Source organism: Chrysemys picta, chromosome 12 (genome assembly GCF_011386835.1).
Source record: "Chrysemys picta bellii isolate R12L10 chromosome 12, ASM1138683v2, whole genome shotgun sequence".
NCBI lineage: Eukaryota > Metazoa > Chordata > Testudines > Emydidae > Chrysemys > Chrysemys picta.
In genome coordinates this window covers 27,773,281-27,843,709 of record NC_088802.1, presented here as the reverse complement: position 1 = coordinate 27,843,709, position 70,429 = coordinate 27,773,281, and the positions used below count along the sequence as shown (strand labels likewise).

The 70,429-nt window shown below is 49.6% G+C and overlaps 3 protein-coding genes and 2 long non-coding RNA genes across 5 annotated transcripts; all 5 read left to right on the top strand.

The window, feature by feature from the left end:
• Window positions 1–3,892: 3,892 nt before the first annotated feature.
• On the top strand, window positions 3,893–6,197 carry LOC135974452 (uncharacterized). Its single transcript, XM_065562617.1, has 2 exons — window positions 3,893–4,813; window positions 5,614–6,197. Exons 1-2 carry the CDS (start codon window positions 4,276–4,278, stop codon window positions 6,003–6,005), a joined length of 930 nt encoding a protein of 309 aa, XP_065418689.1. The 5' UTR covers window positions 3,893–4,275; the 3' UTR covers window positions 6,006–6,197.
• A 16,556-nt stretch (window positions 6,198–22,753) lies between these two features.
• Window positions 22,754–23,850, top strand: LOC135974482 (uncharacterized). Its single transcript, XR_010591747.1, has 3 exons — window positions 22,754–22,878; window positions 23,351–23,391; window positions 23,715–23,850. It is a non-coding gene; the product is annotated as an uncharacterized LOC135974482 (long non-coding RNA).
• Window positions 23,851–25,501: 1,651 nt separating this feature from the next.
• LOC135974565 (maestro heat-like repeat-containing protein family member 2B) lies at window positions 25,502–30,551 on the top strand. Its single transcript, XM_065562979.1, has 5 exons — window positions 25,502–25,550; window positions 28,111–28,218; window positions 28,595–28,714; window positions 28,967–29,153; window positions 30,538–30,551. Exons 1-5 carry the CDS (start codon window positions 25,539–25,541, stop codon window positions 30,549–30,551), a joined length of 441 nt encoding a protein of 146 aa, XP_065419051.1. The 5' UTR covers window positions 25,502–25,538.
• A 1,553-nt stretch (window positions 30,552–32,104) lies between these two features.
• On the top strand, window positions 32,105–48,463 carry LOC122173003 (maestro heat-like repeat-containing protein family member 2B). The gene is made up of 8 exons (XM_065562977.1): window positions 32,105–32,224; window positions 32,635–32,714; window positions 33,199–33,334; window positions 33,503–33,586; window positions 44,512–44,635; window positions 46,101–46,210; window positions 46,873–47,032; window positions 48,191–48,463. Exons 1-7 carry the CDS (start codon window positions 32,105–32,107, stop codon window positions 46,885–46,887), a joined length of 669 nt encoding a protein of 222 aa, XP_065419049.1. The 3' UTR covers window positions 46,888–47,032; window positions 48,191–48,463.
• Window positions 48,464–49,735: 1,272 nt separating this feature from the next.
• LOC135974480 (uncharacterized) lies at window positions 49,736–69,176 on the top strand. The gene is made up of 4 exons (XR_010591745.1): window positions 49,736–49,923; window positions 55,928–56,065; window positions 56,274–56,375; window positions 63,122–69,176. It is a non-coding gene; the product is annotated as an uncharacterized LOC135974480 (long non-coding RNA).
• The last annotated feature ends 1,253 nt before the right edge of the window (window positions 69,177–70,429 follow it).

Below are 70,429 nucleotides of genomic sequence, written 5' to 3'. Positions count from 1 at the left end.
GATGGGGAGCGAGGGATGGGTGAATGGTGAAGAGAAGAAAGAAGGGAAGAGGGAGAGGGAGAGAAGGATGGCTGGAGAACTGCAGAAGGGGGAGGAGGGATGGGGCCTGGGACTGAGGACAGGCAGGGACGGAGGAGGGTGGCAGGCAGCAGACCGGATTCAGCGCCCTCCCTTGCTAGTGGGCAGTGGGACACAGTCATTGCAGAAGAAGGTGTCGGAGCAGCAGGTGACATTGATCTGGTACCCAGGGACCATCAACTCCTTCACCAGCTCACAGCAGCTGGGATTCATGATGCAGCCCTGGATGAGGATCTGCACCTCGCCTCCTGCAGGGGGAGACAGAGAGTTAGGGCTCAGAGCCATACCACTCAAATCCGCCACCCCAAAGCCCAGAGCACGGACAGGGATCGGAAACCAGGCCACCCGACCCAATGCCACTTAGCCACTCCGTCACCGACTGAAAGCTCCCCTGGCTCATGGGATGTTGATACAGCCAGGACTCCTGGGTTCTTTTCCCAGGTCTAGAAGGGAAGTGGTGATCAAATGGTTAGAGCAGGTGGGGACTGGGCATCAGGACTCCTGGGTTCTATCCCCAGTGCAGGGGGAGGGTGGGGTTTGGTGGGTTGGAGCTTGGCTGGGGGTGGGGAAGTGGGTGAGGGGCATGGGAGCCCATGTTGCAGTTCTAAGCCTGGCCACAAGGGGTCAGGCCAGAGCCAAGCAGCACCTTGCCCAGAAAGGAGTAAGGATCAGTACTGGTGGGGGCATTTGGGACAGAGAGAATCCAATGCAGCCCCCCCTCCCAACTCACTATAGCTGATGTTGACTGTCATGCATGGATGCCTGGCCTTAGAGGTGCACTCAGAGACTCCAGGGAGGCAACTGATGTAGGGCTCATCCACGGCGCATTGTCTGCAATGCAGTTTGCTAGCTGCAAGGGGCGAGCAAGGGGAAAATGCAGTGAGAGATGGGCACAAACACCCCCCAGCCACCATCCCCACAGGCAGCCCACCCTACCCACTAGACCCCATTCCCCTCCCCAAGCCAGGGATAGAACCCAGGAGTCCTGACTCCCAGACCCCTAATCTAACCCACTAGACTCCACATCCCTTCCCTAGCCAGAGATAGAACCCAGAAGTACTGACTCCCAGACACCCACACCCCCACTCGAAAAAGTAGGCCTCACTCTCCTCCCCCAGTCAGGGATAGAACCCAGGAGTCCTGATTCCCAGTCCCCCGCATACTAATCATTATGCATTGTGGAGTGACACCACTTTTCCCTTCCTGAGTTTATCTGTGAGTTTGTCTGGGTTACACCACTTGTATCCGTGGCCAAGCAGAGATCTGGTGGGTTGCTGCCCCGAGACATGCTGGGGGAATGGCCTGTGTGTGACTGAGAGGACCCGGGGCTGTGATTCATGCTCTTTCAGTGGCACTGTTGGGGTCATTCACAGCGGGTTGACTCAAGCCCCTGGTAAAAGCTGCCTGCATTGAGGACCCTGTCGTGGGAGGCAGAGACCGGCGATCCCCATCCACATCTCTGAGTCCTCCAAGGAGAGCTCCACCTCCACCAGGGAAACCAATTGACACGGCCGTTTCCAGGGCAGCTGCACGTGTGCATCTGAGTCGGCTCATTAGAGGGATATGGATACCACACCAAGGGGCTGATTTCAGCATCTCCAACACTCATTTGTCCAGCGGAAGGGGGCTGAGAGGCAGGACTCCTCAGTTCTCTCCCCAGTCCTGGAAGGGAGTGGGATCTAGTGGTTAGGGCAGGTGGTGTTGGGAGCCAGGACTCCTGAGTTCTCTCCCCAGCTCTGGGAGGGAAATGGGGCCTAGTGGTTAGAGCACAGGGGGCTGGGCATCAGGACTATTGGATTCTATTCTAGGCACTCAGGGGAGACAGACTCAGGAGCCACTCAGGCCTGTGTCACCCCAGAGTGGAGTTCCCCCAAACTCCCCGATGGCACTTACCCCCCCAGTGCGAGGCAGAACAGGGCAGAGGCTGTGAGGAGCAGAGCCTGGGCTCCTCTGGGTCGGGGGAGCACAGAGCTCTCAGCTGGGACTGACGCAGACTCTGGGGCGTGGGGCTGTTTTTATCCTGCTGTGCCGGCGACCAGCTGTGCAGGGAGCACCACACTGGGTCAGGACAGACTGTGAGGGGAGAGCACCTCCTGCTGAGCCCCCACCCTGCTCCCTGTAGCACAGCGCCCTCTAGTGCCACACTGGGGTCAGCACTGATTGAACTGCCTCCCCCATATTCACAAACAACCTCCCGCACAGATCAAGCCGAACCCATTAACTGTGAGATCAAAATGCTTGTCCTTATTAGCATGGGTTCATCAGGATCCATCCCACCTCTGCACAAGGTAGTTATAGCTCACATTTGAGGTTATGTATCGGAAACACGTTTCACAGTCGATGCAATTAGTTTACAAATGGGGATAAGAGACTTACACAAAATCAGACATAAGCCTGGGACTAGAACCCAGGAGTCCTGGCTCCCAGCCTCCCCTTCTCTAACCTACTAGACCCCACTTCCCTCCCAGAGCAGGAGATAGATCCCAGGAGTCCTAGCCCCACTCCCGCTCTACCCACTAGACCCCACTCCCATTCAAGAGCCTGGGATAGAACCTAGGTGTCCTGACTAGAGCTGATTAGAATTTTTCATCTAAACCTCTTTCCATCAGAAAGTGCTGCTGCTTTGAAAGAGACACTTTCCACAGAATCCTCCTGGTTTTGTTAACGCTTCAGTCAGGAAGGTAGCTCAGGTACCGGATGAAGTTTCTGGTCAACACCAGAGAGAGAGAGTGAGACTTGCACACCTGATTGAGAGCAAAGATTTGAAACTGGGTCATCCACATCGCAGATATGTGCCTACTGAACTTCCCCAAGAACCAAGGCCCATCCCAAACCTCTGCCCGTTCCTTTCCAAGGGCAAGGTCTAGTTCTTCAGCCAAGCCTTCTCTAACAAACACACAGCAGCAGGTAGATATGAAGTCGCTACTGAAACAAGACACTCCACAGCACCCTTCCTCCTCTGGATAGAGGACAAGAGACCAAACCCCATGTGACGGATGCATAGACGCCTGGCTTAATGCACTGGGAGATGCTCAGATACTACAGTGATGAGGATGGTATCAAAACTTATACAGACTTGAACCACTTGGTTCTCTTGGCTTGGGGATGGCTCTTCCTGTCTGGTTCTAAGCATGAATTCCAGGGTGAATCTGAATCACCTTCCCCTGAAAGCTTTGTGGAAATGGACCTTTCACTCCAATTTCAACTGGTTTCATTTTGATGCAGAAGGAAAACAAGTGTCAAAACCTCCACTTGTTTGGGGAAACAGATTTTTTAAAGGATTCGGCCAGTGGATGGTGGCAGCGAAAAAGGCCGGGTTCAGCTGTCTAGGGGAAACCTGTCTGAGGACTTAAGTAACCCCGGTTCATAGCCTCATCCAAAAAGCAGGGAAACTATATGTACCATCCTGGGTGCCCTCGCAAGGCACCATCCTTCCCCCCTTTAAAACAAAAATAATTTTATTAATGGGGGAGACATGACAGAATGAATTTGGGAAAAACCAGTGGCTAATAAGTTACCATTTACTAAGAGTCCTCCCCAGGTGTCTTAACAATTATTCCAACTTCTGTGCTGCTCCTGGGGCTGTGATGTCAGGATTGATTGCTGGGTACAGAGACCCTCCTCTAAATCTGACTGGGAGGCTAGCAGCTGCTATTCTCCCTGCTGCTTCAGCCCAAGCCATCTCAGCTCTATGCTGTCTGTTGCCTCCAAGCTTTCTCATCTCAACTTTTTGCAGAGCTCCATGGGACACAGAACCCCTTTTGGAAGCATCTGCACTGCAATTAAACATCCTGTCAGCCAACCCAGGCTAAGGCCTGGTCTACACTACGGGTTTAGGTCGACTTTAGCAGCATTAAATCGAATTAAGCCTGGACACGTCCACACGACGAAGCCCTTTCTTTCGACTTAAAGGGTCCTTTAAACCGGTTTCTTTACACCACCTTCGACGAGGGGATTAGCGATAAAATCGGCCTTTGCGGGTCGGAATTGGGATAGTGTGGACGGAATTCGACGTTATTGGCCTCCGGAAGCTATCCCACAGTGCTTCATTGTGACCGCTCTGGACAGCACTCTCAACTCAGATGCACTGACCAGGTAGACAGGAAAAGACCCGCGAACGTTTGAATTTCATTTCCTGTTTGCTCAGCGTGGAGAGCACAGGTGACCACGCAGAGCTCATCAGCACAGGTAACCGTGATGGAGTCCCACGATCGCAAAAGAGCTCCAGCATGGACCGAACGGGAGGTACGGGATCTGCTCGCCATATGGGGAGATGAATCAGTGCTAGCTGAACTCCGTAGCAGTAAAAGAAATGGCAAAGTATTAGAAAAGGTCTCCAAGGCCATGAAGGATCGAGGCCATAACAGGAACACACAGCAGTGCCGTGTGAAAATTAAGGAGCTACGGCAAGCCTACCACAAAGCCAGAGAAGCAAACGGAAGGTCCGGGGCAGAGCCGCAAACTTGCCGCTTCTACGCGGAGCTGCATGCCATTCTAGGGGGTGCAGCCACCACTACCCCAACCGTGTGCTATGACTCCGTCAATGAAGAAACACACAGGGAAGACGGTTCGGGGAACGGGGAAGATGAGGATGGAGGTACTGTAGGTAGCTCACAGCAGCAAGGAAGCGGAGAAACCGGTTTCCCCAACAGCCAGGCTATGTTTGTGACCCTGGACCTGGAACCAGTAACCCCCGAACTCACCCAAGACCCTCAGGGCACACAGGAGACCTCTGGTGAGTGTACCTTTGTAAATATTTGTAAACATTACACAAGCGAGCGTGTTTAATGATTAATTTGCCCTGGCAATCGCGGCCAGTACATCTACTGGAAAAGTCTGTTAACGTGTATGGGAATGGAGCGGAAATCCTCCAGGGACATCTCCAGAAAGCTCTCCTTCATGTACTCCAGGCCAGTAGCACGTAGTCTGGAATCATTGCATAACAAAGCATGGCAGCGTATGGTCCCGGTGTTTGCTGGCATGCAGACAATATCCATTCCTTATCTCTCTTTGTTATCCTCAGGAGAGTGATATCATTCACGGTCACCTGGTTGAAATGGGGTGATTTTATTAAGGGGACATTCAGAGGTGCCCGTTCCTGCTCTTCTGAACAGAAATGTTCCCCGCTGTTAACCACGCGGTGGGGGGAGGGGTGAAGTGATCATCCCAGAGAATCGGGTGTGTGTGTGTGGGGGGTGGTTTACTTGGGTTTGTGCCGCATGTTAACCGGGAAACTGCAGCCCCTCCTTTTACATTGAAAACCCATTTTAAATGGCCAACCCAATTCATCCTTGATATGGGAAATGCGCTGCTGTTTGAAACATTTCCCGCATGTTCAGAAGGTTAAAAAAGCCAAAAGACTGTGGCCTACCATGGCTGCCTGCAAGCCGAAATATGTTGCCTGTGGCACTGCGTGAGTGATCTCTCATACCAAACCGGCAGGCAGAGGAAAAATGCGACCTTGTAATGAAAGAGTGTACCCATTGTTCTCTAAAATGTGTCTTTTTTAACCACCTCTCCCTTCTCCTCCACCAGCTGCAAATGTTTCTCCTTCGCAGAGGCTAGTGAACATTAGAAAGAGAAAACGGAGGACACGGGACGATATGTTCACGGAGCTGCAGATGTCCTCCCACGCTGATAGAGCACAGCAGAATACGTGGAGGCAGTCAATGTCGGACATGAAAAAGGCACAATATGAACGAGAGGAGAGGTGGCGGGCTGAATGGCGGGATGAAAAGAGCAAGTGGCGGGCTGAAGACGATAGGTGGCGTCAGCTTGCAGACAGACGGCAAGAGTCAATGCTCCGTCTGCTGGAGCATCAAACTGATATGCTCGAGCGTATGGTTGAGCTGCAGGAAAGGCAGCAGAGCAGAGACCGCCGCTACAGCCCCTGTTTAACCAACAGCCCTCCTCCCCAAGTTCCATAGCCTCCTCACCCAGACGCCCAAGAACACGGTGGGGGGCCTCCGGCAACCCAGTCACTCCACCCCAGATGATCGCCCAAGCATCAGAAGGCTGGCCTTCAATAAGAGTTAAAGTTTTAAAATGCAGTGTGTCCTTTTCCATCCCTCCTCTCCCACCCATCCCAGGCTACCTTGGCAATTATCCCCCTACTTCTGTGAGGAATTAATAAAGAATGCATGAATGTGAAAAAACAATGACTTTATTGCCTCTTCAAGCGGTGCTCGAATTGGGGAGGGGAGGGTGGGGTGGGGTGGGGTGGTTGGTTTACAGGGAAGTAGAGTGAACCGGGTGGGGGGGGGTTGGAGGGTTCATCAAGGAGAAACAAACAGAGGTTTCACACAGTAGCCTGGCCAGTCACAAAACTCGTTTTCAAAGCTTCTCTGATGCGCACCGCGCCCTGCTGTGCTCCTCTAACAGCCCTGGTGTCTGGCTGCGCGTAATCAGCGGCCAGGCGAGTTGCCTCAACCTCCCACCCCGCCATAAATGTCTCCCCCTTACTCTCACAGATATTGTGGAGCGCACAGCAAGCAGCAATAACAATGGGGATATTCTTTTCACTGAGGTCTGAGCGAGTCAGTAAGCTGTGCCAGCGCGCTTTTAAACGTCCAAATGCACATTCCACCACCATTCGGCACTTGCTCAGCCTGTAGTTGAACAGGTCCTGACTACTGTCCAGGCTGCCTGTGTACGGCTTCATGAGCCATGGCATTAAGGGGTAGGCTGGGTCCCCAAGGATCACGATAGGCATTTCAACATCCCCAATGGTTACTTTCTGGTCCGGGAAGAAAGTCCCTTCCTCCAGCTTTTGAAACAGACCAGAGTGCCTGAAGACGCGAGCATCATGTACCTTTCCCGGCCATCCCACGTTGATGTTGGTGAAATGTCCCTTGTGATCCACCAGGGCTTGCAGCAGCATTGAAAAGTACCCCTTGCGGTTTACGTACTCGGTGGCTTGGTGCTCCGGTGCCAAGATAGGGATATGGGTTCCGTCTATGGCCCCACCACAGTTTGGGAATCCCATTTCAGCAAAACCATCCACTATTGCCTGCACGTTGCCCAGAGTCACTACCCTTGATATCACCAGGTCTTTCATTGCCCTGGCAACTTGGATCACAGCAGCCCCCACCGTAGATTTGCCCACTCCAAATTGATTCCCGACTGACCGGTAGCTGTCTGGCGTTGCAAGCTTCCACAGGCTTCTCAACTGTGAGGGCTGCTCTCATCTTGGTATTCTGGCGTTTCAGGGCAGGGGAAAGCAAGTCACAAAGTTCCATGAAAGTGCCCTTACGCATGCGAAAGTTTCGCAGCCACTGGGAATCATCCCACACCTGCAGCACGATGCGGTCCCACCAGTCTGTGCTTGTTTCCCGGGCCCAGAATCGGCGTTCCACGGCATGAACCTGCCCCAGTGACACCATGATTTCCACATTGCTGGGGCCTGTGCCTTGTGAGAGGTCTATGTCCATGTCAATTTCCTCATCACTCTCTTCGCCGCGCTGCAATCGCCTCCTCAGCTGGTCCGGGTTTCGCCTTGGCATTTCCTGGCTCTGCATATACTCCAGGACAATGCGCGTGGTGTTCATAGTGCTCATAATTGCCGCGGTGATCTGAGCGGGCTCCATGATCCCAGTGCTAGCTATGGCGCCTGGTCAGAAAAAAGGCGCGAAACTAGTATCTGATGGACCAGGAGAAGGAGGGAGGGCCGAGTGACGACATGGCGTACAGGTACAGGGAATTAAAATCAAGAAAGGTGGCTGTGCATCAGGGAGAAACACAAACAACTGTCACACAGAATGGTCCCCCCAAAGATTAAACTGAAAAGCCTGGGCTTAGCAGGCCATTGATTTCACGGAGGAAGGGGAAGCAAATGAATACAGAACAAATCTATTTTTTACATCTTAAGCTGGCAGCTGACGGTGCAGCATGACTGATAGCCTCTGCAGTACGATGACGACGGATACCAATCGTAATATACCATCTTCTACCAAAAGGCAAGGGGCTGCTGCTGTGTAGCAATGCAGCCCCACGTCTGCCAGCCCCACGTCTGCCAGCACCCAGATCGCCCTCGGCCTCTTCTGGGTGCTTAGCAGACAATACTGGGCAATTGGCAGAAAATAGTATACTACGACTGATAGCCATCATCATTGAGACAGTAGCATGTCTGCCCAGGTGCCCATGATTGACAGCCACTGCAGTATGACGACGACGGTTACCAGTCGTAATATACCATCTTCTACCAAAGGGCAAGGGGCTGGTGCAATGCAGCCCTACGGCTGCCAGCCCCACGGCTATTAGTCATGCTACACCGTCTACTGCCAAAAGGCAGTTAGCAGCTGCTGCTGTGTAGCAATGCAGTCCCACGTCTGCCGGCACCCAGAGGACATATGGTGACGGTGAGCTCAGCTGAGCTGAGCGGGCTCCATGCTTGCCGTGGTATGTTTTCTGCACAGGTAACCCAGGTAAAAAGGCACGAATCTATTGTCTGCCGTTGCTGTGACGGAGGGGGAGGGGCCTGACGACATGTACCCAGAACTTCCCGCGACACTGTTTTGCATCATCCGGGCATTGGGATCTCAACCCAGAATTCCAATGGGTGGCGGAGACTGCGGGAACTGTGGGATAGCTGTGGGATAGCTACCCATAGTGCAATGCTCTGGAAGTCGACGCTAGCTCCATGATCCCAGTGCTAGCTATGGCACCTGGTCTGAAAAAAGGCTCGAAACTAGTATCTGACGGACTAGGGGAAAGAGGGAGGGCGGGCCGAGTGACGACATGGCATACAGGTACAGGGAATTAAAATCAAGAACGGTGGCTGTGCATCAGGGAGAAACACAAAGAACTGTCACACAGAATGGTTCCCCCAAAGATTAAACTGAAAACCCTGGGTTTAGCAGGCCGTTGATTTGACGGAGGGAGGGGGAAGCAAATGGTAACAGAGCAAATCTATTTTTTACATCTTAAGACGACGGTGCAGCGTGACTGATAGCCCTCGGCATCTTTCTGGGTGCTTGGCAGCAAATACTGGGCGCTTGGCAGTTAGTGTATTACGATGGCCTTCAGGCCTATTGCACAATCTGCTGCTCAGGGAAGATTCTGCTAATGTGCGATGATCCAACTTGTAATAGGACGGTTACCAATTGTAATATACCATCTACTGCCAAAAGGCAAGGGGCTGGTGCAATGCAGCCCCACGGCTGCCAGCACCCAGATCGCCGATGAAGGCTACCAGTCTACTGCACCGTCTACCGCCAAAAGGCAGTTAGCAGCTGCTGCTGTGTAGCAATGCAGTCCCACGTCTGCCGGCACCCAGAGGACATATGGTGACGGTGAGCTCAGCTGAGCTGAGCGGGCTCCATGCTTGCCGTGGTATGTTGTCTGCACAGGTAACCCAGGTAAAAAGGCACGAATCTATTGTCTGCCTTTGCTGTGACGGAGGGGGAGGGGCCTGACGACATGTACCCAGAACCTCCCGCGACACTGTTTTGCATCATCCGGACTGTTTAGATCAGAAGCTCTTTGAGGCAAGGAGTGTCTCTGACTACACATGGGCACGCAGCGCACAGCACAACATGGTCCTGATCTCATCTGGGAACTAGCTACTACTGAAATACAAATAATCATCAGCTCCTGTGTAACCCAGGCAAGAGTATTCCACCGCGTAGTGATCAGGCTTGGCTGTATGCTCTCAAAATACTAACCTAGTCTTGCTAAAGGCTCCCAGCGATAGACACCCTCCCTTGGGAAGCGGCTCCAAGGGTTAATCGCCCACTCTGTGGAAAATCCACACCTTGTCTCACTCGGAATCTGTCTCACTTCAAAGCCCGGCTGTCGGCTCCCATGTGGCTGCCATTGATTGGACTGAAAAGCCCTTGGGTGGCAGAAACCTTTGCCTGGGTCGGCATTTATGTTGAAGGGGACAGATCTGGAGTGGCCTGTAATAATTTAACTAGCTCAACATGTGGTATCCAGGGCTTAGTGTTTACTGTCTGCATATAAGCTCCCACCACTGGGAGTTTCGCCTGTAGGCCAGTTGCTGTTCTAAAATTAGTTTCTCTCTTGCTGCGCTTTGTTCCTACTGTTAACAACACACAATCCTTTGGTTTTGGGTCAAGGCACCCAACGGACTGAACCACAGGGGCCAACTTCTGTAGGGCCTGCTAGAGAAGCACAGCTGATACTTGGGGTGCTGTAGCCCGAGAATCAGGCTAAGAGTGGGAGACTCAGGGAATCCCATCTCAGGAAAGGGAAGGGCTCAAGGCCCGGTGGGGATGCGCTCAGCTCAGAAAAGGAGTGAGAGGTGCAGTTAGCCCTGGAACGGGGATGGAGATTTCCGACCTGTAAACACGGGCAACATCAACACACCCAGTTACCTTGTATTCCCACAGCACCTCTCCACTCCTCCCCCCCCCATGGCCCCCAACTGCACTGTGAGAGGGTGGGTGAGATAATCTAATTAAAGATATTGTCTCACTCCCCTTGTCTCTCTATTTCAACTACCTCAGTACCACATGAGCAAGAAGTAATGGGCCATATTCTGTCTTCAGTGGGGCTACACAGTTGTAAATGAAGTCATGAGACAGCTATAACTTCTTGGTAGTGATATTTACTCACCATCTCTGTTGGTTGAAGCTTTCTGGTACAGAGTATGTGGTCACTTTTGGGGTTGAAATACCCATGATTTGGAGGGAACTAACGGATCATGGACTTGTTTGATAGCATCGGGGCACTACACAACTGTTTAAACATAGTAAATTATGTAGATGGCATCAGAGACATTGTGGAAGCTTCAAGCAGCAAAGGAGAAAAGTGTTTAGCTGCAGGAAGGAATTAGATTTTCATCTTTTTAATCAATAACCTGGCAGAGGACATAAACTCATCACCGATAAAGTTGGCAGATGAGATAAAAATTGGGGAGTGGTAAATAATGGAGAGGACAGCTCACTTATTCAAAGTGATCTAGATCACTTGGTAAACTGGGCGCAAACAAAAGTGCATTTAAATACGGCTGAATGTAAATGTTTGCATCTAGGCACAAAGAATTTAGGCCATACATTCATGCTGGGGGATGCTGTCCTGGGAAGCAGTGACTCTGAAAAGATTTTGGGGGTCATGATGAATAATCAGCTGAACACAAACTCATGCTGTAGCCAAAAAAGCTAAAGCTGGGATGCATGAAAAGGGGAATCTCAAGTAGGAGTACTGTGGTTATTTTACCTCTAAATCTGGCACCTGTGTGACTACTGTGGGAATATTGTGTCCCATTCTAGTGCCCACAATTCAAAAAGGGTGTTGATAAATTGGAGAGGATATTGACAGAAGAGCCACAGTGATTAAAGGATTAGAAAACATGCCTTACAGTGGTAGAATCAAGGAACTAAATCTATTTAGTTTAACAAACAGACAGTAAAAGGGTATGTGATGGGGTTTACCTACCCCGCATTGGTTCAGCAGGGGTTAATCATACTTTGTGGGCCAGGAGGCCATGCCACCCCATCTCTGCTGGGCATGCTTCAGCTGGAACCAGGATATGAAAGAGCCGCTCAGCTCAGGCTGAGATGACTGCCGAAGGGAGCAGAGGTGCATTGCAGGCTCCCGCAGAGAGACTGCCAGAGCTCCAGGATTCAGAGGCCAGCCGGACTGTGGCTGCAACCGACCCCCAGCCACCCAATGCCAGAGATGGAGGAGAGACCACAGAATCCCGGAGACTACCAGCTGCGGAAGAACGGGTGGGAAGTAGCCTAGGTTGACTAAGCACTGATCCAGTTGAGGTACCGTGCTTTGACTCGGCATGTTTGGGAAGGATCCCCGCTGAGTTGGTGGCAGATATCCCTGCGGCAAGACAGGGCCCTGAGCTGGGACCTGTGGAATAGGTAGGAGCCAGTGGAGAAGGGCTGGCCTAGGCAACACTTCCCTGCCGCAAAAGGTGGTTCTTTTGACTCTGGCCACTAGGCCGCATTGCCCTGCTGCCAAGGGCGGTTCCATTGACTCTGGCCACTAGGCTGCACTGCCCTACCGCGAGAGGTGGTTCTATTGACTTTGGCCACTAGGCCGCACTGCCATACCCAGAAGGGCAGCTCTAGTGACTCACGCTGCTGGGCCGTGGACCCTCACTGAAGGGCTGCTGCACTGATCCCGACCATTAGGCTATGCTGCCCTAGGAGCCAGGACTGCTGCGGTGACTAGGGAGACTAGGCCAGTGGGGCCTCCCCAGATCTACTTCAATTCCTCCACAACCTGGTACCAACTGACGGGGTGGACCTGTCCTGTAACAGGGTGACTTAATTACAGTCTATAATATCATACACGAGGAACTCATATTTTATAATGGGCTCTTCAGTCTAGCAGAGAAAGGTGTAACTTGATCCAATGGCTAGAAACTGAAGCTAGACACATTCAGACTGGAAATACGGCGTACATTTTTAATGGTTAGATAATTAACCATTAGAGCCATTTACCAAGGGCTGAGGCGGATTGTCCCTCACTGACAGTTTTTAAATTGAGATTGGGATGTTTTTCTAAAAGCTCTGCTCTGGGAATTATTCTGGGCAAGGTCTATGGCCTGTGTTGTACCGGAGGTCAGACTAGACAATGGCAATAATCCGTTCCAGCCTTGGAATCTATGAATCCCCTGAAGCTGCTTCAGTCACTACATATTGCTCCTGTGTGTGCCCACCATCTGACTTTCACCCTCTGTTGCAGAGTCTGAGCCAGCTCTTGAAGGTCTCTTTTGAATATAAGATCCCTCTACCTAAAGAGAAGTTTCAAGCCATCTGCAGTGCTCTGCACAATCAGGTGAGGGTTGGTTTTGCTTGGATCCCTTGAGCTTAGGCACAGCAGATCTGAAGCATATTAACAATAAAAATCTATTGAATGATAATGCAGAGCCTGGGGACCTCCTCATGCCTTACTGATTTCTGCAGGCTCAGGAGTAAGCAGGTAGCGGTCTCATTTTCTTAGCTAATATCCACCTCAGTTTGTAAAGCAATTTCACCATAAGCTGATTATCAGGGGGAGTCAGAGTTGTATAGTAAAAACTGTGGCTGTGTCTTGATTAGATCAGCTCTGCTGCTCAAAACCCTTTAGCTTCTCTTATCTAATGTATTGGTCATTCTTCTTTGAGTGATTGTTCATGTCCATTCCAAGCAGGTGTGTGCGCGCCGCGTGCACGCCAGCCAGAAGATTTTCCCATAGCAGCGTCCGTAGGGTCGGCTCCAGCGCCCCCTGTAGTGGTGCCTTTATGGCGCTGTATATAGGGGCCAGCCGACCCCCCACCATCTCAGTTCCTTCTTACCACCAGTGACGGCTAGCTGGAACTTCTCTTGCTCTTTAGCAATTGTGGCAGTGTTCTCTAGTTCTTGTACATAGTTTATTATTTAGTAGTTAGTGTTACTGTTAGATAGTTAGGTGTCAGTTGGGGGGGTTTTCCCCAACTTTTCATCGCCCTGCTGGGGCATGCCCGGGTCACCAGGGTTTAAACTCTGTCGGGACTGCGGGAAGTTTATGCCAAAAAGTGATCCGCACTCTTCCTGCTTGCGGTGCCTCGGGGAGACCCATCAAAGGGACAGGTGTCCTATTTGCAGGGCTTTTCGCCCCAGGATTCTCAAGGATAGAGAGCAGAGACTTAAAGTCCTCCTAATGGAGGTGGCACTGCGGCCGCAATTGGATCCCGGACCTTCAGAGCCGGCACCCAGCACTTCATCCTCGGTGTGCAGTGCCCTGGCACCGGAGATAGGTCGTGAGGCCAAGGCCCCAAGACCCCGGCACTGCAGAGAGTCGGCGCATAAGAAATCGTCTTTGACAAGACGCTGCTCTCCTTCGCCGGTGCCGGCTAAAAAGAACAGGCTGCAGACCGAACAATCTCCCCACGGGGACTCTAAAGGTCGGGCGCAGTCCACGATTGTTACGGGGCAACCCGCGCCGCAGACCCATCTGGCCATCCCGTTGACTCCCGCCCTGGAGAGGGCAAGGTTGAGTCCGGAACGCCATAGATCCCCGGACATTATGGAGGAGGTCCGCCTCCCATCGACGCCTGAGGCATTCGAGGCCGCCTCTTGAACGTTCCGGTGCCGGCATCGCCGCACTGGTGCAGACAACCTCCGGCTGCCGCCGGGCCCCAGTATCATTCTAAGGGTAAACCGGCGATGCGCTCACCGCACTCTCCACGCAGCGCCACAGTAGCGGCACCGGCGCGAGCACCCCAACAGGCGACTGTGGGTACCGCTCCTCCGATGTCCTCCTGTTCAGAGACTTCTGACTCGGAGGCGGACACCTACCGTTCTAACAGATCGAGGAGCAGATCGTCCTTGCATAGGAGTGCCCAACCATACCGGCCACAGTGGCATCAGCAGCAGGAGTGGCAACCACCTCCACAGTGGCCGTTTTGGATGCCATGGGCCTACCATCAGTCCGTGGGTCAGGTGTATGGGCCCTGCTCACGAACCGCTTCCATCTCCTCAGCATCTGGGGCACCGCCGCTAATGCCACCACCACCGGCACCGCCGTCTGACAGGAGTGTGCCACAAGGCATTACGGCACCCCCAGTCAAACAGCGGCACCGACAGGGGCTTTGCTTCCTTCAGCGCAGGCACCGCCCAGCACTCCTCGGCGTTCGGTGCCGACCCCAGTACCGGCCGCGGTGCCGCATCTTGAGCCCGCACCGGCCGCGCAGCCGGAGTGCCGTGTGCCGCAGGCCCTTACACAGGGAGACGTGCTAGATGAAGGCCAGCTACATGGAACATCTTCCTCTTCATCTCCGGATGAGGCAGTAGTGGGAACTTCTGCTGCTCCGGCTTTAGAGGATAGTAGACTCCTCCAACAGCTCATTACTCGAGCGGCCCAGAGCCTCTCGATACAGACGGAACAGATCAAGGTGGACACCGATCCTGTAATTGATATCCTGGCCCCGTCGGGCCCATCTAGGGTGGCCCTACCCCTCATAAAAACCATTGCGAATACAACCAGCACTTTGTGGCAAACTCCAGCCTCATTGGCCCCTACAGCCAAAAAGACTGAGAGGCGGTATTTTGTCTCAACCAAGGGCTATGAACATCTTTACATGCACCCCCCGCCGGACTCCCTGGTGGTGGATGCGGCCAACCAGAGGGAGTGACAAGGTTTTCAGGGATCCACTCCTAAAAATAGAGAGGCTAAAAAGTTGGACCTCTTCGGACGTAAGGTCTATTCAACGGGGGGCCTCCAGTTGCGTATTGCCAATCAGCAGGCCATAGTGAGCCGGTATGGACACAACACATGCTCGGCTTTGTCTAGGTTTACGGACCTCCTCCTGCAGGATTCACGAACCGAGTTTTCATCCCTGGTTGAGGAGGGAAGATTGATTACTCGAGCTTCCCTTCAGGCAGCCTTGGAAGCAGCCGATTCGGCCTCGCGCACATTGGCTACTGGTCTCGTCATGAGGTGCGGAGCCTGGCTTCAAGTTTCCGGCCTTCCTCATGAAGTCCAACAGACTATACAGGACTTACCTTTCGAAGGGCCCACGCTTTTCTCAGAAAAGACAGACAAACGGCTCCATAGCCTAAAGGACTCGCGGACCACCCTCCGTTCTTTAGGCCTAAACACCCCTGTTACTCAGCGTAGGCAGTTTAGGCTGCAACAGGCCCCACGTCCGTATCAACCTCAAAATCGAGGTGATGCCGTGCGCAGGAGACCGCGGACTGGCAGGAGGAGGCAGCAACAGCAGCCCTTCGGACAGTCTTCTACCCAACCAAGGCCTCCACAGGGGCCTAGGCCACGATTTTGAGGGTTCGGTCGAGGACGGCCTACTGGACAGATCTCTGGATCCTCCCAACCTTACCTTTTCATCACGTCTGTCCCCCTTCTATCATGCGTGGGCCCGGATTACGTCAGACGCTTGGGTGCTTCGCACGGTAGAGGAGGGATATTCTATTCAGTTTTCCTCCCTCCCGCCCCACCAGCCCCCCTCCCTGTCCCTCTTCAGGGACCCCTCTCACGAGCAACTTCTCCTTCAAGAAGTTCAGTCCCTCCTTACAGCAGGGGCAGTGGAGGAGGTGCCTCCAGAACTACGGGGCAAGGGCTTCTATTCTCGATATTTCCTAATACCGAAAGTGAAAGGGGGCCTCAGTACTATTCTGAACTTGCGGCGTCTCAACAAGTTTGTCAAGAAGCTCAAGTTCCGCATGGTCTCCCTGTCCTCCATCATTCCTTCCCTGGATCCAGGAGACTGGTATGCCGCCCTCGACTTAAAGGATGCATACTTCCATATCGCGATAATCCCTCGCCACAGGCGTTACCTCAGGTTTCTCGTCGGCGACGTTCATCTACAGTTCACGGTCCTACCCTTCGGTCTATCAGCAGCCCCAAGAGTCTTCACGAAGTGCATGGCAGTCGTGGCAGCCTTCCTCTGCAGGCAAGGAATCCAGGTATTCCCTTACCTGGACGATTGGCTCATCAAGGGCAGGACAAAGCACTCGTGGCGGCTCAGGTGGTCTTCATCAGGCACACCTTCAGCTCCCTCAGCCTCTTACTCAACGGCCAAGTCCACTCTTTCTCCAACACAAAGAATCGAATTCATAGGGCACTTTTGGACTCGACACAAGCCAGAGCATATCTCCCAGAGGCCAGATTCCGAACTTTGTCCAACATCATTCTCGGCCTCCAAAGTTACCCTACCACCACAGTAAGAAGCTGCCTCAAATTTCTAGGGCACATGGCAGCATGTACCTATGTCGTCAGACACGCCAGACTCAGACTGCGCCCTCTCCAATCTTGGTTGGCAGGGGTTTATTGGCCAGTCAGGGACTCCCTACACTCAGTGGTGACGTTACCTCGTCCAGTGTTGGACTCCCTCCAATGGTGGCTCGACCCACGGGTGGTCTGCGCATGGGTCCCTTTCCTTGAACCAGAGCCCTCCCTGACCCTGGTAACGGACGCGTTGGATCAGGGATGGGATGCACATCTGGGCCACCTCTGGACCCAAGGTCTTTGGTCAAGGGAGGATCTTTCATCGCACATCAATGTCAGGGAATTGCGAGCGGTACGCCTCGCATGCATGGCATTCAAGTCCCAGCTCGCGGGCAAGTGCGTTTCTGACCTTACAGACAATACTTCAATGATGTTTTATATCAACAAACAGGGTGGTGCTCGCTCCTCTCCCCTTTGCCAGGAAGCCCAAGCATTATGGGACTTTTGCGTACAGAACGTAATTCACCCGATAGCATCCTACCTCCCCGGCACACACAACACGCTCGCGGACACTCTCAGCCGCTCGTTCCAGGGTCACGAGTGGTCTATCCACTGGGATGTAGTTCTCTCAATTTTCCGACTCTGGGGTCATCCCCAGGTGGACTTGTTTGCTTCCAACGAGAACAGGAAGTGTCGTCAATTCTGCTCCCTCATGGGACGCAGTCAGGGATCCCTATCAGACGCGTTTCTCCTCTCTTGGGCAGACGAGCTTCTTTACGCCTTCCCCCCGATTCCCTTGATTCACAAGGTGATCCTCAAGGCCCGCAGAGATCACGCTCGACTCATCCTCATAGCTCCTGCGTGGCCATGCCAGCATTGGTACGTGTCTCTCCTACACATGTCTACGAAGGTTCCACTCAGGTTGCCCCTACTACCGGACTTGATCACGCAGGATCGCGGTCGCCTCCTTCACTCGAACCTGGAGTCGCTCCACCTCACAGCTTGGATGCTCCATGGCTAAACCCAGTGGAGTTACAATGCTCCCATCAGGTCAGACAGGTCCTGTTGGGCAGCAGGAAGCCGTCGACAAGGTCTACGTATTTGGCCAAGTGGAAGTGCTTCTCTCTATGGGTTACACAGCACGGTCAGGGCCCCTTGCTCACCCCGATCCCTCTCATCTTGGACTATTTGCTACATCTGAGACACCTGGGACTAACTCTCTCATCGATTCGAGTCCACCTTGCTGCAATCTCCGCATTCCACCCTGGAGAGGAGGGGACCTCAGTGTTTGCAAACCCACTTGTTGGACGGTTCCTTGACAGATTGTTTCCACATCTCCGTCAACCTGTCCCTGCTTGGGACCTCAATTTGGTCCTGTCTGTCCTCACGGGGGCCCCGTTCGAGCCGCTGGCTTCATGCTCGCTGTTATACCTCTCATATAAGGTCGCGTTCTTGGTGGCTATCATATCAGCACGGAGGGTATCGGAACTCAGACATCCGAGCCTCCATACACCATCTTCCACAAGGACAAGATCCAACTCAGGCCGCATTCTGCGTTCCTACCTAAGGTGGTTTCCCCGTTTCACATGGGTCAAGACATTTTTCTCCCTGTGTTTATCAGCTGAGGAGCGCAGGCTGCATTCTCTGGATGTTCGCAGGGCTCTCGCGTTTTATATGGCAAAGGACAAGACCCTTCAGGAAGTTGACCCAACTTTTCGTAGTTGTGGCGGACAGTAGGAAGGGGCTCCCGGTCACGTCACAGAGGATCTCGGCTTGGATCAGAACCTGTATCCAGGAGTGCTACAGTCGGGCCAATATATCAGCCCCGCCTATCACGGCCCACTCCACAAGAGCGCAGACCTCTTCAGCTGCGTTCCTGGCCCACATCCCAACACAGGAAATTTGTAGAGCAGCCACCTGGTCCTCAGTCCACACCTTTATGGCTCACTACGCCATTACGCACCAGGCTAGGGAGGATGCTGCATTTGGCCGTGCAGTCCTCCAGTCTGCAGTGACCTCTGACCCCACCACCTAGACTTGGGCTTGTGAGTCACCTGCTTGGAATGGACATGAACAATCACTCAAAGAAGAAGAAACGGTTACTCACCTTCTCGTAACTGTTGTTCTTCGAGATGTGTTGTTCATGTCCATTCCAATACCCACCCTCCTACCCCTCTGTCGGAGTATCGGCAAGAAGGAACTGAGGCAGTGGGGGGTTGGCTGGCCCCTATATACAGCGCCATAAAGGCGCCACTCCAGGGGGCGCTGGAGCCGACCCTACGGACGCTGCTATGGGAAAATCTTCCGGCTGGCGTGCACGCGGCGTGCACACACCTGCTTGGAATGGACATGAACAACACATCTCGAAGAACAACAGTTATGAGAAGGTGAGTAACCGTTTCTTGTGTTTGATTCTTGCTGTGCATTCAGTACCATCTACCTGGGGTTCAGACCTCTATTTGGACAAGTAGGAAGTGGAAGCTTAGAAATTAATTGAACATTTTCTTTTCAATTGCTTCTGATTAGTTTTTCTTTGACCATTTCCCTTCTTCCCACAGATCTGTTCTCAAGCTAAGCCGCTCAGCACGGAAAATCACGCAGAGCTGTTCGATTGTGTAGTTCTGCTAGGTAAGGGGAAGAGACTCTGAGTTACACAGTGGTTTCCTTGTAACTTCCTTTGTCAGGTATGGTAAGAATAAGAGTTCTGTTGTCAGTGAGGACGTGATTTGTTCCCTTGCAGCCTGTTCTTCTCCTGATGATCTGATAGCATTTCTGCACTCGCAGCTGGAGATTGAGAATAAGGCTGTTCGTGTGGCCTCTGAATCTGCTCAGAGCTATTGTTGGTGCCGACTGTAAGTAACAGAGGAGCAACTGTGCCAGCTGCCCTCTTGGCCGACATGCTGAGGGTTGAGTTGGGGACATCCAGAGCAGGGCCGGCTTTAGGAAGTGCTGGGCCCGATTCGTGGGGCTTGTACTCACCAGGTGGCGCTCCGAGTCTTCGGCGGCGGGTCCTTCACTCGCTCCGGGTCTTTGGCAGCACTTCGGCGGCGGGTCCTTCACGTGCCGCCGAAGAGCCGGAGGGAGTGAAGGACCCGCCGCTGAAGTGCCGCCAAAGACCCGGAGCACTGCTGGGTGAGTAAAAATTAAAAAGGCCACTGGGCACGCACGGGGCCCTGTTAAGCGTGGGGTGCAGGGCTCTCTTAGGCACGGGGCCCAATTCAGGAGAATCGGGGGGATCGGCCTAAAGCCAGCTCTGATCTAGAGCTAAAAGCATGAGCTACTATAAACTGAGCTAAAGAACCAAGGCTTTGTAGGCAGGGCAAGGCTGTAACAGACTCATCGCCTCTGCAAATGGGGCACAGAGTCTCTATAACACACAGTCACCAGTGGTTTGGATCTCCACTAAGGGTCCAAATGCTGCCCTAAGTTACCCTCTTATGGCCACCCAGAAATCAACAGGTTCAACTAAGTGCTGAATGTAGCCCAAGATATTTTTCAACTTCAAATAAAGAAGTTAACTTGGGGCTAATGCATGTTAACAATAATCAGATAAAAATAAAATAAGACTCCTGACTTGATATTCGTCAGTATTATACACTACAGATTAAATTCTGAGTTCTGTTCTACTGGTGTAAACACAGATTAACTTCAATGACCTCAGTCTATCTAACGCTTTTATAATATTTCTATCATGGTAGTATGATGGCACTCTTTATAGAAATGGAATTACTTTAGATTTACACTGGTGTAACTGAGACCAGAGTCTGGTCCTATGTTTTTCCCACTGATTCTGTAGATGAGAGAAGCTTGGTACTATTCTTAAATAGGGCCCTTTGAAATCCAGGATTAATTCCAATGTGGAAAGTGAGTGAGTGGAACAAAGAAGTACTGTACACCTCTCCTTATCTTTCAGTGCCCGAGACAAGAGTTAAAAAGTTTCTGATTGTGAAGGCAGTGAAATCCACTTTCAGTGATCAGAATGCTAAGGTAAGATTGTGTGTGGAGCAGTGAAATATTTCAATTTTTTTCAATGATATAGGATGAATGGATATCTGGGTGGAGCTTTCATTCAGATCCAGAGGAGAAACTGCAGACTAGAGAAGGCATGTCATTCTCCTGCCAGTGTTAAATGTATCCACGTTTATAATCTAAGGAGATAAACTCAAAAGCATAAGGACTCTCATATCCTATCTCTTATTTTAGGCCGAAGGGATAACAATAACTCTTGTGTGTAATCTCTACCCTTGCAAACTGGTAAGGAGAGTTCTTAACACTTAGGACTTGGTCCTACCATACTTGCATGCTGATTGCTCCCCTTGCCTTCCGTGGGAGTTTTGACTCAAGGATTGAATGATTAGAGCCAGAATCTGATCAGTTATATTGGTGTAAAGTCAAGGTAACTCCACTGACTTTAGTGGCATTACTCTGGATTTATACTAGTGTACAGATCAGAATCTCACACTGGGTATTTACATCTAACAGGGTTATCTAGGTTACTCAAACCTCTGATGAGACATTGAAAATTCTGAAAACATCATTTTTCAGTGAAATGTTCTTGTACAAGGAACCACATCTTTTTGTTTTAAATAGACTCTCCAGAGAACATAATGCTGCCCAATTCTGTGGCTGTTGAAGCATACATAAACTATCAGCAAAACACCGAGGTTATGCAGGCTGCATCCCAGACTGTCAGGAGCCTGGAAAAGCTTGCTGCATATTTCCCTCACTACATACTCTACTCTACATGTACTAGTTTAAAAATATCTTCAGTCCATATTTCTATCCATGGACACAGCCAGGGGCTCCAGACACTTTGTGCTCCATGACTGAATCCATGATATGTATTAACATAAACAGTTCAACTTTACAGTAAGTTGTTGATAGAATCACACTCACTACACACAGAATGACCAAGCTGGTTGGGGCATCAGAACAAACAGAGAGGATCCCCCTGGTTCTGCATATTTATTTCCACTGGGCGGAGTCTGAATGTTTTTCCTCAGAGATAAAAAGATGAAACAGTTTTTTCAAATTTAAAAAAGTTTAACACTGTTGGGGAAACTCTTTTGTGTTCAGTGAATCATTCCCTTCGCTTTAGGGTTTTCCTAAGCCTGGGGTCTGACCCACCAGTTAGGAGTTTCTATTATTCTCTTTCCTGCAGATGTTTGTGCACTTCTAGTGCAATATAAAAGCAGGCATAGGTCAATGTTCAAGATGGCTTCGTAAGAGAAGGACACTGATTCTATAGCCAGTGTCATACTACTAGCTAATAAGTTCTATATAGCTATCTCACAGCAGGGTACAACACTTCTCACCCAGGCTATTCAGGAAGAAAGCACTATCCAAACCCTGTGCATTGACATCCTGCAATGTCTGGACACCTCAGTCAGTGGAATGACCCAAGTAAGTGACCTGTTGCTACTGCTTCTTGAAATAGGGACGTTCTTCCTTACGTTCCTTGTACCTCTCCACAAGGAAGCTTTTTGCACAGTCAGCATAATGGAAGAACAGCATATCAAATTCATGTCAGGGATAGTGTGACCCCTTCATCATGGAGTAAATGGTTCACATTAGAGAGAAGATATAAAGCAACTTAACTGGAAAGAATCATGTTGCAGAGATCTTCTCTTAATTCTTTCCACTGTCTGAGTGCAACTCCCCCTTAGATCCCCCATGAATACTTCTGATTTGGTGATCCTGGATTTGAACAGATATTGGGGCTGAGACTGTGCCTTATATTGGTCTGTAAAGTTCTGGGTGAGTTTATGGTGCTTTCTAAATAGCTCCATAATGCTCTAAGGCAGGGAAAGAGGATTCACCAAACAAGGCTGTGTATTTAAAAGACAGAGTGTGGGGGCACCAGACAGGTAGAGTGAGATGTTGGGGAGAGAGAGATGAGGTGATAGGTTAGGGAAGGGTCAGTGAGGAATAAAAGGAGAAGCTACATGACAGGGAGGGATTCAGACAGCAGGATACTGGAGGTGGGGGAATGGAAATAGCTATGTACTGAACAGTCTCGCTCTTCTCTGCAGGTGTTATGGCCAAGGCTTCTGGAGTATGTGGTACCAGCTCAGTACACGGGTACTTTGAAGCCTCTCTGCAGATGCCTTAGGGAACTGGCTGAGAAAAAGCAGCAGGAAGGAGAAGAAGCTGCTTGCCTCGACTACAGTGGACCAGGTTTATAACAGAAACTCTTTCATTTATTCTCTCCAGGCACACTATGAAATGAACAGGTTCAGTCTGCTCCAGTTCTCTCGTCTGCAATCAGGAGGCTAAAATGAATGAGGGATGGTCTTGTGATTACAACATAGCCATGGGAGGGAGCTAGGAAACGTGGGTTCTGTTCCCAGCTTGCCACCAAAATTCTGATGTGACCGTGGGGGAAATCACTTGATCTTTCTCTCTCAGCTTCCCCACTTGTGAAATGAAGGAGTAATTAATGCCAACCTCATAGAGGTGCTGTGAGGTGGAATTCATTCCTGTTTGTAAAGCATTTTGAGATGTTCAGACTGAAAGCACTATGGAAATGCAAATTATTATCAGCTGTATTCAACATTGGTGGGCACGTTGGAAATGGATAGGTGAATAACATCAGCAGGACTCTCTGCAAAGCCTGGCATAATTAATGCTATTCTGTTTCTTTCCCTAGTGAAACTCCCTACACCCCAGGGGCTGTTAGCGCGACTCCTGGTGAGTAGACCATGAGAATAGGTTTTCTGCGAAATGTGAAGTGGGACTGTTAACTATAAAAATCGGTTTTATAGCTAGATATTTATAGACAGGCTGAGGAATGTGTATGATTGGGTCTCTCTCTCTCCACCCTCTCCTGAGACACACTGTTCTGCATCCTCGTACTAGCTAGAATGCTTGCTTCTTCAGGAAGACACTGCAGTAGAAGCAACAACTCTATTGTATGGTCTTCACAATGAGAGAGTCTGAACTATTCCTTCCTTCAGGAACAAACTGGTGTTGCGCTGACAAAACTTAGCCTGTTCTTTCTATCTCATTAACAGGTAGTAGCCTCATCCCCTTATGAAAGAGAAGGACATGGATGTGCTGCCTTGCAATTACTTAAAGCCCTGCACCACAATATCCATGCAGCAGTGGGTGAGATGTGGGTACTAAAGATCCCACCTCTGCTGCAGTACATTGAAGGTAAAGTGCTAGTTAGTAGGAGTGCGGTCCATGGAGAATAGAAGGGAAGCCACAAAATGCAGCTTCCTATTGACATGTGTTGTGCCATTCCTGCTGCAGTACATGGGAACAGTGGGGAATTGAAATTGGGCTTCTAGGCCATCACTTTTCCTTCACCTGGATAACTGTGAACCACTGGGGTAAATCCAGAGTTTAACCACTGAGGCCAATTCAATCAGAGCAGAATCAGGCCAGGAAGGTTTCAGCTGAATGGAAATTTTACAGCAGTTCCCCCCACACCTTTGCTAGGTTATTAGTTGGGAAGGTGAATACACATGAAGCTGGAGGTTAGTGAAATATTTTGGAGTTACATATATAGTCTGATTTTGGAAACTGAATTTTTCTGAAAATTAAACCCCATGTTTACTTTCAAGGGTGATTCAATTAAAAAACCCAGAGTTTTTCTTTCTGTAAGGAAACCCGAGCCATAAAAACTAGGTTGGCCAAGTGGGTGCCCTTTGTAGAATCTAGGTATTATGGGCCTAAAAATGTCTTTCACCAATTTTACAGTGGTATGACTCTATTGACGTCCGTGGAAAAAACCCTTCAATCAGTGTAGGCCAAGGGTAGGCAACTTATGGCACGCGTGCCAAAGGCGGCACGCGAGTTGATTTTCAGTGGCACTCACACTGCCTGGGTCCTGGCCACTGGTCCAGGGGGCTCTGCATTTTAATTTAATTTTAAATGAAGCTTCTTAAACATTTTAAAAACCTTATTTACTTTACATACAACAATAGTTATATATTATAGACTTATAGAAAGAGACCTTCTTAAAATGTTAAAATGTATTACTGGCACGCGAAACCTTAAATCAGAGTGAATAAATGAAGACTCAGCACACCACTTCTGAAAGGTTGCTGACCCCTGGTGTCGGCTGTGTCTACACTATGGGGTTATGCCAGCAGAGCTCCAATGACGTAGCTGTGCCAGTGTAGTCTCTGTGGAATATGACAGACCCTATGTGGAGCACAAACCCGACATCTTTCTGAGGAACATCGGACCCCACAATGTTCAAGTGGGTTTGATATTCAAAAAAAGATTTAAGAAATGAGCTGTATCTTCCCTAGTTGTTGCTGTACAGAGTCCCCAGTATTACATTGTGCCGACATTAAAGAAGGGTAGATTAGAGCTGGACATTCAGAAACAGGGCCAGATTCTCAGCTGATGTAAATCAGTATAATTCTATTGACTTCAGTGAAGCTACACCGATTTACATCAAGTTAGGATCAAGTCCAGAATCTCTTATTATGCAGGAAAAGTTTGTATTCACATTAAACCCAGTCTTCTGATGTGCTGAACAGTTTTGTGATGTGCTAAGCACCGTCAGCTCCCATTAAAGTCAACAGGAATTGGGAGTGCTCAGCATCTCACTCCTGGTGGGTTGACTGACCCTGAATAAAAATGCCAACAGGATACATAACATGATACTTTCTGTTGGTCCAACAAAGAACATTGGCGTAGGTCCCATTTAGCCTTGAAAGCCCAGGTATGTTACAGCTTAGCAGACTAGGAGTTTTAGAAGGACTGATTGCAAAGGAGATACCTGGGATGACTCTTCTTGCTAACCTAGGTGACGTTATTGTTTTGCCTCCTGCTTTATAGGAAACACAGAGAATTCCCTGGACCATGAACGGTGGGAGCACATGCTGCTTCAGGTACAAGATGGCTTTCAGCTGTATTGTCACAGCCCTCCCTCCCCCCTCCAAATGTATCAGCTGGGGAAAGAATAATGATAAATTATTCATTATAAGCAGAGCTGGTCAAACCATTTCATTTGCAACTTTTGTTCTGTGAAAAATGGCCTTTTTTATTTTCATGGGACATTTTCAAATTTTTTTTTTTTTACACAAAACAAAGCAACCCCAACCCAAATAGAAAATGTTTAGTTTTTTGAAACTGAAGTTGATTTTGGGTTTTTTTTCCCAGTTGCTTTCCTGTTTGTCTCCTCCTGCCTCCGGCTTTTTCAGTCACAAAGTGGAAGAGGGGGAAACAGGCATGGGGACCAGAGATAAAGGGAAGGGAAGAGGGAAAACAAAGAATTGAATAATGGTCATTTTTGATTTTGAAAAGCAAAATATTTTTTGTTTTTTCACTTTTCATTTGTGTGTTGAAAAATCAAGAAAACAAAAAAATCCCATTTGTTTTGTGAAATGGACTTACTATTGTTCAACCAGCTCTAGTTATAAATAACTCTGTATTACCACTGGGAACAACACAAAACTTAACCAGAAAACCAGCATGCTAATGGTGCTAATCCATCACTGGGGGACATTTAAAGGATTCTTTTTTTCTATTTGCCACTCAAAAGAAAATTTGCTCTGAGAAACCCAAAAAGGAAAAGAGACAAGACAAGGTTTGGTGACTGTATCTCATGGAGAAGCCTTTCTGGTCAGAAGGAGCTCTTTATAGCCTCGTGTAAATCCAGACAAGGAACATTTTTATGGCGAGTGCTGAAAATGAAAGGAAAGGACCTAGTGACAAATAAGCCCCAGAAGGTTTGGAGTTCCATTTGGGGTTGGATTACACTCTAGAATTTCCCATTCCAGATCCAGCCTCATTTGAAATTCTTTGGGCTAAAAAAATCAAAGAAGATTAGGTTCTCTTGTGAGGTTTCTGATATTTTCTGGCTGCTGTTCAAAATTCGGGTCTGAAACAGCAAAGTGCTGAGAGTTACTAACCTCTTGCTGACTTCAATGGGAGTTGAGGGTGTGACCCCAGGTCCTTTGGGTACCCAGTGGCAGAGGCCACGGGAGTGCATAGTATTACCAGGATTCCCTGAATCTGATCTCCATATAATCAAAGGGTGTCATGTAAAGCTTTTACTGGATACCTGTGCCACACGGATCATCATAATCATTGCACAGTGACTGGATGGATAATATATAAGGCGTTATGGTTGTATACTGAAATTTATACTTTTAAGGTCTGTGAGTTGGGGCTGATCACCAGAAAGTGATCAACAAGTTTCTTTCAGGCAGGAGATGCTTATCTGTCTGAATGACTGTATGTAGATGAGTAATTCTTCACAGTGGATGCTAATCAATAGAGCAACATTCTAATCAAGTGATTGCAAAGTCTCCAGAGGAGATTCCATACAAGAAAAACAAACAAACAATAGGGGGTACCCTGTTTACAAGCGAAGACAATGGATGCTTGGAACTATATCTGGAGGTCCAGAGGTATCCTGTACCAGGTATCCTTCACCTATTGGATGAACTGCCAGCTGGCTTGTCTTATGAATGGAGGATCACATTTGGTTTGGGTGTTTCATGCTGGGAGAGAGATTTGGGGGAGCTATCCTTTGTGAGACAGGGGAATGTTTGGTTATCTAAGTTTAAGCTCTAGAAGTGTGTTATGATTTTATTTTTATGTAACCATTTGTTTACATTAATTTTACTTGCTGCTTCTCAAATCTCTGACCTTTGTGAATTAAACTCTACATGTTTTCACTATAAACGTATCTAAGTGAAGTATAGTTGTTTTCACTCTAAACTTATCTAAGTGTGTTAAATGGAGTGATGATGCTGAGGTGACACCAGTGACATGGTGTGTAGCAAACCTATGAATTCTGTGAGTGTCCAGTGGAACAGGGGTTGGACAGTCTCGGGATGCACAGAGGGCTTGGCAGTTGGACTGTACTGATTGCTTACCTGTAGAAAGACAGTGGAGCCTGGATGGGGTGAGAAGGGCATGCTTGTGTTTCCTGTGGCTGGCAGAGTCAGGAGCTGACACGTGGCAAGCACAGAGGAGGATTCCTCATGCTAAGGGCAGGTGGTAGTGAGGCACCTCACAATCCTCGGGACCCTCGGGAGGTGGCATAAAGGGTCCATAACACTTCAGAGAAGGTGCCTGGTCCTTCATAGTCCAGGGCCCTTTGTTCAAAATTTATTAGACCCATTCTCCATCCACTATAAAATCACTCCTCAATGGTCAGATTTCTTGGCTCCATCTCATTCTCCAATTCACTGTCCATCTGGGTTTGGGGACTGAGAGGAATCATCAGGCAAAGGTTAAAGAACAACAGGCAGAGGAAGTCTGGATTGTTGATGTTTATAGTTGTCAATAGGGAAATAATCTTCCCATGACACCTGAATATTGGAAATTTTACAACAGAGAACAAGGAAGAAAAAAACACCAAACAAACAAACAAACAAACAAACCCCACAACAAATTCTTGCAATTAACCATCTGCTTTAACTCTTGTTTTACACTCAGTTCCTAAGAACATCTCTGGAGATGATAGGCGACAGTGCCTGGAGCAGCCAGATAAGCCTTGAGTTGAGCCAGCAGATGGCCGGCTATGCCAGCCCCTCCAAAGAGAAGGTTTGTTATCTGTTAAGGCTTAGTTTCTAGTTAATTTCCCTTGAAATTCTGATTGGAGAACTGCATAAGGCTTCTCTCAAGGCTTCATTACTTTATATTTTATTCTGCATATAAAATTTGTTTTTACTTGTTCCCTGCTCTCTTGCCCCTCTCCCCCACCCCCCACCCGCCTGCCCGTCCTTCCAATATTTGCTTGGACAGGCTGCTTGTCTGTACTGCATTGTGGGTTCTCTGGCTGGGCTAGATGATGGGATGTTTCTGCAATATGGATGCTTGGACTTGGCTATCTTGTTCCTTCCTGAGTGTTGCTGAGCTGGGTCTGAACTGACAGGCACGTTGTGTTACTGATATCTCAGGGCTGGTCTCTTTCTTTCAGAGTTTCCTGTATAAGGCGCTAGGAACGTCCTTAGCAGTTTGTCAGGACCTGGTCCATGTTAAATCACAGATTAATACATTTCTGACGACAACAGATTATATGGAAGCCCCTGAGAGAGAGGTGAGGACTCTGTCCCTCTCCCCACTTTACCAAGTAATCCCTGAATGCTCCCTGTGGGGCTCAGCTCTGAGTTGGCCTGGGACAGATGCCATTTTGCTTCATATCCTCTTCATTGCTATTTCACTCAGCCCCCGCTGCCCATGTGTCTCAGGCCTGATTGGCACTTTACACCACTTCAGGTGAAAGGAATGGACTCGTGGGGTCTATGAGGCACCTGGTTAGATCCTAACCAGAATTTTTCTTGGGTGACAGGGAGTCATTTCCATCCTCGCATTGTCTGCTGAGAGCCACTTGGACCTCACCTTGAACGCACTTCAGGAGTTTGGGGCTGCAATGAGCAAGGTTAAGATTTCTGGGTTCATCGGCCACCTGAAGGTAAAGGAGCCAGGGGCTTCTCTCAAACTTTCTTTCCCGCTAAAGCAGGGGCAGCAACCCTGCGGTAGTGTCTGCTCTGGTCAGCTAGCATTGTCCCCCAATGTATGCATTCTGCATGATGCCTGCAGTTAAGCAAAGAGGAGCGCGATCTGGAGCTGGGGTTCTCTCAAATGATTTTTATCGTCTGATGTCTTTTCCATGCAAGCAACTGATGTAGTTCCCACACATTGTGCACGGGAGGGGCACTCAAGCCATGAGACATCAGACGATAAAAATCATTTGAGAGAACCCCAGCTCCAGATTGTGCTCCTCTCTGCTTAACTGCAGGCAGTCTGTTGTAAAATGATGGTAGATACACTGGAGGGTAGGAATAGGATACAGAGGGACCTAGACAAATTAGAGGATTGGGCCAAAAGAAACCTGATGAGGTTCAACAAGGACAAGTGCAGAGTCCTGCACTTAGGACGAAAGAATCCCATTCACTGTTACAGACTAGGGACCGAATGGCTAGGAAGCAGTTCTGCAAAAAAGGACCTAGGGGTTACAGTGGATGAGAAGCTGGATATGAGTCAACAATGTGCCCTTGTTGCCAAGAAGGCTAATGGCATTTTGGGCTGTATAAGTAGGGGCATTTCCAGCAGATCAAGGGACGTGATCGTTCCCCTCTATTGGACATTGGTGAGGCCTCATCTGGAGTACTGTGTCCAGTTTTGGGCCCCACATTACAAGAAGGATGTGAAAAATTGGAACGAGTCCAGCAGAGGGCAACAACAATGATTATGGGGCTGGAGCACAAGACTTATGAGGAGAGGCTGAGAGAACTGGGATTGTTTAGTCTGCAGAAGAGAAGCATGAGGGGGGATTTGATAGCTGCTTTTAACTACCTGAACGGAGGTTCCAAAGAGGATGGATCTAGACTGTTCTCAGTGGTACCTGATGACAGAACAAGGAGTAATGGTCTCAAGTTGCAGTGGGGGAGGGTTAGGTTGGATATTAGGAAAAACTTTTTCACTAGGAGGGAGGTGAAGCACTGGAATGGGTTCCCTACGGAGGTGGTGGAATCTTCTTCCTTAGCGGTTTTTAAGGTCAGGCTTGACAAAGCCCTGGCTGGGATGATTTAGTTGGGAATTGGTCCTGCTTTGAGCAGGGGGTTGGACTAGATGACCTCCTGAGGTCCCTTCCAACCCTGATATTCTATGATTCTAAAACTAGGCACATATCTAGATGAGTTGATATACCTCTGGAAGACCTCTGCAGACCCTCAGGGGTACACAAGTACCTCTGGTTGAAAACCACTGATCTAAAGGATAGAGCAGGAGACTAGGCCTCTAGGCTTCCATTGCTGGCTCTGCATTTACTCACTGTGCAGCCTTAGGCAAGACATTTAGCGCCTGATCTTGTACCCACCAGTGTCAACGACTATGCTCCCGTGTACTTCACTGCTGTAGGTTCAGCATTTTAGGCTCTCTGTGTCAGAGTGACCCGTGGGAATGATGGAGATACTAATAACTCCCTATCTCACACAGTTATTATATTGCTTAAATACTGTTTGCAAGTGGTTTGAGATCTTTGGCTGAAAAGAGCTTTGCAAGTGCAAACTGCCATTGCTGCTGTGAGCAATTCCTTGGTCAGCAGCAGATCAGAATTCCAAGGCAAAATGAATCACAAGAACTTGTCTCTAGTGACATTTTTGATTGTCTAGGACTACCACCGTGGAAAAAGAGGCAAGACTCGCAGCACCCTCATGCTGACATACAGCAATGTGGCTGTTCATGCTCCAAAAGAGCAGCTTCTCTCCCGAGTAGAGGCAGACATCACAGGGAACATCCTTCACCATTACAGAGCCAGTTGTCAGGTAAGAGCTTTTGTGTGATAAGTGTTAGGGGCATTACCCTGAAGTTATAGCATTGCCTCTGAGTTTATAGAGAGTGGGCTTGTGTTTTCTAAAACTCTCCTTTGAGCAATAATTTGTCACATAACTCAAATTTAAAACTGTAATGGACGGAGCGTGAGCTGTCACATGTTGTATCATTTTTGTTGCTCTTCTTTGTATTTTCTCTCATTTCTCTGTATTCTTCTGAAATTCTGTAGACCACAGCTACACAGTAATTCAGATGCAGTCAGACTCAGGCTATTCAGAATAACACTCTAACTCCCCTATTATGTATGTGTATCTAGCGCTATCTCTCACTACCCAAGAGAGACTAGTGCTAGCTTGTATTTAGTTGATTTGCTGTTACTCTGTTTCTTGGACACACTACTTCCCTTACCTCTTATCTGTCTTCTTGTTTGTCTGTGTGCTCCTTATTTCTGTTCCCTAGGGGTCTGACTGCTGGCACTGACTCTCATCTCCGTGCAACCTCTCCACGTCACTTTGCCATTCAATTCTGCCCTGTCTGACTGGGACTCTCATTTAGGCATTGTCAAAAACAGTTGAACCAAACTGATATCTTCTAGTAGTTCACAAATGCAAATATTATGTAGTGTGGCCCCTGATATTGACCTCTGCAAAACACCCCCTCTGGATACATTTCCTGCCTTTTGGAAGATTTAACAATAGTGATTTCTCTCTGCTCCATATTCACCAGCCAGGACATTTTGAGGATGTGTGTTATGTTGGACATACATTGCTAAGAGCTGTTTTGCATTTTGTTTTTCAGGTGCTGGGCATCACTGTTATGAACAAGGTAAATTCTAAATAATCTGCTCTCAGGTCTTGCATTTTCTATACACAAGTTGCTTGTTTAAATTGCACAGAGCTTGATTTCCTTGCTACATCAAGCAGGAGTCCTGGCTGCCCTGGTGTAAGTGGACCTGGATTTATTTGATGAACCTGGGTTTTCTTTTCTTCTGAGGTGGGTGCAGAGCTGGGGTCCTCTGCCTTCTGGGGTCTGCGGACACCTCTCTCCTTTCCTGAGGCTAGATTTAATTCCTGATCTTTATCTTCTAGACTCTGGTTCTCCTCTCAGTTTCTCATCCACATCCTCTTGTTTCTCCTTCTGGATTATGTAGGACATGTACCTAAAATTAACCCTCATCCAGAATGTCACGGAGATTAGCTGTGCCATCTTGGAGACCAGAGACTCCCAGGAGTTCGAATTCTCTTACAAACAGGAGCTCCTTGGCTACATGCTGGTGAGTGATTAGGAGTTTTGAGGACTGAAGTTCAAAGGAGTTTGTTGTAATGCAATAAGACTGGTTTTCCAGGGAGATGTTATTTTATCCATTGGCTGTGACTGTACTACTGCAGTCTCATGAGCTACCTGCATGGCACCCCGAATGCTGGGTCCACTCTGAGCTCGGCAGGGATGCTGACATATTGTGGGCTGTAATGGGAAGGAATGGCTTGTGTCTGGTGAGTTATATTTTTGTCCTCCGTATAGCCTGCAGATGGCCCTACGGTCCATTTCAGAGGCAGAGAGCCTGCTGAGCCCGGTGTCTGTTTATTGGTCTGGCATATGGCCCTATTTCAGGGTGTGAGAGGAAGACCTCTCTGCCTTTCAAATCCATTTCCCATTTTTTATGTCCCTATTAATGCATTTCAGGACTTCATTAAAAAGGAACCACTGGATTCCCTGGCATCTCCAGTTCGCTACAAGGCAATTCTTGCCATTGAACATCTGAGGTAGGCTATTTTCTGCCACATTTACTGGCACTGTGATGACTTCTTATTTGTTAATTCATGAGTGTCAGGTTGGGAGCAATCTGATGCCTGCAGGGTTTGACTCACATGCTGCTCACCAGCAGAACTTTCGTTCTTGAGGGTTTGAATGTGTCCATTTGGAGGTTTGTGCTTGAAAGACACAAGACTGGAGGTTGTGGGGCATGCAGTACAATGGAGGAGAGTTCAGATGGGGAGGGAGGTGTCTGGCTAGCTGGCAGGGAGAAGGAAGCTTGTGGGTTTCTCTAAAAAGGGGACTTGAAGCTTTAGCTTTACTTCTAGATGAGCCAATACTTAATAACGGTGCAAAGAGGTGCTCAGCTGCAAAGTGAAGGATTGTTTGCATTTGGGGTTCTAGACTGGGGCACTCTCTAACCATTGGACCCACTCTTTTACTTGGAGGTGGTACTGTGTCTAATGCATGACTTTTCTCTCTTTCTTCTGCCAGCAAACTCAAACCATCTTTGACCTTGGAGGAAAACCGTGAGCTCCTTGATCAGTGTTTCAAAAGTTTATTTCCCCTTTCTCCCTTGGAGAAGACAAAAGAGGAAGGCGAGACAGCAAAGGATGCTCTGCATATACAGGTACGTGACAACAATTCTCCTCTGGCACCATCCACTGTATTTCTGCCCAGCAGGCACTGGGTGATGGCAGTCACACATGGCCTCCCTGGCAAGGTTATGGTTAGCTTTCCCCGGCCCACACACACAAATGATCTGTGCTGAGCCTCACTCCTTCTCTTCTGGTTTCAGTCACTGTACGTGAGATCCTTGGAAGCCCTTGCCAAGCTAATGGAGGAAGAACCAACCGCAGACTGGTTCCAAGAAATGTTTGAAGTGAGTAGACCATTGAACCGCGGTGGAGATTGTTTCTTGTGTTACAGCAGGGAAGAGTCAGAGATTTAGGGGGTCAAGCTTCAGTTGTGGAGGAATTTTCCACAACGGAGTTAATTTTAGGGAGAAAGCACTACATTCTTCCTTGTGATAAGTGGGCATGTGCCCCATTGAAATACATGGAAGCTATGCCATTTTATGCCAGGGCTGGATTGAGATTGAGTTCTTACAATGGAGTTGACACTACTTGGACCGGCAAGAAAATCACCACTGCAGTAGCCGAATCCAAGAGAACCAGTTGAAACTGATCACTTCTTCTAAGAGGAATTCATTAATATTGAGTTAAGCCCTGTGTATGGAAACTCATTCAGAGGAGACTTCCTGTTCCTCAGACATGAACAGAATATCTTGAAGAGCTGAGGGGTGGGGAGTTTGATGCACCTTCAGTATAAAAATGAAGTTATAAAAGGAGCTGGGCTGGGGGGGACTTCTCTGCTCTTATTCAAATTAATAAAAAGAAATGCTCCTCTCTGTCATTTTGCCACTCGACGTGGGAGAAGTTGCCCAGGAAACAGACCACAGCAGCAGACATCAAACAGCATGCAATGTGCTAGACAATGTCCCATCAGACAGTCTACAGCAGACATCACATACACGGGCCCAGATTCATCTCTCATGTAACTCCTTTGGCTTCAATCACCAGAGGTGAATCTGGTCCCTTGGACTTGTATATCTAAGGGGCCCTTCCATTAGACTTGTAATTCCTTTGCTACACCGAGGTCAGATGCTTTGGAGAGGGATTTTAGTGACAATTAAACCTGTTTAAGAGGAACCTTTGGGAGGGATTTTCTGGTACTAACTCTGTCCATTCCCCTGCCCCAACTCTGCCCCCTCCTCTGAGCACCCCGCATTCCCCCTCCTGCTCTGATCTTGGTTGGGGGTTGCTAAGTGCTTCCCTGCTCCCCACTCGCCCCGCAGCCCCTATGCCCTTGCCTGCCCTGCTCCTCCTCACCCTGCAGCCTCTGCACCCCCCCGCCCCTGCAGCCTCTGCACCCCCTGCTCCCCACTCGCCCTGCAGCCTCTGCGCCCCCTGCCCCTGCAGCCTCTACACACACACACCCCGCCCCTGCCCTGCTCCCCCCGCTCACCCGGCAGAGGGAGAGCTGCAGGCGCCACGTGGAATCAAACACAGCCCAGCTGCTCTGTGCGGGAGGAGGGAGCGGGGGAGGGGGAGGGACTCTGGCTGCTAGAGGCCCTAGTGGCTGCAAGCGGCTTTCAATCAGGCCAGGCATCCAATCAGCCACGCTGCACAAGGGGAAGGGGGAAATCCCGGACATTTCTACTTGATTAGAAATCCCCCCCGGATGGCCATTTAACACTGAAAAAGCCGGACATGTCCGGGGAAACCCGGACGGATGGTAACCCTAACTACTAAGGACATGGTTCAGTTCAGGGAAGGAGTGGGAGAGACAAAGGGTCTTGCAGGCCAGCACCCAGCTGCTGACTGCCTATCAAGAGGCAGTTAATAGCACAGTGAGTATAGCCTCTTACTCTTCCTTGAGCTGACTTCCCTGCTTATATCAGATCTGACACTCAACGCAAATGCATGAAAAACGCTTCCAGGGCAGCAGCTGGGATCTCAAGGTGACTAAGATCCCCCTGCTTCCAGAAGAGAGGTTTACACAACAATGCTGTGACCACACTCCGGGCAGACTGCAAGAAGTAGAGGGCAGACAATCCCCCAAACTGATGGTTTATTCTATAATTAGATTCACCAAGTCAACAACAGAAGAGCTCCCACCCTAGTTAACAAGATGCCAAAAGCAGTCCCCTTTTGGCAGTCCAGATCTTGGCTCCCATCTAAACATCCATGTCTTGGAAGAAGGGGGAGGGATAGCTCAGTGGTTTGAGCAGTGGCCTGCTAAACCCAGTATTGTAAATTCAATCCTTAAGGAGGCCATTTAGGGAAGTGGGGTAAAAATCTCTCTGGGGATTAGTCCTGCTTTGAGCACGGGGTTAGACTAGATGACCTCCTCAGGTCCCTTCCAACCCTGATATTCCATGTCTAATATAGTGAGGGGTTACTGAAAACCTGGCTCACCATATGTGAAGTTCACTGATCATAAAGGACCAGATGCTTATCCCCAGGTCAATATGAATCTCAGGTCTTTCCCAAATATCATGCTGTCAGCTAGTCCTTAATAACTAAATCTAAGTTTTATTGTTAAAAGAAAGAAGAGAGTTACAAATGTTTAAATGATCAATATCCATACAAGTGACTTTCAATGTTCATAGTTCAAGATCACAACAGTGATGGAATAAACTGCTGATTTGTAAAAGTCTCTCTGGAATCATCCCAACAGATCAGAATCCAAAGGCAGCTTAGATGTAAAGTCTGTTAGTTTTTCCATGCACTTTCAAGGTTATTCCAAATGATTATTTGGAAAATCTCTGTCCTATGGCTTACACTTTCCCTGTTCAAAGTTTAAGCAGACTAGAGATGATAGGCTCAGGCCCGAGCTTCTCTTTTATAGCTATTCTAGCAGGCTGACAAGCCTACCTCACAGAAATTGTCACAGAAGGACCTTCCCCCAATGCAGATCACCTGTTGTACTTTGCTTTGAAGATAATCTTCTATTATCATTCTATTAACACAGTAAACTAGTTACATTCCTTCACATAAGGTAATTAGCCGTTCTTCCATTATAACACAGATAGTTAAGCTGAAGATAATGTAGAAATGATTGGTTTCCTGGAGTGTCTTACATCTTTGATTTTAAGGTTAACTGAACACCTTGCATACATAATAAAGGCAATTAAGACATGAAAGGGAATTAGCATCTACAAGCTAATTTGGTTACATTGTGAAACTTCTAACCGGGTATAGATAAACACAGACAAATACACGTAGCCTCTATTGTTCATTTTTGAATGAGTTGATGATTGCTAGACTAATACATCTCTTAGAAATTCACATGCAAGTGAACTGTCTTGATACAGTAGAAGCGCCTCTTGTTAAGTTATGGGTCATACACAGGTCGACTGGTCTGCCAGTGTCACAAATGCATTCTTGGTTCTTATGCTCCCAGGATGCTAAAGCTGAATTTCTATTTAATCAGCTAAGAACATAAAACATAAGAATGGCTATCCTGGATCCCCCAGAAGAATGGTTCATCTAGCCCAGTATCCTGTCTTCTGACAGTGGTGGGTGCCAGATGCTTAAGAGGGAATGAACAGAACAAGGCAATTGTCAAGTGAACCATCCCCTGTTGAAAGAAGAAGTGGGCTGTAGTCCACGAAAGCTTATGCTCTAATAAATTTGTTAGTCTCTAAGGTGCCACAAGTACTCCTGTTCTTTTTGCGGATACAGACTAACACGGCTGCTACTCTGAAAAAAAACATCCCCTGTTGGACAGTCCCAGCCCCAACTTCTGGCAGTCAGAGGTTTAGGGTATGTCTACACTACGAGAGTAGTTCGATTTCACTTAAATCGAATATGTGGAATTGATATTACAAAGTCGAACGTGTGTATCCACACTAAGGACAGTAATTCGACTGTGTGAGTCCACACTAACGGGGCAAGCGTCGACATTGGAAGCGGTGCACTGTGGGCAGCTATCCCACAGTTCCCGCAGTCCCCGCTGCCCATTGGAATTCTGGGTCGAGCCCCCCAATGCCTGCTGGGGAAAAAAATGTGTTGAGGGTGGTTTTGGGTAACTGTCGTCATCCAACCGTCACTCCCGCCCTCCCTCCCTGAAAGCGCCGGCGGGCAATCAGTTCGCGCACTTTTCTGCTAAGTGACACCGAGGACGCCACAGCACTGTGAGCATGGAGCCCGCTGCGACCATCGCTGCAGTTGTGGCCGCTGTCAACACCTCGCACCTTATCAGCCACATTTTCCAGAGGCAGATGCTGAGAAATCGGGCGAGGAGGCTACGGCAGCGCGATGAGGACATGAAGTCTGAGAGTGGCACAGACCTGTCACAAAGCACGGAACCCCGCGCCGTGGACATCATGGTGGCACTGGGTCGTGTTGATGCCGTGGAACAGCGATTCTGGGCACGTGAAACAAGCACGGACTGGTGGGACCGCATAGTGCTGCAGGTCTGGGATGAATCCCAGTGGCTGAGAAACTTTCGCATGCGGAAGGGAACTTTCCTTGAACTTTGTGAGTTGCTGTCCCCTGTCCTGAAGCGCAAGGACACCCAGATGCGAGCAGCCCTGACTGTCCAGAAGCGAGTGGCCATAGCCCTCTGGAAGCTTGCAACGCCAGACAGCTACCGGTCAGTCGCGAACCACTTTGGCATGGGCAAATCTACCGTGGGGGTTGTTGTGATGCAAGTAGCCAACGCAATCGTTGATGTACTGCTGTCAAAGGTAGTGACCCTGGGAAACGTGGAGGTCATCATAGATGGCTGCGCCGCGATGGGATTCCCAAACTGCGGTGGGGCTATAGATGGAACTCACATCCCTATCTTGGGACCAGACCACCAGGCCAGCCAGTACATTAACCGAAAGGGCTACTTTTCAATGGTGCTGGAAGCACTGGTGGACCATAGGGGACGTTTTACCAACATCAACGTCGGATGGCCGGGCAAGGTTCATGACGCTCGTGTTTTCAGGAACTCTGGTCTTTTTAGACGGCTGCAGGAAGGTATTTACTTCCCGGACCACAAAATAACTGTTGGGGCTGTGGAGATGCCTATAGTGATCCTCGGGGACCCAGCCTACCCGCTAATGCCCTGGCTTATGAAGCCCTATACAGGCGCCCTGGACACTGAAAAGGAACTCTTCAACTACCGGCTGAGCAAGTGCAGAATGGTGGTGGAGTGTGCTTTTGGACGTCTCAAGGGGAGATGGAGAAGCTTACTGACTCGCTCTGATCTCAGCGAAACCAATATCCCCATTGTTATTGCAGCTTGCTGTGTGCTCCACAATCTCTGTGAGAGCAAGGGGGAGATCTTTATGGTGGGGTGGGAGGTTGAGGCAAGTCGCCTGGCTGCTGATTACGCCCAGCCAGACAGCCGTGTGATTAGAAGAGCCCAGCGGGACGCACTGTGCATCCGGGAGGCTTTGAAAGCTAGGTTCCTGATTGAGCAGGGTAACCTGTGACTATTTAGTTTGTTTACAGAGAAGCTGAACCTGCCCCCGTTTCTTTACCCAGTGAATGTTCACTATCCTCTCCAGTTTCATACCCCGTTCACCCCCTTCCAACCCACGTTTAAAAATAAAATCACTGAAAATTTGTTAATGAACAACGTTTTCTTTATTACTGTTTTCAGGGTAAAGTGTTGAAACTGGGACGCAGACTGTGGTGGGGAGCGGGTGTAGTGTAGTGATGCAAAGGACGCTTCTAAACTCGAGGAATGACAGGCTCCTGCTTCTACAGTGGTCCGCACTGGTGGACTGATTCAACGGAGCCTGCCACCCCTCCTGTTCGGGACTCTGTGTGTGGGGGCTATGTGACTTTGTGGCAGGGGGAGGACGGTTACAGATCCCCTGCTGCATGGCTCTGTGATCCAGGATAAGGACCGCTGCATAAGATCTCTAACCGCCCTCCCCCGCCACAAAGTCACATAGCCCCCCCCCCCCGAAAATGAAAACCACCTCCCAGACTGACCAGGGTGCCTAGTGACTGCACTGTGTGTGTGACCTGCTGCTGAACCTGCCCCCATGTCTGTACCAACCCCCTTCCCCCCCCTTCAAACAGACTGTCCTCTAAAAAAACATGATGGAAACAGTAATTAACAGAAACGTATTTTTTATTAGCAACTAGACAGTTAGGGGATGAAACTGGGATGGGGGCTTGGGTGAGGCGGGAAGGAAAGGACTTCTCAAATTTTGGGGAATGACAGCCTTCTGGTACTTGAGCACTCTGCAGGGGTAGAGTGACAGTTTTCATGGACTCTGCAGCCCCTCCTTCTTGGTATTTTGGGTGAGGGGGTATGGGACTTTGTGGCGGGGGACAGTGGTTACAGATAGACTGCAGTGGGGCTCTGTCCTCCTGCCTCCAGTCCTGCAGAACATCCACAAGGCGCCGGAGCGTGTCCATTTGCTCCCTCATTAGTCCAAGCAGCGTTTGAGTCGCCTGCTGGTCTTCCTGCCGCCACCTCTCCTCCTGTTCACTGTGTGCTCGCTGGTATTGGGACATGTTCTCCCTCCATTGGGTCTGCTGGGTTGCCTCGGCTCGGGAGCAGCCCATAAGTTCTGAGAACATGTCGTCCCGTGTCCTTTTCTTTCTACGCCTAATCTGCGCCAGCCTCTGGGAGTCTGATGACCGGGTAGGTCGGGAGACAGTCACAGCTGTGGGATGGGAATTCCTCAGAAAGATAAATTTTTTGGTGAACAAAGAAAATAGTCTTTCTCTGTGAACAAGACCATTCATAGCACCTATCACATGCGCACTCAGGACAAGGTCGAATTTTCGGCCTTCGCATTCAGTCCCTGGGGTCTTGCAGTGCAGATCACAGAAGCGGAACAGGACAGCGGAATTTGGGTAGCAGGCTGACATGGTAAGGCCGTAGACTTGTGGAAGCTTAAAACTTTAATAACACCACTGCCCTACTTTCACGTTCAAAGCAATGCTCCTAGCGTTGGCCAGTTCCTGCTGCCAGCAATCTGGCAAGCATGAACTGTGCCCCTGTCCCATCCCCTCGTGGCTGTCCCCGGGAAAGATCCCTCTATGCTGCCCCACTCCCGCCTCCACCGCCTGGCTGTAAACTGCTGATTGCAATTCTGTAAAGGAACAGGCAAGCAGTCCCAATACTAACATTCCCCTAATTCAAAGCAGGTGACCATGAGCGACATCACTCTGATGAGGATTTCAGACAGCGATAAAGAACGCATGCTTCGTGAAAGCCTGCAAAGACCAGGGCCCTATGCTGCCATGCTGTGCAAGGCAATGATACCGGACTACTTGATGATAGCCTGGCGCGGAAACGTTTCATACTACGGAGGACACAACAAGGCCGCTCTCCTAAGGAACCTCATGCAAAGGCTTTCCAATTACCTCCAGGAGAGCTTCATGGAGATGTCCCATGAGGATTTCTGCTCTATCCCCGGACATATAGACCAAATTTTACTGTAGCTGCACTGGCAAGGACTAAACAGTAGAGCGCCTAGGGCAAACCAATCAAGAGAAACCGGACATTGTTTGATTTTTTTGCAGCAGTTGCACTGCCAAAGACTAAAACTTTAAGTGCCTAGGACAATCTAATCATGAAAAACCCACAGTTAATATTAATGTTCTGTTCTAAATAAATGTTTACATGTTTAAAACACTTACCGGCTGATCCTTCCCCTGATTCTGGGTCCGGGTTAACACCTGGGGACGGTTGGTAGGGGATCTCTGTGAGGGTGATGAAGAGATCCTGGCTGTCTGGGAAATCAGCATTGTAAGCGCTGTCAACTGCCTCGTCCTCCTCATCTCCTTCCTCATCTTCCCCATCCACTACCATCTCCGAGGAAGCGGGCGTCGACAATATCCCATCCTCAGAGTCCACGGTCAGTGGTGGGGTAGTGGTGGCGGCCGCACCTAGGATGGAATGCAGTGCCTTGTAGAAACGGCATGTCTGGGGCTGGGATCCGGAGCGTCCGTTTGCCTCTTTGGTCTTCTGGTACCCTTGTCTCAGCTCCTTGATTTTCACGTGGCACTGCGTTGCATCCGGGCTGTATCCTCTCTCTGTCATGGCTTTTGAGATCTTCTCATAGATCTTTGCATTCCGTCTTTTTGATCGCAGCTCCGAAAGCACAGACTCATCGCCCCACACAGCGATCAGATCCAAGACTTCCCGATCAGTCCATGCTGGGGCCCTCTTTCTATTCTGAGATTGCATGGCCATCTCTGCTGGAGAGCTCTGCATCGTTGCCAGTGCTGCTGAGCTCGCCACGATGTCCAAACAGGAAATGAGATTCAAACTGCCCAGACAGGAAAAGGAATTCAAATTTTCCCGGGGCTTTTCCAGTGTGGCTGGTCAGAGCATTCGAGCTCGGACTGCTGTCCAGAGCGTCAACAGAGTGGTGCACTGTGGGATAGCTTCCGGAGCTATTAGTGTTGATTTCCATCCACACCTACCCTAATTCGACATGGCCATGTCGAATTTAGCGCTACTCCCCTCGTTGGGGAGGAGTACCGAAGTCGAATTTAAGAGACCTCTATGTTGAACTAAATAGCTTTGTTGTGTGGACGGGTGCAGGGTTAATTTGATTTAACGCTGCTAAATTCGACATAACCTCCTAGTGTAGACCAGGCCTTAGAGACACCCAGATCATGGGGTTGCATCCCTAACCATGTTAGCTAATAGCCATTGATGGACCTATCCTCCGTGAATTCATCTAATTCTTTTTTGAAGTCAGTTATACTTTTGGCCTTCACAACATCTCCCTGGCAATGAGTTCCACACGTTGACTGCATTGTGTGAAGAAATGCTTCCTTTTGTTTGTTTTAAACCTGCTACCTATTAATTTCATTGGGTGACCCCTTGTTCCTGTGTTATGTGAAGGGCTAAATAACACTTCCTTATTGACTTTCTCTACACCAGTCATGATTTTATAGTTCTCTATCATATTCCCTCTTAGTCGTCTCTTTTCCAAGCTTAAAAGTCCCTGTCTTTTTAATCTCTCCTTGTACGAGAAGTTGTCCCATACGCCTAATAATTTTTGTTGCTCTTCTCTGTATTTCTTCCAATTCTAACATATCTTTTTTGAGATGAGATGACCAAAACTGCACGCAGTATTCAAGGTGTGGGGGTACTGTAGATTTATATAGTGGCATAATGATATTTACTGTCTTATTATCGATCCCTTTCCTAATGGTTCCTAAAATGTTGTTATGGTTTTTGACTTCACGTTGAGCAGATGCTTTCAGAGAACTGTACACAATGACTCTGAGGACTCTTTCTTGAGTGATAACAGCTAATTTAGACCCCATCCGTTTGTATGTACAATTGGGGTTTTCCAATGTGCATTACCCAGTTCAGTACAGGAATCAGAGGCACAATGTTATCAGATGTGACTGTCATTTTGGGTAGGCTCATTGATTAGGGTTACTCTTCTGGGGGAGGGGAAGTTTTCTGTAATTCTATTAATATGCTGCTTATGTCACTTGTGTGTTCATATGGAGCTCTACTCCTTCTTTCTACAAGTCCCCTCCCAATGGAGCTATCCTGCAGGACCTAGGTTCCCCAGGGCTAATAACTAGAACTAGATGAAGATGCGCACACACACACACTAGCAGAGCAAGTCAATCAGCACTCCCCAGCTGATCCCCTCATATGTCCCTGTATTCAGTGGGCTGGGTTAAGCAGCACTTTCAAGCTGGTACCCTTATGTGCCCCTGGTCTCAATAGGCTGGGTTGAACAGCACTTTCAGCTGCCCCTCCCTTATGTGCCCCAAGTTTAACACGTCCCTATCACACTTTCACATTACAATTGTACTGGGAGTAACACACTTGATGAGCAAACCCCACAGTATTTTGGGGCACTACAGAGATCTTTAGCTTAGGTACAAGAAGCATTGCTGCAGAGTAAATGGGGGAAGCTAAGAACACAAAAGAGTAAAATTCAGAGAGAGAGAGAGAGAGAGAGAGAGAGAGGCAACCAGCTGAACCATAAAAGTTATTTATTGAATAAAAGTTATTTATTGAATAATAGTGATAACTACACAAGGAGGGCTAAACAAACATAACAGTTACATTTTAAAGGTTAATACCTGAGGTAGAAAAGAAAAGAGAGAGAGAGAGAGAGAGCGAGAGAGAGATGGATCTCACCCACTCCATGAGGCTTGAACTGGTCGGGGTTCCCAGGTGATGGTGGTAGCTCAGGGTCCTGAGTGCTGGAGACAGGAAGAGCCCCCAGCACGATCAGTCAGGAGATGGAATCCCAGTGGAACTGATGCAGAGTTTAGGTCTATACATCAGAATCCTTACTTGAGCATAGGTCGGGGGTTTTGTAGAGAAAATACAATGGCTCAAGGGAGAACACTAGATTTGTTTATGGGTAAACTGATGGCTCAAGGATTTTCTTTAGGCTAGGCCAGGGGTAGGGAACCTATGGCACACGTGCCAAAGGCAGCACGCGAGCTGATTTTCAATGGCACTCACTGCCCGGGTCCTGGACACCAGTCCCAGGGGCTCTACATTTTAATTTAATTATAAATGAAACTTCTTAAACATTTTAAAAACCTTATTTACTTTACATACAACAATAGTTTAGTTATATATTATAGACTTATAGAAAGAGACCTTCTAAAAACATTAAAATGTATTACTGGCACGTGAAACCTTAAATGAGAGTGAATAAATGAAGACTTGGCACACCACTTCTGAAAGGTTGCCGACCCCTGGGCTAGACAATAGGAGCTGATCACTCTTGGCTATGGGTGTTGTTTTCTTCCAGGGAGCTCACAAGGCAACTAGGCTGCTTCAGTATTTTGGGATATCAATCAAAGATTTATTACTAGAATTGCTCTGATCATTGCTGAGCTGGGTGTGTGCAGGCATAAGTTCATTAGCATCTGGAGCAGGGATTCCCATGCTGCAGTGCGTCCCCACTTTTCTGGTCCAAGAGTTCAGTGCGGTTCTCTGTTCTTCATTCTGTATGCTAATCCCTATCCCATCTTTAATGCAGATGAGGCTAGGGGAGTTATCTCTGTTCTTCATTCTGTATGCAAAAATGGAGACGTCTTAATCTTGTCACCCTTGTCAGGAGGGGTCTAGGTGTGTCTCCCCATTGTTCTCTGCAAGCCTTTTCTCCGATCGGTTTTGGTTCAAACAGAGACGGGGGTGAGGGGTGTCCTTCTTGAATCACACAGGCTAGATACTGCGCCCTGGTTCCCCAAAAACACAGAGCTGACTGGTATCAACAATAAGGATGGCAAGTGAAGGCTAGTACAGCTGGAGAACATTCATTCTTCATTCTTTTGTAATTAGACTCAGGAAACTTTTAATCGGTTTGGATCTCTGATTGGACGAATAGCACCATACAGCTGTGATTCACTGGCCACATCCAGTCAGTGGGTGGTTGACTGTATCAGCTGCCTTCTCTGTATACAAGGTGAGGAGACCATTAGCAGGTATAAGTAATTCTTCACCATTAGCAGGTATAAGTAACTCTTCACCTTCTTTCACTGTTGTAATGTCCATTTTTCTGCCTGTCTAGTTCTTTCTGTCCTGTCTGTTGGCACTTAGATAACAGAATGGTGGGCATCTTGTAAATACCTCATTAGAAGAGAAGATTATGATGTGTAAAGAGCCTAGCACACTTTTGGGAACTGTACAAATAATAAATGGTCTGCATACAGGTAGATAACTGCTAAATTCCTTAGGGCTTGTCTACACAGGGACACTAAGGAAAGTTTAATCCAAATGAACTAAAGGTGTAAATTTAAAGTGGCATTAAACACATGTGTGGATGCTCTGATTCTGAATTAAAATGACCCTTATCAATTTTAGTGAATTACATGAATTAAACTAACCTGAAATAAGGCCCCTTTAATTCTAAATAAGTATGTCCCCATAGGTGTTTAATGAAGTTTAACTAATGCATTTTGAAAATGAATTTGGATTAGCTTTCTTGACTATCTCCATGTAGACAAGCCCTTGGTACTAAACATTTTCATTCTCTTTACCCTGCCACTGGCTGTATTGGAGGGGTTTCCTGGAATAATTCTTTAAACAAAAAGTTCTTCCAGCAACCCTCTGTCATGAGCATTCAAAGCTACTGGAGTAAGTGTAGGTCATTTTCCCCTCTGTGAAAGAGTAGGATATTCTTTTCACCTAATGGTTAGATGTAAAGGGATAGGGCTTGGTTATCGTTTAAGGCCATTTCCAATTAGGGTGACCAAACAGCAAATATGAAAACTCGGGATGGTGGTGGGGGGGTAGTAGGAGTCTATATAAGAAAAAGACCCCCCAAATCGGAACTATCCCTATAAAATCGGGACATCTGGTCACCTTATTTCCAATTATTATTAATCAGTCCTAAAAAACAGTGTTGGTGATTCAGAAACAGAAGAAGGGACTCCAATCTTTGCATGTACAAGATAGAAATCCCAGCATTGTTTAGAAGTGACTGATGAGCCTGGGTTTCCTGCCGAAGTTTTTGTCCAGCCCCATCTCTTTTACAATGAGAGTTTGGTGGAGGGATTCACCTCTACATTGGAACCTGAGATCTATCTGCATGACTTGTACTTGACTATGAGATTAGATTTAAATACTGAGAGCAGAGAGGCTACTGAAACCAGACACACCCAGAAAGCTGCTCCAAACTGAATACAGTACTTGTTCAATCCTGTATCATTCACAACAACATACCACTACTGTTAACTTTCAGACATTTAGGGTGTAATCCTGACTCCATTACAGTCAACAGGAGTTTTGCCATTGACTTTGATGGGGCCAAGATTTTACACTATGCTGATAACAGCATAGCACATGGATCCTTCTGTATGAATATCCATGCAATAGAGGTTCAGTTTCATTAATCGTTACAGTACTTTTTCTCCTTTTCTCCACTCCAGGCCAGTCCATGAACCTGGGGTCAGCGGCGGAGGAGCTGAGATGTCTTCGTGAAGCACTAACAGCTCCAGACCCTGAGGCTCTGTTTCAGGCATCTTCCAAAATGGCCAGGGTAACTGACTCAAAAAGCTTGTGCGGATGTTCTAGTGACGGGGCACTATTCATTTTACATTTAAGCTTTTATGATGCCTTTCCGTACTTGGAGTGAGCTGTGGGAGCGGGGCATTCATTGCTAGTAACCAGCAAGATGCTTTTCATAGATGTGTGCTATGAATGCCATGTAAAAACCAGATTCCACAGAATGTTGCACGCACATGAAAATACGCACGCAGCTGCGCACACATGTACCTATCCAGCCATCCATGAGAAAAAACTGTGTTAGTGGAACATCAAGCTGAGAAACCACCCAGTCTTCATTCTGTCACTTTGTGGGTTTGCCTTAGCCTATATTTGTGTGCATGCCTCTCTTTACTTCATTTTATAAGTTGTAAAAAGATGCAGTGTATATAAGAGAATACAAACTGGAAATTTACCTCCTGCATATCCAGTACAATGTGCTAACTGTGCAACAGAGGCTTTGCCTCTAACCTGATATCATTAGTGTAGAATACAAAAATGTCGTATATAGACTGTAGAGAGAATTGTAATCACAAATGGCTCATTAGACATGAGGCTAATTAACAATTTGTTGATGCATATATCTTTTCATAGAGATATTAGGCCTCCATTTTTAAAAAGCCAGACATCATTGCAGTCTCTCCTGTTTTTGATTAGTTCCTAGGTTGTTAGTGAGTACTTTCCCTCAGAACAGACCACGGATTTTATTAAGGCCACATTGTGTGGTATGTTGTCTGCCAGCCCCACCGGTGCCACGGCAGCTGGACTGTGGATGAAGATCATCCTGAAGGAGTGTGGAGATGCCATGCTGGACAAGGTAAAACGGGAAACTGGAGAGGTTTTCTGCCTAAACTCTAGGCTTTTAGATCTTTGCCCTTATGTGTAATGAACAAAAATCTTGCTGTTTCTCCCCCTCAGACATAGAGTCGATTCCATCTCTGTTCCTACCCTAAGATAGGCAATGGCAGAATCAATCACAGTAGACAGAGATAATCCAAGGGAAAAGGAAGATGGTTGGTCATTTATTTGTCTAGCTTGTTGCCACAGTATTCAGCCAAGAAAGGCTTGAAAAAACAGACTCTGGGGAAAATACAACAAGACAGAATGACTGGCACTTGGAATCATCCAGTTATTAGGAGGCCTATGGCTAAGGGCTACCTGGATAAAAATAGCACTGTAGTCATTCCCAGTCAATCTGGAGCCTGGGATCTGAGACCCACCCTCTTGCCAGGTTTCAGAGCCTGGGCTCCAGCCCAACCAGGAACAGCTACACTTTTACACTGCTGTGGGATTTTTTTTGCTGTGTAGACATACCCTTTAAGAATAGAAGGGGGGAGGGAGGGAGAAAACTATAGTGTCTTTGGGATCCACTATTTATATGCCTTATTCTGGAGCCCAGTGCGTTAGGGCTAGATGAAAGGAGCACTCCACAAATCTTCTAACAAGGCTGGTGAAAGGTCTCAGGACAGGGAACCCTCGCAGCAGAACTGCCATGTTTGCACAGTGTTTTGAAGATGTGAAGGGCTAGGAGTGAATATGAGAGGTCATCAACTGTTCACAGTCCCAGGCATTTGCACACTGTGTTTAAAGCACTTGCATATTTTGTCGTTGTTTATGAACTCCGCATTCTTCGAGGCAAATGGTCAGATTTGGCTGCTTAAATCACACCTGCAAAATGTGAGCAAGCAAAGCCTTCTTTTGTGCATGCGAACTGGTTTATTTAATGCATAGCTGGGCACCACCACATTAAATTACCTGGTATGTATATGTGTGTGTCAGTGTTAGTTTTTACAGCCAAGTGTGGGCAATTTTTGTGGGTTAAATTTATGCAGACATATTTGAACATTTGTTTCTTGAAGTGAAGAATTTCTAAAAAAGCAACAACTGGCTAAATGGCTAAATAAAGGTTTTGATTCTGTAGAATGAATGGAGAGAAAGAAAAAGGGACATTTCTTTCTGGTTTTGTTCCTTCCAGGTGCCAGATATCCTGGTTATAATATATAGCCACATGCCTACCATCCAGGAGGGCAGCTTGAGGCAGTTCCTGGTGGAGGCGGTGTCCATTTTAGCTCACCGTGACCTAGACACAGTGATCTCCAGCCTCCTCGGCGAACATCTGCCAATGGACAGGTATATACCGCTACCTATTGCATTCATCTTGGTGAAACATGGATCCCACAGCTTTACTGGGAGATGTAGGGCTTTATTTAAGCAGCAAACAGTTTGGGATAATTCCTAAAGGTTAATAGCCTGGGTCTTTCTGCAGAAAGGTCCAAGAGCATGTTAAGGTGGGGTGCGGAGAGAAACTAAATGTCATTCTGTTTCCATTAATTAATAGCTGTTTTGATATCCTAAAGACCTATCTTTACTGGTATAACTGGAGTGTATTGTTGGAAACATCTACCTCTCTAGACACCTGAATTGACCTCACTCTGGAAATTAGCAGTGGAAGTTGGTTTCCTGGTAGCATGACAGCTTCAAGTCCAAATCCCTGGCTGATTACAAAGAATAGAGCCAACATTATCATCAGACCTCTGCTTGGTATCAGTGAGGGTGTGGCTGGTAGAATAGAGTTGCTGCCTGGGTACTTAAAACTGGACTGGAAGCAGATCCCTGAAGGCCGCCGTCCACGCGCTCTACGTGGACACCCTGAAGAAAAAAAACGGACCAGGGTAAGGCCTTTGAAGTAACCAGCAAGTGGGACTCCAGCAACCACTTCCTCCCCACGGGCAGCTTCACCCGGTTCTTTCATTTAAAGATCCCTAACTGAGTTATCAGTTATCAGTGCTGGAATCTAAGACCATAAGGTCCATCTAGCCCAGTATTCTGTCTTCCGACAGTGGCCAGTGCCATATGCTCCAGAGGGAATGAACAGAACAGGCAATTGTCAAGTGATCCGTCCCCTGTTGTCCAATCCCAGCTTCTGGCAAACAGAGGGTAGGGACACCCTTTGTGAAGGGGACATAGGATGGCCACAAATATTTGGTCTCATAGTTGTATGTCCAGTGTGGCATCACCTCAGAGACTGAAATCGACAGGGATTTGGCAGCTGCTGAACCTCTCTCAGTAAGTAAAGACAGACACGTCTTTCAGGCTTTCCTCTGCCCTGTGACAATCCTGCTGATGCAAAGCTAGAAGTGTGGTATAATATTGCTGTGTGGGCACTTCTCCTCTGATGTACTGTTTCCCTGAGTCCAGCTCTGCTGTCTGTGGAACAAATATGGCAGTTTTAGAGTACGTGGCTGATTTACTTAATAACATCTGGCAATTAGAAAGTCTTTGAACCAGGTTTCTCACAGTGCTTTGCAAATATTCCCTAGGACTCACAACATGCCTTGGTAGGTCATCCACATTTGTACAGATGTGGGAAACTGAGCCATGAGTTAAGCGAGTTGCTCGCAGTCATTCAAGTTACTGGCAGAAGTGAGAATTTAATACAGCAGATATCAGAAGGGGAGAGAGGGTGTGATGGTGTTGGGAAGAGATCTCATTTTTTACCATTCTCTCATTTCAGGCAACATGTGCCATCTTTGAGGTGGTGTCAGAACTGCAGTCGAGCAAAGCTGTGCAGGAGCTGCTCCCAGAGTTGTTTCCTGTTCTCCTGCAGCAGATCAGCCAAACTCTTGGACAAGAGATGCCTTTGCCAATGATAAGCAGCCGGAGGGAATTCCGAAAAGACCTACAACATACTGAGGGTGACCCTTGCTGGTAATTAGAAGGAAGGGAGAGAAACAAAGAGAATTCCAATAGAGTTGTGTGACACTCCCCAGGAGTTCCCAGGGTTATGAGGCACCTTACCATTGCCTGCCCTTAGAGTGAGGAAGTCTTGTTTGTGCCTGCTGTGGATCAGTTCCCTGAAACGACCAGGCTCTGGCAAAACAAACACTGCCATCCAGGCCTCCTCAGACTCTGTGTACAGGTTAGTGATAGGTACACACCAACCCCCGAGTCTTCTGACCATTCCGTATAATGTCCAGACCTTTATCCACGGAACACCCACAGAATTACCAGGCCTGCTATTCCCAATGGAACAGTACACTCCAGTTTATTATTATACTTTAGACTCTATACTTTATTACTTATACTATACGGCAAAACACACAGCACTTAGATATATTTATAGTGCAAACAAGAACAGAGATGATCAAAGAACAGAGATTCCAGTGATAGTGAGTAAGAATGCGAGCAAAAAATGGTTACATGTAAAATGAAATCATAACATGCTCTTAGAGACTAAACTTAACCAACAGGTTAACCTCCTGTCTAAAGATGTTTCTCACCCAAAGTTCTCAACCATGCCTGATAGCAACCCCGCTGTCCATATCACTGTCCATCTACTTCCTAAGTGAAAGATGCCAGGGTGTCTTCTTTGTACCCCAAATATACTAGAGCACACCTTTGATGTGTACCCCAAAATTGGGTCCCCACCCCAGTCTACTTCCTGTTACTTTTCTTTCTTTGAAGTTCTCACAGTCCTTCTGAACTGAATGTGAACCCTACATGCTTAATTTACAGATAAAGAAACAGATGGATAAACATTTCTTGCCTGAAAGAAAACCATTTTTTCACCTTTCCTGGTGACTAGTCCCTAGACACAGATCATAAAAATGTAATTTTCAAAGCATATACATGACTCTTTACACCGCATCTGTACATGTGTTTCACAATGATATTGGTGACATGGGCTTTTATTTGAGACTCATATGGCAATTTTTTAGTGAACTAGAATGTATATACCAGACCCCTCAGCACCCACTCTGTGCCCCTCGCCAGTTAACACTAAGAGATTCCTGAGTCATCAGTTGACTTCAGCTCTGATAGCCCATTAATGTACATTTCCCACCAATCTCACAACATTATTAGTTTCTATTATTGTTGTGTTTCTTTATTCTGTGCCAACAAAGTGCTCAAATTACAGACTTCAGGGTTTTATAATGTTTCTGAATTTTCCTAGGAAACCAGGATCTAAACTCTGTTCACGGATGGGCAGTGGCTATAAAATAAACATAAGTACTACTTCACACAACACACGGTCAACCTGTGGAACTCATTGCCAAGGGATGTTGTGAAGGCCAAAAGTATAACTGGGTTAAAAAAGAATTAGATAAGTTCATGGAGGACAGGTCCATCAATGGCTATTAGGCAAGATGGTCAGGGATACAACCCCAAGCTCTGGGTGTCCTTAGGCCTGACCGCCAGAAACTGAGACTGGACAACAGGGATTGGATCACTTCATGATTGCCCTGTTCTGTTCATTCCTTCTGAAGAAGCTGGCATTGACCACTGCAGGAAGACAGTATACTGGTCTAGATGGACCATTGGACTGACCCAGTAAGGCTGGTTTTATGTAGTGGCCACAGTGAGTCAGGTTTTCAAACATGGGTGCCTAAGCTTTGTCCACAAAACTGGAATTTGTTCACATGGATGGGTACCTAGCTATGTGATTGCTGGCGCTGCAGACACAAGTGTTCTGCTCATGCTGTTGGCCCATGTGCAGGCCCATTTTAGGTACCTATATGTGAGGGGTGGTATGCTGTGCCCTGACCTCTTCCATGAACACAGACTGCGCTGAGTCCCTCCAAAGTGTTCTCGGGATGTCCGCTCCTGAGATCCTGGTGGTAAGGGCTCTGATGACTGTTTGACCCCAATGGGTGACCTTAAGTCACCTTTACTCTTGACCTTTGTTTTCTTTCTCCTCCCTCTTGTCTCTCAGGGGACTTCTGCATCCTCACCTTCTCTGTGGCTTGTACTTTCATGTCTAGGTTCCTCCAGCCCCTTTACATATATTTCCTCTTTACCTGGCCCTTCTGGTTTTGTTTCCACCCTCCTGAGCCTCCATACATGCCTTGGTGTCCCTGTTAGAAAGGGATGCCAGTCCATGCCCAGTAGAAGGCAGTGGGGCAATCCATCCACTACCCCTATATGTTTCTGCCTAAACTTCCCCTTGATTTCCAGAGTCACCTCTGCCATTGGGCAGAATTTATTGTCCCCATGTACATATTCAGTTTTGATCCTACCTCTGGGAAGTATCCAGTGGGGTTTCACTAACTCCTGCCCGATTAACAAACAGCACCTCCTTTGTCAGCCCCTTTGACTGGAGACTCTCATACAATACCAGCCTTCTACACAAACTTCCACGTGGCTGGACTTTACAAAAATGAGACAAGCCATTTACAATGCACACTTCACTTCTCTACAGAGGAAAAAGGACTGTAAGCTATCTAAACTAATACCTGCCACTGGGGGCTATAACAATGGTACCCTCAACTCATCTAACAACATTGTCAATCTTTCCAACCACACACTTAGCCCAGCAGAAGAGTCTGTCCTATCTCGGGGACTCTCTTTCTGTCCCACCGTCCCCACGGACATGATACAGTTCTGCGGTGATCTGGAAGCCTACTTTCGTCGTCTCCGACTCAAGGAATATTTTCAACGCACCACTGAACAGTGCACTGACCCACAGGAACCCTCCTACCAACACTACAAGAAGAAGAACTCTGCATGGACTCCTCCTGACGGTCGAAATGACAGACTGGACCTCTACATAGAGTGTTTCCGCAGACGTGCACAGGCTGAAATTGTGGACAAACAACATCACTTGTCCCATAACCTCAGCCGTACAGAACGCAATGCCATCCACAGCCTCAGAAACAACTCTGACATTATCATCAAAGGGGCTGACAAAGGAGGTGCTGTAGTCATAATGAACAGGTCAGATTATGAACAGGAGGCTGCCAGGCAACTCTCCAAGACCACATTCTACAGGCCACTATCCTCTGATCCCACTGAGGAATACCAAAAGAAACTACACCATCTGCTCAAGAAACTCCCAGCTATAGTACGGGAACAAATCTACATGGACACACCTGCAGAACCCCGACCAGGGGTATTCTATCTGCTACCCAAGATCCATAAACCCGGAAACCCTGGACGCCCCATCATCTCAGGCATTGGCACTCTGACAACAGGATTATCTGGCTATTTGGACTCTCTCCTCAGACCCTATGCTACCAGCACTCCCAGCTATCTTCGAGACACCACCGACTTCCTGAGGAAACTACAATGCATTGATGTTCTTCCTGAAAACACCATCCTGGCCACCATGGATGTAGAAGCACTTTACACCAATATTCCACATGAGGATGGACTACAAGCTGTCAGGAACAGTATCCCTGATGAGGCCACAGCAAGCCTGGTGGCTGAGCTTTGTGACTTTGTCCTCACCCACAACCACTTCAGATTTGGGGACAACTTATACCTTCAAGTCAGTGGCACTGCTATGGGTACTCGCATGGCCCCACAGTATGCCAACATTTTTATGGCTGATTTAGAACAACGCTTCCTCAGCTCTCGTCCCCTAATGCCCCTCCTCTACTTGCGCTATATTGATGACATCTTCATCATATGGACCCACGGAAAGGAGGCTCTTGAAGAATTCCACCTGGACTTCAACAATTTCCACCCCACCATCAACCTCAGCCTGGACCAGTCCACACAAGAGATCCACTTCCTGGACACTACAGTACAAATAATTGATGGTCACATAAACACCACCCTATACCGGAAACCTACTGACCGCTATACGTACCTACATGCCTCCAGCTTCCATCCAAGACACATCACACGATCCATTGTCTACAGCCAAGCCCTAAGATACAACCGAATTTGCTCCAACCCCTCAGACAGAGACAAACACCTACAAGATCTTTATCAAGCATTCGTAAAACTACAATACCCACCTGGGGAAGTGAGGAAACAGATTGACAGAGCAAGACGGGTACCCAGAAATCACCTACTGCAGGACAGGCCCAACAAGGACAATAACAGAACACCACTGGCCATCACATACAGCCCCCAGCTAAAACCTCTCCAGCGCATTATCCACGATCTACAACCTATCCTGGAAAATGATCCCTCACTCTCACAGACCTTGGGAGGCAGGCCAGTCCTCGCTTACAGACAACCCCCCAACCTGAAGCAAATACTCACCAGCAACTACACACCACACCACAGAAACACCAACCCAGGAACCTATCCCTGTAGCAAACCTCGTTGCCTACTCTGTCCCCATATCTACTCTGGCAACAGCATCAGAGGACCCAACCACATCAGCCACACCATCAGGGGCTCATTCACCTGCACATCCACTAATGTCATATATGCCATCATGTGCCAGCAATGCCCCTCTGCCATGTACATTGGCCAAACCGGACAGTCCCTCCGCAAAAGAATAAATGGACACAAATCAGACATCAGGAATGGTAACATACATAAGCCAGTAAGTGAACACTTCAATCTCCCTGGTCATTCTATTACAGATTTAAAAGTCACTATCATTGAACAAAAAAACTTCAGAAACAGACTTCAAAGAGAAACAGCAGAACTAAAATTCATTTGCAAATTCAACACCATTAATCTGGGCTTGAATAGGGACTGGGAGTGGCTGGCTCACTACAGAAGCAGCTTTTCCTCTCCTGGAATTGACACCTCCTCATCTATTATTGGGAGTGGACTACATCCACCCTGATTGAATTGGCCCTGTCAACACTGGTTCTCCACTTGTGAAGTAACTCCCTGCTCTCCATGTGTCAGTATATAATGCCTGCATCTGTAACTTTCACTCTATGCATCCGAAGAAGTGAGGTTTTTACTCACGAAAGCTTATGCCCAAATAAATCTGTTAGTCTTTAAGGTGCCACCAGACTCCTTGTCTCCATCACCTGGATCGCCAAAACCTCTACACTGGCTTCTCCAACAGGCTCTCAATTTGCATAGATGACAGGGAAATCCCTGATGATGACAGAGAGGGGTGTTGCACCCCCACATCTTCCACAAACACAGACCACGTTGAGACTTTCTTGCTTGTAAGCACCAACATATAGTCTATTTAATCCCCCTACCAATACATAGCACCTTTATATTGTATCTCAACTTTCTAAACTCTTCTCCAAAAGTGGGGGCTAAGGTGTTTCCACTCAGAGACCTCACTTTGTCAGGCTCTCCTAGCTTTTTGTCTTTTTGTTTCTCCTAGCGTGACCAGACAGCAAGTGTGAAAAATCAGGACAGGGGGTGGGGGTAACAGGTACCTGTATAAGATAAAGCCCCAAATATCGAGACATCTGGTCACCCAAGTTTCTTTCTGTCTGTTCCCCTCAAAGAGCTCCTGCCCATGTCCTTTTATACAGTTTCCCTGTTAATGGAATGATTGGTTCCTTGACTCACTAGCCCCAATCTGACCTCGTAATCAGGTACATCTCTGTCCAATTAGGCCTTCTGTGAGGAACCAAATTAGTAGTAATAGTGACCAGCGTGCTGACTCAAGTGCAAACCCTCAGCACTCTGTCACATCATATCTGGAGATATGACCCCCAAATGTCCATTAGTGATCACCACACTCTATGTCCCCAGTGTTTGGGTCCTGATCATGTATCTTTTCCATATCATTGTACTCTGCTAGTGCCCATACTCCTTGCAGAAAGGGGAAAATGACTGCAAAATTTTGTCCCTAGCAAAACTAGTCATATGAGATGTATGAGACTGAAACTTACCTCCCGGCATCAAGTCCTTCCAGGGACACTGGTGTCCAGGATATTGCCAATGGATGAACTGTCGATGTACAGCAGACCTGACAAGTAACCGGGGCTTCCTGACTCTGTTCAGGCTGCACCTTCCTACTGATTGCTGCAGTTCTGTGCCTCTCTTTCCTCAGGCTTTCTATCCAAGCATTAGAGGCTGTGCTTTTCAAAGCTGGGAATGAGAGACTGGTGAGAGCGCTCAGGGAGCAGAGAACACAGAGTCTGCTTGAAAACCCCAAGACTCACCATGAGGGAGTGTGTCTGCTGGTGAGGTAAGAGATCTAGGAGGCATGATTTTATCCTTGGGAATCAGTAGCAAATAGAGTGGCTGAGAGGGAACCTCCAGTTTATAGCTTTGTTGGAGGTGCCCTGGGTGGAAACACACAGCTCCCATTCATAGATATCAGTGCTGTATGCTCAGAGCAGCTGAGTTTTTGAAGTGTGCAATCTACCCCATAAGCAGTTTATTTTGTCTTCCAGTGTTCTGCTAAGATCTGGACTAATAACACCTGAGACCTCCTCCCCTGGGTGAATTCCCCAACAGAAAACCTCCAAGTCACCAGCACAGCTTTCCTTGCCCAGGTAAGACACAGGGTTCTGAAGAGCAGTGTCACCATTAGACTGTTGTCTCATGTTTGCCTTTCTTTCGGGAGTTGTACAGTTCAGTTCATAGGAGTAATTGTCATTTTAGATAGTAGAATGGGTCCTCCTTTATATGGAAACCTCACAAAGAATTTCATTACACCTTTCTGAGTCATTCTCTTTCTGATATTTTTATTGCTGTCATTGCCTATGCTAGCTACACAACCACTGGTGCTGTCTGCGAGAGATACAGACTTAGGCCTGGTCTACACTACGGGTTCAGGTCGACTTTAGCAGCGTTAAATCGAATTAAGCCTGGACACATCCACACAACGAAGCCCTTTCTTTCGACTTAAAGGGCCCTTTAAACCGGTTTCTTTACACCACCTTCGACGAGGGGATTAGCGATAAAATCGGCCTTTGCGGGTTGGAATTGGGGTAGTGTGGACGGAATTCGACGTTATTGGCCTCCGGGAGCTATCCCACAGTGCTTCATTGTGACCGGTCTGGACAGCACTCTCAACTCAGATGCACTGACCAGGTAGACAGGAAAAGACCCGCGAACATTTGAATTTCATTTCCTGTTTGCCCAGCTTGGAGAGCACAGGTGACCACGCAGAGCTCATCAGCACAGGTAACCGTGATGGAGTCCCACGATCGCAAAAGAGCTCCAGCATGGACCGAACGGGAGGTACGGGATCTGCTCGCCATATGGGGAGATGAATCAGTGCTAGCTGAACTCCGTAGCAGTAAAAGAAATGGCAAAGTATTAGAAAAGGTCTCCAAGGCCATGAAGGACCGGGGCCATAACAGGGACACACAGCAGTGCCGCGTGAAAATTAAGGAGCTACGGCAAGCCTACCACAAAGCCAGAGAAGCAAATGGAAGGTCCGGGGCAGAGCCGCAAACTTGCCGCTTCTACGCGGAGCTGCATGCCATTCTAGGGGGTGCAGCCACCACTACCCCAACCGTGTGCTATGACTCCGTCAATGGAGAAACACACAGGGAAGATGGTTCGGGGAACGAGGAAGATGAGGATGGAGGTACTGTAGGTAGCTCACAGCAGCAAGGAAGCGGAGAAACCGGTTTCCCCAACAGCCAGGCTATGTTTGTGACCCTGGACCTGGAACCAGTAACCCCCGAACTCACCCAAGACCCTCAGGGCACACAGGAGACCTCTGGTGAGTGTACCTTTGTAAATATTACACATGGTTTAAAAGCAAGCGTGTTTAATGATTAATTTGCCCTGGCAATCGCGGCCAGTACATCTACTGGAAAAGTCTGTTAACGTGTATGGGTATGGAGCGGAAATCCTCCAGGGACATCTCCAGAAAGCTCTCCTTCATTTACTCCCAAAGCCTTTGCAAAAGGTTTCTGGGGAGGGCTGCCTTATCCCGTCCGCCATGGTAGGACACTTTACCATGCCAGGCCAGTAGCACGTAGTCTGGAATCATTGCATAACAAAGCATGGCAGCGTATGGTCCCGGTGTTTGCTGGCATGCAGACAATATCCATTCCTTATCTCTCTTTGTTATCCTCAGGAGAGTGATATCATTCACGGTCACCTGGTTGAAATGGGGTGATTTTATTAAGGGGACATTCAGAGGTGCCCGTTCCTGCTCTTCTGAGCAGAAATGTTCCCCGCTGTTAACCACGCGGTGGGGGGAGGGGTGAAGTGACCATCCCAGAGAATCGGGTGTGTGTGTGGGGGGGGTGGTTTACTTGGGTTTGTGCCGCATGTTAACCCGGAAACCGCAGCCCCTCCTTTTACATTGAAAACCCATTTTAAATGGCCAACCCAATTCATCCTTGATATGGGAAATGCGCTGCTGTTTGAAACCTTTCCCGCATGTTAAGAAGGTTAAAAAAGCCAAAAGACTGTGGCTTACCATGGCTGCCTGCAAGCCGAAATATGTTGCCTGGGGCACTGCGTGAGTGATCTCTCATACCAAACCGGCAGGCAGAGGAAAAATGCGACCTTGTAATGAAAGAGTGTACCCATTGTTCTCTAAAATGTGTCTTTTTTAACCACCTCTCCCTTCTCCTCCACCAGCTGCAAATGTTTCTCCTTCGCAGAGGCTAGTGAACATTATAAAGAGAAAACGGAGGACGCGGGACAATATGTTCACGGAGCTCCAGATGTCCTCCCACGCTGATAGAGCACAGCAGAATGCGTGGAGGCAGTCAATGTCAGACATGAGAAAAGCACAATATGAACGAGAGGAGAGGTGGCAGGCTGAATGGCGGGATGAAAAGAGCAAGTGGCGGGCTGAAGATGATAGGTGGCGTCAGCTTGCAGACAGACGGCAAGAGTCAATTTTCCGTCTGCTGGAGCATCAAACTGATATGCTCGAGCGTATGGTTGAGCTGCAGGAAAGGCAGCAGGAGCAGAGACCGCCGCTACAGCCCCTGTTTAACCAACAGCCCTCCTCCCCAAGTTCCATAGCCTCCTCACCCAGACGCCCAAGAACACGGTGGGGGGGCCTCCGGCCACCCAGTCACTCCACCCCAGATGATCGCCCAAGCATCAGAAGGCTGACCTTCAATAAGAGTTAAAGTTTTAAAATGCAGTGTGTCCTTTTCCATCCCTCCTCCCCCACCCATCCCAGGCTACCTTGGCAATTATCCCCCTACTTGTGTGAGGAATTAATAAAGAATGCATGAATGTGAAAAAACAATGACTTTATTGCCTCTGCAAGCGGTGCTCGAAGTGGGGAGGGGAGGATGGGGTGGTTGGTTTACAGGGAAGTAGAGTGAACCGGGTCGGGCGGGGGTGGAGGGTTCATCAAGGAGAAACAAACAGAAGTTTCACACAGTAGCCTGGCCAGTCACAAAACTCGTTTTCAAAGCTTCTCTGATGCGCACCGTGCCCTGCTGTGCTACTCTAACCGCCCTGGTGTCTGGCTGCACGTAATCAGCGGCCAGGCGAGTTGCCTCAACCTCCCACCCCGCCATAAATGTCTCCCCCTTACTCTCACAGATATTGTGGAGCGCACAGCAAGCAGCAATAACAATGGGGATATTCTTTTCGCTGAGGTCTGAGCGAGTCAGTAAGCTGCGCCAGCGCGCTTTTAAACATCCAAATGCACATTCCACCACCATTCGGCACTTGCTCAGCCTATAGTTGAACAGGTCCTGACTCTTGTCCAGGCTGCCTGTGTACGGCTTCATGAGCCATGGCATTAAGGGGTAGGCTGGGTCCCCAAGGATCACGATAGGCGTTTCAACATCCCCAATGGTTACTTTCTGGTCCGGGAAGCAAGTCCCTTCCTCCAGCTTTCGTAACAGACCAGAGTGCCTGAAGACGCGAGCATCATGTACCTTTCCCGGCCATCCCACGTTGATGTTGGTGAAACGTCCCTTGTGATCCACCAGGGCTTGCAGCAGCATTGAAAAGTTCCCCTTGCAGTTTACGTACTCAGTAGCTTGGTGCTCCGGTGCCAAGATAGGGATATGGGTTCCGTCTATGGCCCCACCACAGTTTGGGAATCCTATTTCAGCAAAACCATCCACTATTGCCTGCACGTTGCCCAGAGTCACTACCCTTGATATCACCAGGTCTTTCATTGCCCTGGCAACTTGGATCACAGCAGCCCCCACCGTAGATTTGCCCACTCCAAATTGATTCCCGACTGACCGGTAGCAGTCTGGCGTTGCAAGCTTCCACAGGGCTATCGCCACTCGCTTCTCAACTGTGAGGGCTGCTCTCATCTTGGTATTCTGGCGTTTCAGGGCAGGGGAAAGCAAGTCACAAAGTTCCATGAAAGTGCCCTTACGCATGCGAAAGTTTCGCAGCCACTGGGAATCGTCCCACACCTGCAGCACGATGCGGTCCCACCAGTCTGTGCTTGTTTCCCGGGCCCAGAATCGGCGTTCCACGGCATGAACCTGCCCCAGTGACACCATGATTTCCACATTGCTGGGGCCTGTGCCTTGTGAGAGGTCTATGTCCATGTCAATTTCCTCATCACTCTCTTCGCCGCGCTGCAATCGCCTCCTCGGCTGGTCCGGGTTTCGCCTTGGCATGTCCTGGCTCTGCATATACTCCAGGACAATGCGCGTGGTGTTCATAGTGCTCATAATTGCCGCGGTGATCTGAGTGGGCTCCATGATCCCAGTGCTAGCTATGGCGCCTGGTCTGAAAAAAGGCGCGAAACTAGTATCTGACGGACCAGGAGAAGGAGGGAGGGCCGAGTGACGACATGGCGTACAGGTACAGGGAATTAAAATCAAGAAAGGTGGCTGTGCATCAGGGAGAAACACAAACAACTGTCACACAGAATGGTCCCCCCAAAGATTAAACTGAAAAGCCTGGGTTTAGCAGGCCGTTGATTTCACGGAGGGAGGGGAAGCAAATGAATACAGAACAAATCTATTTTTTACATCTTAAGCTGGCAGCCAACGGTGCAGCATGACTGATAGCCTCTGCAGTATGATGACGATGGATACCAGTCGTAATATACCATCTTCTACCAAAAGGCAAGGGGCTGCTGCTGTGTAGCAATGCAGCCCCACGTCTGCCAGCCCCACGTCTGCCAGCACCCAGATCGCCCTCGGCCTCTTCTGGGTGCTTAAAAGACAATACTGGGCAATTGGCAGAAAATAGTATACTACGACTGATAGCCATCATCATCGAGACAGTAGCATGTCTGCCCAGGTGCCCATGATTGACAGCCACTGCAGTATGACTACGACAGATACCAGTCATAATATACCATCTTCTACCAAAAGGCAAGGGGCTGGTACAATGCAGCCCTACGGCTGCCAGCCCCACGGCTATTAGTCATGCTACACCGTCTACCGCCAAAAGGCAGTTAGCAGCTGCTGCTGTGTAGCAATGCAGTCCCACATCTGCCGGCACCCGGAGGACATATGGTGACAGTGAGCTCAGCTCAGCTGAGCGGGCTCCATGCTTGCCATGGTATGTTGTCTGCACAGGTAACCCAGGTAAAAAGGCGCGAATCTATTGTCTGCCGTTGCTGTGACGGAGGGGGAGGGGCCTGATGACATGTACCCAGAACCTCCCATGACACTGTTTTGCATCATCCGGGCATTGGGATCTCAACCCAGAATTCCGATGGGCGGCGGAGACTGCGGGAACTGTGGGATAGCTGTGGGATAGCTACCCATAGTGCAATGCTCCGGAAGTCGACGCTAGCCTTGGTACTGTGGACGCGGTCCGCCGACTAGAGCACTTAGAGCATTTTATGTGGGGACACACACAATCGGCTGTATACAACCGATTTCTATAAAACCGGCTTCTATAAATTCGAACTAATTTCGTAGTGTAGACATACCCAGAGTTTGAATTTCTGGACCTCTTCTCCCAAGTCCTAGTGCTGATACTAACCAACAGCTCCTGATTTTGGTTTAGCTCAGCAGGTCTTCTGAATGAACCTAGTGTCCTAATACTATAAAACAAGCAACACACAAATACATTCACATCTATCTTAGGTTCTTATTACTGTAGTATCTGAGTACCTCAAAACTCTTTAATGTATGTATCCCCACATCACTCCTGGGAGGTAGGGAAGCACAATGATTCCTATTTTACAAGCAGGGAGCTGAGTCACAGAAGGGCTAAGTGACTTGCCCAAGGTCTTTGAGAGAGCAGGAAATTGAACCTGGGTCTGCTAAGTCCTGGGCTAGTGTGATAACAGCTGGACCATCCACCCTTTCCACAGCCTTCCACTAACATCGGCATCATATTTCCCACTTATGCTAATCAACTATCTTAGGGGCTCATCTGGTTCTAAGAAAAACAATCAATCTGTGCCTGTGATGGGCTGTACCTGGGCTTTGAGGCTCCTTACAAGAGGCCCCGTGGTCCTACTACACCCTGCCCCAGGAAAACAGCCACAAATCTGGGTCTGTCTAGAGAGGACTCATGAAAGCAGCCAATCAGAGCCCATCAGGCTCAGCTAAAAGGAGCTGCAGGGCCTTAGCAGGTCAGTTCCTGGCAGGACCTGGAGGGGCAGGAAAGGGTGCTGCTCTCTGGCCACAGAAATTCAGGGGATAGCCAGAGTTTGATTCTGGCAGCATTTGCTTAAGCTGGATTTGCAGGAAGAGAGTCCCTAAGAACTTTAACCCGGAGGTGAGGGTGAAGCTAAAAGTGGCCAGTCGGAAGAAGCAAAAATGAACTGAAATCAAGCAGTGCCTAGCTACTGTTTACAGGGTCCATGGTTTGGAACCCAGAGTTATGGGCAGGCCCTGGTTCCCCTACGATCTACAGTGGCATAAGCCCCACGGAGGGGACAATGCTTATGGAGAGCTTGAACAAAGGGCAGAATTTCAAGAACCCAGAGTTGGGGCTGGAGACCCTAGTGAGGGCAATGGGATTGTTCTTGACTACCCCAGAAGGGGTTCATTTGGACTTTGGGATGCAGCCAGAGGCCTGAGACACAGAAGACTCACTAAGGTCGGCTGGCAGGGTGCGCCAGGGGTGAGAAAAGGACTGTGGTACTAGACCCAGCCACTAAGAGGCTCTCAAGCGGTGAGTGGATCCCTATTATAGTGCCCAAAAGGAAAGCTCCATGTTTTAAGACATTTCTCATTTGTGTGGAATAATAAAGTTACAGTGTCTTATGTGCCAAGTATCAGAGGGGTAGCCATATTAGTCTGTATCCACAAGACTGTGGCTGTAGGAGGACTCCTTGTTGTTTTTAGTGTATTCCATGTCTGCTCAAATTATATTCCCAATTTTAATGATCATATTGGGGCTAATGGACATGTTGATTTTATTTCAGCTAATGAGTGATCCCATGCTCAGGGAGAAGAAGTTCCTTAAGTCTGTCTTGAGCATCTTGGAAGAAAGATCACAAGATAGGAACAGCATTGTCCGCCAGATGGCTGTGAGAGGCCTGGGAAATTTAGTCTATGGGGCACCTGAGAAGGTAAGAGAGATTACTGAATAGAATGTAGCATAACTAAAGAAACCAAGAGAGAGAGTTGTTCAGAGTTTACAGAGGCTGCACAAAATGCACTAGGCCAAATTCTGCTCTCTCATATACCCTAGTAAGCTCTTTGCAGTAAATATAGAGCAAGCTGGATCCTTTGGTAAGCTGGGCATAAGTCAACAATGTGCACTTTAATATGACCATAGGTAAATGTATACATCTGGGAACAAAAAATGCAGGCCATACTTACAGGATGAGAGACTCTATCCCAGGAAGCAATGATGCTGAAAAAAACTTGAGTCATGGCACATAATCAGTTGAACATAAGCTCCCAATACGAAGTTGTGGCCAAAAGGGCTGAAATGATCCTTGGAGGTATAAACAGAGGAATCTTGAAGAAGAGTAAAGAAGTTATTTTCCCTCTGAATATGGCACTCATGTGAGCACTGCTGGAATACTGTGTCCAGATCAGGTATCCACAATTCAAGAAGGATGCTGATAAATTAGAGAGGATTCAGAGAAGAGTCGCAAGCATTGGAAAATATACCTTTAGTGATAGACTCAAGGAGCTCAATCTATTTAGCTTTACAAAGAGAAGGTTAAGGAGTGACTTGAGGACAGTCTATAACTACTCATATGGGGAACAAATTTTGATAATGGGTTCGTCACATTAGCAAACAAAGGTATAACAAGATTCAATGGGGGAAAATGAAGCTAGGCTAATTCAGACTGGAAATAAGGCATACATTTTTAATGGTAATTTTAATTAACCATTGGAACAATTTACCAAAGGTTGTGGTGCGGGCGGAGGATAGAGAGGAACGTCAGCCCCAGCACCAGGGTGAGGGGCAGGCTTGCCCCCAAGGTGCGCACCCACTGATAGGCGGCCAGGAGACCTGGGGGACAGCCTACAGCTCCGGCTGAGCCTGAACTCTCTGGAGCACCCCACTAACCTTGGCAGAGCCACAGCCCAGCATAAATTCCCCCAGCTCCATGGAAACCAACCCCTCCCCATTCCAGCTGTGCAGGGGTTTAATGTTTCCTAGGCCTGAGGCCCAGCATCCGGGAAGGAGGGAACGGGGGGGGGGGATGTCATCCCACCTGCCCAAAAGGCATGTAGCCTGGGGCGGGGGGGGGAGTGCACAGGGAACCTCTGGTGAGGGCGCTGCCAAGCTTCCCTCTCCACCCCCCTGCCCCAACTCACCTACACCTCTGCCTCCGCCTCCTCCCTTGAGTGCGCCAGGTCCCTGCTCCTCCACCTACCTCCCAGCACTTGCCGCCGTGAAACAGCTGTTTCACGGCGTAACAAGCTGCAGGAGGAGGGGGGAGGAGCGGGAACACGGCGCGCTCAGGGAAGGAGGCGGGGGTTGGCAGGGGATTTGGGGAAGGGGTTGGAATAGGGGCAGGGAGGGGGCAGAGTTGGGGTGGGGACTTTGGGGAAGGGGTTTGAATGGGGGCAGGGCATGGGCGGGAGGGGGCAGGACAGGGGTGGAGTCAGGGCGGGGTCGGGCGCAGAGGTGGGCAGCACCCACCAGCACCAGCAGAAGTCAGCATCTATGGCCACAGTGCCATTGACCTCCACAAGGAGGGACTCAGCGTGAGAGGCTGAGGAAGCAGCAAGGCCCTGTGACGCTGGCAGACCAGGTGCCAGCTCATGCTAAGGCCCCCAGGCCTCACTGAGCACTGACAAACGCAGAGCCGGGAACCAGGCTGGCTCACCAGTGTGTTCGCACTGTTAGAATAGATGTGAAGTTGATGAGAATGTGTTTGGTGTTTAAAAATACTGAAATGCTTGTAGGATGCTGATCTCACTTATCACATCACTGGAGCCTATGGTGTAGTTACATCAAGCGTTTGCATTGTAAACCTCTTATTGTGTAACTCAACTTCCTTGATTCCACGCCCCCCCCACCCCCGGACATACCCATGAAGGGGAGCCAAGCACCGACTGACACTTGCCCCATCAGTTTGAGCTCTGGGGGAAGGAAATAAGGCCTGACCAGAAAGATCTGTATCACTGCAGGGGTTGGCATTCAGGGAAGGCAAGATTTCTAAGCATAAGCAAGGGATCCACAAGCAGCTTATCTTGGGTTAGCCCTGAAGGTCGTATTGGTTACCCCTTTCACACAGCAAGCCTATCTGTGCAATCCCCCCTTATAAATTAACCTGGTCCCATCCTGGGAGAGTTCCACTTACCTGAGCTATCAACTGGCATGGAGATGCAGCGGCTCAGCAGTGGCACTGCAGAGGGCTCCAGGGACCCCAGCTTGAGCTGATCAGCTGTGAGGGTGACACACACATCCCATTACACTGGCACAGCGAGCACACGGAGTCCAGAGCCTCCCCTGCCCTGGGTTGGACCCTGTAGCCAGGCCACCTCCAGGGGCAGGATTGGTGACGAGAGCCACTCCACAGCTGTCGTGGCATATGGAAGGTGTGGACCAGTTCCGTGCAAGGGGAGTGCCCGGGCCTCCACCCCGCTCCCTGCAGCACTGCACCCCATACTGAGTCCTTCTGCATCCTTGACTTCTTTCACCCCTGTCCGGTCCATGCCCAGCTCAGTTGCTCTGAGGGGGAGCACAGCTGCTGCGTTCCCCTCCCTGAGCCAGGGCAACCCTTACCCAGGTCCTTGGCGCTGGCATCTGGCTGCCTCCAGAGCTCTCCTTGTGGTGGTCGATGGAGGAGACGCTGATGACGCGCTTGCTGTGTCTGACAGGGCTGGTGCGCGAGGCATGGCTGGGCTGGGGGAAGAGCCGCAGCGGCTGCATCTCCTCCATGACACAGCTGGCATCAGCACCAGGCCAGGCTGGGCAGTGCCAGCCTGGGGACCAGCCACACCCACCACTCAAGGACAATAGGGGCCATTCAGAGCATCTCGTCTGACCTCCCCATCACGCGGGGGCAACACCTCCCCCAGCGAGTCGTGCCCCCACCCCAGAGCAGAGCTGAGTCAGAGGGACAGGGACGGGCACAGGGACAGGGACGGGCACAGGGACGGCTTGGCTCCCCTCACTTGGCTGATGGCCCAGGAGGGAACATGCTCCACGCCAGCAGCTGCATGGCTTGTGTGAGGGAGACCCGTGTCCATGGAGCTGCGTAACGTGGGAGGGGCCAGGTGTGCTACTGTAGACAAGGAGAGCGCAGAGCCCAGCTGAGTCCAGAGCGCCAGGTGCTGCCATCACACGATGGCCCCGCAAAGCTTGCTCTCGGCTGCTGGCTCCCTGGCAGCTGGGGCGAGGGGGTTACAGCGCTGGCCCAGTGACCCATCTGAACGTTGGGCTGGTTCCTCTGGCATCAGAGGATGGACCCGGCTGTTCCCACAGGCCTTGGCTCCACCCTGAGCCAGGTGTTCCACCCAGCAAGGCAGGGAACGCTGCTCCAGCAGCCAAGTCTGAGGGCAGAGCAGGGCTGTGCCGGGGGAGGGGCTGCTTGGGTGCAGGATTCTCCACCTCTCCAGAGCCGCCAGGCCGGGTGTTAAGGCCTCTCACTGTGACTTGCTGCCAGCAGGGGGCACCCTGCCAGGCCCTGCTTCATCCCTGCTGCACAGGGATCCCACCCTTGCAGACACAGGGGCTTTGCTTGGGGGGTTCTAGCTCTTTCTGTCCCCTCCCCAGCCACGTGCCGGCCTCCAGCCCCGCTAGTGGGACCAGGGTTTGGACACTGGCCCAAGTCTGGCCCAAACTGCTATGGGCAGGAGGGACCGGGGATGGGAAGGACGAAGGTTCTGGTGCAGGGAGCAGGACCCACCACTCCCGTGGGAGGAGCTCCAGGGCCGGGCCCATCACTCCTGTGGCTGAAGAATTAATTAGTCAGCCTCAGGTAATTGTGCAGGGCCAGGAAGGTGACCCGCTGCAGACGCACCATGATGATCTGGAAGGGAAGGGGAGAGTCTGAGCATGCGGCACAATGCAGGGGAGGGGAGGGCATCAGCACCTGGGACGGGGGCCGAGGCCACACTCACCTGCACCACCCGCACCAGGCTCTCGGGGTACTTCTCAAAGACAGCAGAGAAGACCTCGACCGGCAGCTGTAGCATTGTGGAGTCCTCGCCCACCGGCACAGACACTGTCCGGTACGGCCGCTGGTGCTCCTGTGTGAGAACCCGAGTGCCCATAGGTCCCTGCACCAAGGCTGGGGTGCCCTCGCCTCCTCCTTTGGGTAGAGCAGCCTAACAGTGGTGGGCACTGCCAAGGACAGCCAGGGATCCGGGGGGTACCCCACTGCTTCAGGCCAAAAGGTCCAGAGAGCAGCCTACAGCCACATTCACCCGAGCCCAGCAGCCAGCCAAGGCCGAGATCCAGGCCCTGTGGAGGAAAGGTTCATCTCCTCTAGACTTTGTGTGGGGCAAGGTGGCAAGCATGGGGCAGGGTGATGGTGGCATGTCACCACCTGGGACCCAGGCTGCAAACCCATCATGGGATGAGGGATCAGGTGGGCTTAGCACACACATCCCACAGGGCCTTTCTGGTGTGGGAATCTGTGACCAGCTTCCAAGTCCCTTCTGCAACTTCCCTCCAGCCTCCTGCTGGGGAGGGCTGTGCGTGCCATACAGAGGTAGGAGCTCATCCTGAGGGGGTAGCTGGGCTGGGCTGCAGCAACTCATGCTGGGTGGGTGGGGGGCAATTGCCTGCTGAGGGGGCTGTGCAGAGGCAGGGGGCTGTGTATGTCGTGCAGGGATGGAGGCTCGTGGGTGGCGGGGAAGGCATCTGTGCATTGGGATGGGGCTGTGTGTGCTGTGCCGGGGCGGGGATCATTCCACCGGGGAGTTGGCTCATTCTAGGGGCCTCTGTTCTGCCCTTGCAGCTGGAGCAGATGCTGGAGAACACAGCCGTGCGTGCCCTGAAGCAGCTGATTCTGCTGCACCGGGAGGATGGCCCCAGTCCCATACTGTTGAGTGGCTCAACATGTGCAGCTGGTGTTCAGGACACCTTCACATCAAGTGCCCATGCTGTGTCTTCTCCCGCCGGAGCCCCAACAAGCTGGTACTATCCCTCTCGTCCCCAGGACCCTCTGGGCTGGTGCAGCATGGTGCCACACGGCGAAGCTGTCTGTGCTAAGGAAGACAAGACCACTTGGGGGTGGGCACAGAGCTGTTGTCTCAGAAAAGACCCCCAGGCCAGTCCGGTCCCTGTGGTGCCTCTGCTGCCTTCCATGGCATTAACCTGGGCAGAGTCTGATGCCAGCCTGGCCTAGGTCTGTGATGGCATCAGACCTCTCTGGAGTGCGAGGTGCAGAGCCAGGGGGTTCCCTGTTATAAGGGGGTGGGAGGGTGCTGTGTGTGTGGGAAGGAGTTGCTGTGGGGTGGGGAGTGGGCTCTGGGGGTGCATGCGTGCTATATGGGGGTTGCTTTGGGGGGTGGCAGCCTGTCTGACTCTCGCTCCTGGCCCTGCAGAGGGAGATGTACGCAAAGGTCTTTGAGAAGGATGCCAACCGGCACAGTGACTGGCACGGGTCCTGGCTGGCAACAGCATTGCCCGGGTGCTGGGAGGAGGAGGTGCCAGGTAGGGGCTCAGACAGGGCCTGGCTGGGGCACTGAATTCCCATGGCACTCCTTTGCACCCAGGTGCAAACCAGCCAATGGGGGGCCATAGGCATCCACAACCCCAGCTTTACAGTGGGCAGGGGGGACAAACCCAGGAATAGAACCCAGGAGTCCTGGCTCCCAGCCCCATGTCCCTACTAGTACACGAACACTGCCTCCCAATATGAGCCATGGGAGTGGGGCTGGGACAGTGACCCTGCCGCCCACCACCCTGCCCAGAGCAGTGCATGCTGGGAGCACCATTGCAGACATCCTGGCCGCCTGCCCCGTTGGAGGCATGGCAGCTGCGTGGCAGGTTGCAGAGTTCGGGGCCATGTGATGGCCCCTGGGGCAGGCTCCCTACCTGCCATTGGTCTCTGACCCACCTTAGGGTTACCATACATCCGGATTTTCCCGGACATGTCCGGCTTTTTGGGCCTCAAATCCCCGTCTGGGAGGAAATCCCAAAAAGTCGGAAATGTCCAGGAAAATAGTGAGGGAGAGGCTGGCGGTGCTCGGCTGGGGGCAGGAGCCACTGGGGCCGACGGTGCTCGGCCAGGGGTGCTGGGCCGGGGGCCGGGGATGCTGGGCCGGGGGCCGCGGCTGGGGACCGGGGGTGCTGGGCCGGGGGCACTGGGCCGGGGGTCGGGGGCCGGAGCTGGGCCGGGGATACTGGACCGGGGGCCGGGGGTGCTGGGCCGGGGGCCAGAGCCAGGCCGGGGGTGCTGGGCTGGGGGCCGGGACCCGGGGCCGGCGGTGCTCAGCCGGGGCCCCAGGGCCTGAGCCGAGCCGGGCGGGAGACGCTGGGGCCAGAGCCTCTTGGCCTGGGCCAGCCGGCCGCCAGAGGAAGCTGCTCGGCCTGGGGGGGCTGGACTGGGCCACGCCACCTCCTTGCTTACCCCCGCCCCATCCCCATCCCCATCCCCAGCTTACCTGCTGCCTGCCTGTTTCAGGCTTCCCGCGAATCAAATGTTCGCGGGAAGCAGGGGAGGGGGAGGGAGAGGAGCAGGGGGGCGAAGCGTTCAGGGGAGGGGGCGGAGTTGGGGCGGGAAGGGGCGGGGCTGGGGTGGGGAAGGGGCGGGGCTGGGGCGGAGTTGGTGCGGGGCCCGTGGGGTGTCCTCTTTTTGGAGACTTAAAATATGGCATCCCTATTTTAAGTGTCCAAAAAGAGGACACTCCACGGGGCCCCGGACCCGGCCCCGCCCCAACTCCGCCCCCTCCCCTGAACGCTTCACCCCCTGCCCCTCTCCCTCCCCTGCTTCCCGCGAACATTTGATTCGCAGGAAGCCTGAAGCAGGCAGGCAGCAGGTAAGCTGGGGCTGGGGCTGGGGCTGGGGATGGGGCGCGGCTCAGTCCGGCCCCCCCCCCCGGCCGAGCGGCTCCCTCCAGCAGTCAGTGTACACCTAAAGTAGGGAAACGGGAGCAGGGTCCATTTGCGTTGCTACACCGGCCAGCCGGCCCAGGCCAAGAGGCTCTGGCCCCGGCGTCTCCCGCCTGGCTCAGCTTGGGCCCTGGGGCGCCTGCCCCTGGCCGAGCACTGCCGGCCTGGCCCCCGGGCCCCAGCTGCCGTCCCTCGGCCCCCAGCCGAGCACCGCCGGCCCCCGGCCTGGCCCCCGGGCCCTGGCCGAGCACCGCCA

Bases quoted from the DNA above. Each gene is read 5' to 3' on its own strand.
- LOC135974452 (XM_065562617.1), top strand. From the start codon at position 4,276: ATGGAGTCCCACGATCGCAAAAGAGCTCCAGCATGGACCGAACGGGAG. The intron at 4,814-5,613 runs GTGAGTGTACCT...CTCCTCCACCAG, and splicing joins GGGCACACAGGAGACCTCTG to CTGCAAATGTTTCTCCTTCG.
- LOC135974565 (XM_065562979.1), top strand. The intron at 28,219-28,594 runs GTTTGTTATCTG...TCTTTCTTTCAG, and splicing joins CCAGCCCCTCCAAAGAGAAG to AGTTTCCTGTATAAGGCGCT. The intron at 28,715-28,966 runs GTGAGGACTCTG...CTTGGGTGACAG, and splicing joins TGGAAGCCCCTGAGAGAGAG to GGAGTCATTTCCATCCTCGC.
- LOC122173003 (XM_065562977.1), top strand. From the start codon at position 32,105: ATGTACCTAAAATTAACCCTCATCCAGAATGTCACGGAGATTAGCTGT. The intron at 33,587-44,511 runs GTGAGTAGACCA...TTTTGTAATTAG, and splicing joins GGTTCCAAGAAATGTTTGAA to ACTCAGGAAACTTTTAATCG. The intron at 44,636-46,100 runs GTGAGGAGACCA...TCTCCACTCCAG, and splicing joins CTGCCTTCTCTGTATACAAG to GCCAGTCCATGAACCTGGGG.